General features: G+C 45.6%; 3 pseudogenes; all 3 read right to left on the bottom strand.

Annotated features, from left to right (window-relative positions):
- Window positions 1–6600: 6600 nt before the first annotated feature.
- On the bottom strand, window positions 6601–8625 carry LOC129694781 (interferon-induced protein with tetratricopeptide repeats 1-like; annotated as a pseudogene).
- Window positions 8626–30517: 21892 nt separating this feature from the next.
- LOC129694783 (U2 spliceosomal RNA) lies at window positions 30518–30625 on the bottom strand (annotated as a pseudogene).
- Window positions 30626–38249: 7624 nt separating this feature from the next.
- LOC129694782 (monocarboxylate transporter 12-B-like) lies at window positions 38250–72083 on the bottom strand (annotated as a pseudogene).
- Between the last annotated feature and the right edge of the window lie 6 nt (window positions 72084–72089).

The following is a 72089-nucleotide window of genomic DNA, read 5'->3' as shown; positions in this document are numbered from 1 at the left end:
CCTGGGCTTAACAACGAGAGCTATGAACATGATCGCTGGAGCCCACGAGAGTCAACAAAAAAATAATACCTAGTATATATCAGAAAAGGGCACAGGTATTGTCAACCAGAACAACATTATCCACAGACCTACGAACATTCAACCGGTATTGGAATTTCTGGTAAATTTACACCATGACGAACGACTTACGTACAGCGCCATCAACTGTGCCTGAAGTGCCCTGTCTAGCTACCTCTGGAGAGAAACGGAACGACAGCCTGTGGGGTCACACCCGTTGGTAACCAAGCTCATGAGGGGCATATTCAATGCTAACCCTCCTAAGGCCAGATACTCCCATATATGGGACATTGGCATCGTTCTGAATCTACTAAGGAACTGGACTCCAGCCACTAGCCTGTCATTACAGACTTTGACCTTAAAAACGGTCATGCTGATGGCTTTGGTCACAGCACAAAGCGCGCACTCCCTACACAAATTGAGGCTGGATAACATGACCAGTTCGCAGGGAAATTTACATTTTTACATCCAAGAACTGGTAAAACAGAACAGAGGGGTTGGCAGGCCTAAAAGTGATTTTCAATAACTCCCCTGCAGATGAGCGACTGTGTGTGGTAACACATCTAAAAGAATACATTAACCAAACCAAAACCATCAGAGGCACAAAAAAGGCACTGCTCATTAGCCACAGACAGCCTCATAAACGAATAACAAAACAAACCATTTCCAAATGGATAAAACAAGTACTTACTAAAGCAGGTATAGATACTAATTGTTTTTAAATCTCACTCCACCAGGGCTGCAGCTACGTGGGCAGCATACAAGTTGGATGTTCCATTGGATCAGATCCTCAAGACGGCAGGATGGGCATCAGAAGGCACTTTCCGTAAATTTTATAATAAACCAGTGGAGGAAACTGGAACTTTATCAAGAACTATTTTAAGTTCTGTAATATAATTTGTCCCCATGAATATACGGGGTTTTATGATTTATTTTGTTAATAAATTTGTTTGTTGCATCTACATACGTAAATTTACGGAAAGTGCCTTCTGATGACCATCCTGCCGTCTTGAGGATCTGATCCAATGGAACATCCAACTTGTATGCTGCCGACGTAGCTGCAGCCCTGGATGTCGAATATATTTCTCCCCTATACCAAGGCAGATGTGTGTCATGGACTCGTCAACGGCAAGAATCACAGAGCTTTGAAATCTTCATGGAGTCCCTCACGTGACTCCGAAGTAAAATAGTAAGATTAAACAAGAACTTACCAGTTCGAAGTTTGATCTGTATTTTATGAGGAGTAACTTTGAGGGAATACATGCCCTCCGCTCCCACCCTGGATCATAAACTTGACTGGCATCTTTTTCTCTAATCTTACTATGTTTAAGTCATTACAGGTATCTGTGATTCACACCGCTGCTTTGAAGAATGATGCGCATAGCGTACTAGCGGGCTCTTCATGTATTCCCTCAACGTTACTCCTCATAAAATACAGATCAAACTTTGAACTGGTAAGTTCTCGTTTAATCTACTATTCTAGGGACACTTTACAGAGGCCAAGTATTCTATACACCTGCACTTATTTGGAATGTGGGAGGAAATTGGAGAACCTACACAGTCACAGGGAGAAGGTAGAAACTCCACATGGACAGTCCCAAGGTCAGGATGGAGCCTGTGCCTCTGGCGCTGTGAGGCAGCAGCTCTACTAGCGGCACCACTGTGCCATCCCTTAGGATTTTGTATTCCACAGGGATCTGTGCTGGAAATCTCTGCTGTTTGGTGATATATATATATATATAACTGACGTGGTTGTAAATGTAGATGTGTTGGTTAGTATGTTTGAAGAGAACATTACTGAGTGTTGGGGTCACAGACTGAGACAGGCTGTCAAAGTATACAGCAGAGTATAGATCAGCAACACATACGTGTGCAGAAATGGCAGATGGAGTTTAATCTGAGCAAGTGTGAGTGTTGCAATTTGGGAGGTCATGTGTAATGAGAAAATCTACATTTAACAGCCTGACCCTTAGGAGCATTGGTTTACAGAGAGGATATCAGTCCCCTCTTGGGGTCCAAGTCCATAACTCCTTGAAAGTGGCAACACAAGTAGATAAATTGATGAAGAAGGCATATAGTATACTTGCTTATTACCAAATATGTTGAAGATACAGGACGTCATGATGCAGATTTACAGGTTACATTTGGAGTATTGTGTGTAGGTCTGGTTGCCCCATTACAGGAATGATGTGGAAGCTGTGACAAGAATGTAGAGGATGTTTACCATGATGATGCATGGATTAGTGGGGATTAGCTACAGGGCGCGGTTGTACCGACTTGTATTGTTTTCACTGGAATGCTGGGCGTTGCAGCAAAACCTGTTAGAAGTGGATAAAATGATGTGAATCACAGATAGGATATATTTACGGAACCTCGTTCCTCTTATACTGAATCCTCTTGTTATGAAGGACAACATTACATTAGCTTTCTTCACTGCCTGCTGTACCTGGAAGCCAACTTTCAGTGACCGTTCTACAAGGACGACCAGGTTTCGCTGCACCTCTCCCTTACCTAACCTAACCCCATTGAGATAATAATCTGCCCCCTTGTTTTTGCCGCCAAAGTGCATAACCTCACATTTATCTATATTATACTGCATCTGCCACGCATCTGCCCACTCACTCAACCTGTCCAGGTCACCCTGCAACCACCTAACATCCTCTTCACAGCTCACACTGCCACCCAGCTTTGTGTCATCCGCTAACTTGCTAGTGTTGCTCCTAATTCCCTCATCCATATCATTAATACATATGGTAAACAGTTGCGGCCCCAACACCGAGCCTTGTGACACTCCACTTGCCACTGCCTGCCATTCTGAAAAGGACCCGTTCACTCCTACTCTTTTGCTTCCGGTCTGCCAACCCAATTTTCTATCCCTGTCAACACCCCCTACCTCCAATACCATGTGCTCTAATTTTAGTCACCAGTCTCCTCGGCGATGTGATTTTTCCGTGTTGTATCTCCATCCCCCATTGCGGCCTAACATCATGGAGCAGAGCGGCCTCTCCCGGAGACCGACCCGGAGCTTCAACACAGGCGCTGCGCAGATTTACCATCATGGAGCTGCGATCCCCTTGCTGGGGATCGACTGTGGAGAGCTCCAACCGCGGGCGTCCCTGTGATCTTTAACATCGTGGAGCCTGGTTTAAACATCGTGGTCGCTGGTTAGAGACTGAGTCGGGACTCCAAGCCGTGGTTAGTTTCAACCGTCCCGACGTGTGAGTTCCATCACCCCGACACGAGGGCCTCGGATCGCCGGTTGCGGGAGCTTTGAGGGCCCCGACCGCAGATGGTTCAACAGCCCCGACCGCGGGAGAATAAAGAGGGAGAGATTGGACTTTATTGCCTTCCATCACAGTGAGGAATGTGGAGCCAATGTGGCGGATGTTTATGTTATATTTAATTTGATGTGATTGTATATCTTACTGCTTTTCACTTGGTGTGGTCGTATGGTAACTGGAATTTCACTGTATCTTATGGTACATGTGACGATAAACACATCTTGCATCTTGCATAAGTAACGGGGCGGTAATGTGCTGGGTGAATTAGCAGCATTTAATGGGAGCCGCCTGAGCAGGGTGCAAGCCCAGGTCTGTGTGGTGTGTGTGTGTGTGTGTGTGTGTGTGTGTGTGTGTGTGTGTGTGCGTGTGTGTGTGTGTGTGTGTGTGTGTGTGTGTGTGTGTGTGTGTGTGTGTGTGTAATATATATATATATATAAAATATAAAAATTAAAACCGTGCAGTGTGTGTATAATAAATATATATCTTGCTCATTATATTGTTTACAGTGCACTATTTTGACGTATTCTGTTGTATTGCTGCAAGTAAGAATTTAATTGTTCTATCTGGAGCACATGATAAAAAGAAACTCTTGTCGTTTCTCATATCAACCATCGGGCGGGCAGAAGGAGCATGAGGTCCAACACTACTGGTTTCAGGAACAGCTACTTTCCCAATTCTTGAACCAATCTGCACAATCTGAATCCGACCCCAACTAAGGAACACTATGGACCTCTTGCGCTGCCATGGATTTGTTTTCCAATAGTGTTTTGCACTAATGTCTTTGATTTATTTTCGTCTTTTTCATTTTGCTATCTTGCAGAGTTTATGTATAATTTAAGCTGTTTGGGTGTTGTCTGAGTTTGTGTGCCTGTGATGCTGCTGATTGCAAACTTTTCATCGTACCTGGACCTCACTGTAATTGTGCATTTGACAATAAACTGGAGTTGATTTGATGGGGGACTTACTACAGAAGAGGAGATAAGGCCAGCATAGATCCGTCATGGTCATTTGGAATGATGGAGCAGGTCAGAAGGGCCAGGTTTCCATTCCTGCTCTGAGTTTCATGTATTTTTGTGTTCTACTATTGCACTTCTTTCAATTATTCACAACTAGTTATGCCGTGCGTAAGAAGTGGAGAATGCTGGAAACAATCAGGTCAGGCAGCAGGAATGGAGCAAGAATTAGAAATAAATTGCTTCACTTGTCACTTTACCTCCCCCCTTGACTCCATCCAAGGACCCAAGCAGTCTTTCCAGGTGAGGCAGAGTTTCACCTGCACCTCCTCCAATCTCATCTATTGCACCCGCTGTTCTAGATGTCAACTGCTCTACATTGTTGAGACCAAGTGCAGGCTTGGCGATCGCTTCGCCCAACACCTCCGCTCAGTTCGCATTAACCAACCTGATCTCCCAATGGCTCAACACTTGAACTCCCCCACCCATTCCGAATCCGTCTTTTCAGTCCTGGGCCTCCTCCATGGCCAGAGTGAGTCCCATCGCAAATTGGAGGAGCAGCACCTCATATTTCGCTTGGGTAGTTTACACCGCAGCGGTATGTACATTGAATTCTCCAATTTCAGGTAGTCCTTGCTTTCTCCCTCCTTCCCCTCCCCAGCTCTCCCACAGCCAACTGTCTCCGCCTCTTCCATTCTTCTTCCGACCACCCCCACCCCCACATCAGTCTGAAGAAGGGTCTCGACCCAAAACGTCACCTCTTCCTTTGCTCCATAGATGCTGCTTCACCCGCTGAGTTTCTCCAGCATTTTTGTTTCCCAAAGAAAAAGACAACGTTGAATTTGTTAACTTGACATCATCTATTCTTATTTCACATTTCCAGCACATGCAGCTTTACTGATTTTTGATTCTTTGAGCAATGTTTCTGGGCCTGCATAACTAGAGAAACTTTCAGACTAATTTATTCTGATCCAACTGTGGATTTTATTCCCCATCGGCCCAGCAAAAACTGAGTAAGACTGTGCGTTGAGATGCAAATGAATCTGTGAAACTGCAAATCCCACTCTCAAATATAGAATGAATCAGCCTTTACCTGGATCACAAACCATCATTTGTACTAAATCAATCAATGGCCATTACTTTTTAGTTGAATTTATCATTGTCATGTGTACTGAGGTACAGTAAAACACTTTTGTTTGCTTGCTTTCGAGTCAATGACAAGACTATACATGATTACAATCAAACTGCCAGTGTACAGATGAAGGGTAAAGGGTGCAACATTTTGTGCAAGATAAAGTGAGATTAAAGATAGTTTAAAGGTCTCCAATGAGGTAGATGGGACGTCAGGACTGCACTCTAGTTTATGAAAGGACCATTCAATTACCTGATAACAAGGCCGCAGAAACTGCTCCTGAATCTGGAGGTATGCGTTTTCAAACTACTGTATCTCTTGACTGATGGGAGAGAGGAGAAAACGGAATGAAACTCATCCTTGATTATGCTGGTGGTGTTGCTGAGGCAGCGTGAAGTGTTGATGGAATCAATGGAAGGAAGGTTGGTTTGTGCGATGGTCTGGGCTATGTCCACAATTGTCTGCAATTGCATGCAGTTCTGGTGGCCCCATTACAGGAAAAATGTGGATGCTTTAGCAAGAGTGCAGAGGTTTACCAGAATGCTGCCTGGATTAGAGGGTTTCATCTACAGGGAGAGGTTGGATAGACTTGGATTGTTTTCTCTGGAACATCAGAGGATGAGAGGATAGAATAATATATACTTATGAGAGGCATAGTTAGGGCAGACAGTCAGAAATGTTCAACATAAGAGGGCATAGTTTTTAGGTGATGGGGTAAAGTATAGTGGAGATAAGCGGGGCATGTTTATTTACACAGAGGGTTGAACAATTCAATAATTAAATGATACTTTATTGTCACATGTACTTGGGTGCAGTGAAATTCTTTATTTAGCATACAATACACAAAGTACACAAAGAGTCGCCACGTTTCTGGCCAAAGTTACAGAGTATAAAGTATTATAGTCATTATAGTACAAAGTATTACAGGAATGCCATCTGGCTATATCCACACTGTTGGGGATGGCCACGTGGAAGCGTTCATCTTTCCATTAATCACTTCCAATTTCTGGTTCCATTACCAATCCATTGGTATTTTCAAATTGGATTAGAGTTTTGTAGCTACATTGTCCTTGATTAATTATTATGCCTGATAATGTCAACTTGAATCTTTCCTTTATCAATAATATCATCTCTTGAAATCCCATTAATTATCCTGGTACCCTCCCCTCCCCAACAGACTCCCTCCCCAGCCTTTCCTCCGTCACTCCCTGTAGCAGGATGCACACTTTAAGGATCTGTTCTTTGTGTTCCTTCGTTTTGTTTGTGGCAGAACCAATCTCTGATTTGAAGCTTTAATTAATAGACATGTCAATGTAGGACATCTTATAATGATCCTGAAAATTAAATCATGCCAAAGTTATAATTGTGCATTCAGAAACAACAAAAAATAAAGAGTAAATGATTAAAGTGAAAGACTTAGATGAGGAAACTTGCCAGTAGCATCAACGATATCTGGTTCCACATGCTTCAATTTACCAATTCCCATCTTTCCACACTAAACACAAATTCCACACTTACACAACTAAATTCCATTTGATTGGTTTGCTTGAGGTGTTATTATTTTTTAAAGTAGACTAATTATTTTTAAATGTTTAAGTGAAACACAAGATCATTTTTGAAAACTTCACACTGATAAGTAGAGCCTTCATTCAAAGAAGATGCTATCAGAATATAATCAGTAAAACACACACATCACCAAACCTCTCCTTAGATCAGATGAAATTGGTGCATATTATAAGCATCCTTGTGGTGCTCAATCACTAAGACGTAATTCTGAAAGAGCACTCAGATATTCTTCATTCTCATGATCAATCTTCAAGGCCTTTTCAAAGCATTCAATAGCCTTGGACTTGTTCCCATCCATCTTATACATTAACCCTCTCACACTAAAAGGTTTGCTGTCACGTGGAGCATTGGGAAGTTTGTTATCTGCCCACTTCTCCAATTCTTTCTTACACTTTTTCCGATCTTTTGAATCATATTCATTCTTCACCCCTTTCAGAAATAGGCTGATGGCACTTGATTCCGATCTTTTCTGATACAGTTTAAATGACCCAGCCTCGAAACATATCTGCTGCATGTTTTCTGGACGGATGTCCTCCAATTTCAACAGATTATTGTAGATCTCCTCAGCCTTAGAATACTCTCCATCTATTTTGTAAACCTTGGCTAAGTCCAGCATTGGTCTAATAGCTGACCGTGGACGGCACTCAGAGGCTTTTCCAAAGTGATATTTACATAAACTGATCAACTCAGTTTGCTGCTGAGTTGCGGGGCTGCGAGGATTTATATCACCAAGGTTTTCTAGTTTAATTTTATAACATATTCCAATTTGGTGGTGTATGAAGCACGAGTGTGGAATTAATTCTAACGCTTGCTTGAATAGATTGATTGCTTTCTCCACTGCTCCTTCCTCTCTGTAAAATTTTGCCGAATAGCGAAGCACATATGGATCCGATTGCGCTTCTGCAATGCTTGCTCAACTAATTTATTTGCTTCTTCCTTTTTACTGCGTCCTTTCAATTTTGAGGCCAGCAGCACCATGGCCATTGAATCATCTGGATCTAGCTCCAGTACACGCTGCAGATAATTCACTGACTGATTTGGTTCACGACTCTCTGGGGTTCCAGAAAATGATTCCAGACGGGACAGAACAGTTGCTTTGCCCATGATCCACTCCGTGTTATTGGGATCTTCCTCCAGAGCTTTCTCAAAACATTCCATAGCCTCCTCATAGTGTGGAGCAGCAGAATTCACCAATGACCACCCCTTCTCCCCATACACTTCAGGTATCATTGCTGTATAGCGAGGACCATCAGTGAGCGGTTTACAGATCATCTCCAGCTTGTCGAGGTAGGACTGGGCCTTGGCCAGTTGTCCCATGTGGTAATGCACCCAGGCATAGTTTCCATAGGTGATGATGCTGTTTCTTTCAAATGCATCTTTGTGGTTCTCCCTCAGAATCTTTTCAGCTTCCTGTAAGTTTTGAATAGCTTCCTCACTGTTGCCTTGCAGGCAGTTTACAAAAGCGAGTTGGTTGTAGGATGCGGCTTGATATTTATCTGCTAAGATTATGGCATCTTGTAATCTGTACACCATATCATCCAGGTCAATGGTCTCCTTCTGTGGGCTCCACGTGAAGTGACACTGAAGCTGATCGAGCTTCTCTTTCAACAAATCTCCCATTCTGCTGCTGCAAGAGAAGAAAATTCATCAAATTCCATGTCAGACCACGTGAAGCTGGTCTGTCCCTCAATCTCACAAATATAGTGCATTCAGAAAGTATTCAGACCCCTTCACTTTTTCCACATTTTGTTACGTTACAGCCTTATTATAAAATGGATTCAATTATTCTTTTTTATTATCAATCTTCACACAAAACCCTGTAATAAATAAGCAAAAACAGGTGTTTAGAAATATTTGCAAAGTAATTAAAAATAAATAACTGAAATATCACATTTACATAAGTATTCAGACCCTTTACTTAGTGCTTTGTTGAAGCATCTTCGGCTGCGATTACAGCCTTCATGTCTTATTGGGTATGACACGACAAGCTTGGCACACTTGTATTTGGGGAATTTTTACTATTCTTCTCTGCTGATCCTATCAAGCTCTCTCAGGGGCATCAATGCACAGCTATTTTCAGTTCCCTCCAGAGATGTTAGATCGGGTTCAAGTCTGGGCTCTGAATGGGCCATTCATGAACTTTCACTGACTTGTCATGAAGCCACTCCTGCGTTGTCTTGGCTGTGTGCTTCGAGTTGTTGTCCTGGCGGATGGTGAACCTCCGACCCAGTCTGAGGTCCAGAATGCTCTGGAGCAGGTTTTCATCATGGATCTCTCTGTACTTTGCTCCGTTCATCTTTCCCTCGATCTTGACTAGTCTCTCAGTTCCTGCCGCTGAAAAACATCCCCACAGCATGATGCTGCCACCACCACGCTTCACCATAGGTAAGGTATTGTCCAGGTGATGAGCGGTGCCTGGTTTCCTCACTCTACCATAAAGGCCTGATCGGTGGAGTACTGCAGATATAGTTGTCCTTCTGGTAAGTTCTCCCATCTCCACAGACGAACTCTGGATTTCTGTCAGAGTGACCATTGGGTTCTTGGTCACCTCCCTGACCAAGGCCCTTCTCCCCCGATTGCTCAGTTTGTCCGGGCGGCCAGCTCTATGAAGAGTCTTGGTGGTTCCAAAGTTCTTCCATTTACAATTGACGGAGGCCACTGTGCTCTTCGGGACCTGCACTGCTGCAGCAATTGTTTTATACTCTTCCCCAGATCTGTGTCTGAACACAATCTTGTCTCGGAGGTCTACGGACAATTCATTTGTCTTTATTGCTTGGTTTTTGCTCTGACATGCACTGTTAACTGTGGGACGTTATATAGACAGGTGTGTGCCTTTCCAAATCATGTCCAATCAATTTAATTTACCGCTGGCGGACTCCAATCAATTTGTAGAAACATCTCAAGGATAATCAATGGAAACAGGATGAACATAAACTCAATTATGAGTGTCATAGCAAAGGGTCTGAATACTTATGTAAATGTGATATTTCAGTTATTTATTTTTAATTACTTTGCAAAAATTTCCAAACACCTGTTTTTGCTTTTTTATTAGGGGGTATTGTGTGTAGATTGATGATATGAAGAATAATTTAATCCATATTAAAGTAAGGCTGTAACGTAACAAAATGTGGAAAAAATTAAGGGGTCTGAATACTTTCTGAATGCACTGTAGTCAGCACATTAGACAAGCTGCATTTGATTATTTTCTAATTGAATTGAAGCAGTCTCCAGGCAAGACTCTGGGATGGTGTGTTGCCTCCCTGATGCTATAGTCAATGATGATTGGGAAAGAACATTGGATCTTCTGAGAGGGGAGGGTAAGTCCCCAGAGTAGACTGTCCATGTTGGTGGCAATGCCATATTTCTGAAGGGAGATGAGGTCCTGCAATTTTGGGAGTTGGGTAGTAGGTTAAGTGTAGGACCTCCAGGTTGTCCAGGATCCCCCTCTCACCGTATAGATATGCCGTAGTGTTGGACATTTCCATCCTGGGAAAAAGGTTCTGTCTACACCAGCCATGTTGTAACCTCAAATTTCTACCCATGCCACGTGGTAACGAGGCAAGAAATAGAAAGATAGTACAGTTCAATACATGGCTAAGGAGCTTGTGCAGGAGGGAGTGTGTCAGGTATATTCATCATTGGGCTCCCTTTAAGGGTGGGTGAGACCCATACAAGAAGGATTAGTTTCTCCTGAACTGGTAGGAACCCAATATCTCATAGGAAATTATTCTAGTGCTACTCAATGGAATTTAAACTAGAGTTTTAGTGAGGTGGGAAATGGAGCAGCAGGTCAGCAAGTGGAGAGACTAAGGGGAAGATGGAGGTTATGAACAGTTAGTCCCAAAGAAAGGACAATCAGGGACAGGTTAATGAACATGGTGAGGCTGAGGGGCTGAGCTGAGTTTATTTCAATGCAAGTAGTATTTTGGAAATAGACGTTGAACTTAGAGCCTGAATCAGTCTGGAGCCTGTATAGAACGATGATGTTGTGACCATTACAACATTATAGTCGCTTGGTTGTGAAAGGGACAGGACTGGCAGTTTAATACTTCAAGGTTTTGATGTTTCAGACATGATAGAGAGGGAGGTAAAGGAGGTGGAGGAGATGCACTACTAATAAGGTAGATGTCACAGCTATACACAGGGAGGACCCATTGGAGAATACATCCACTGGGGAAATGTGGTTGAGGTAAACAATAAGGAAGGTGCAGTCATTATGATGGGATAATACTATAGCAGGGCTGGGGAACCTTTTCATGGTGGAAGGCCGCATTAAGTTAGCTGTAATCTAATAAGGCCGCATCCAAGATACTTCAATCAGATATACTTCATAATGTACATTATTTTGTTAATATAGCCCTCATGACTTACTAATGTTTTAATTGTGGCCGTCAGTCGGGGAGGACTATTTTGTTGAATCTTCTTTTACTCGTTGGTATTTTAAATGAGTTCATTTTAAGATTAAAACAAAAATAATAAAAGACAAACAAAACATATTAATAAAAATAAAAGGATTTGTTCTACACAATTTGGATTCATTCAAAAGGCCGCACTTAATGACCTATAAAGGCTGCATGTGGCCATAAGGCTGCAGGTTCCCCACCCCTGTACTATAGGCATCCTGATCACCAGGGGGGTAGAGGAACAGATTTGTAGACATATTATACAAAGGTTTAAAAGCAACGTTGGTGTCATAGTGGGTGGCTTTAACTTCCCCAACATTGCCAGCTGCTAACGGTGCAAGAGTAACTGCAACAGTACATCCTTCCTGTATCGGGGGAACCAGAATTGCATGCAGTACTTCAAAGGGTTCTAAGAGTAAACCTAGCAATTATAGACCTGTTAGTTGGATGTCAGTGGTGGGCAAATTAATGGAAAAGATACTTAGAGATAATATATATATGCATCTGGATAAACAGGGTCTGATTAGGAACAGTCAACATGGATTTGTGCCTGGAAGGTCATGTTTGACTAATCTTCTTGAATTTTTTGAAGAGGTTACTAGGGAAATTGACGAGGGTAAAGCAGTGGATGTTGTCTATATGGACTTTAGTAAGGCCTTTGACAAGGTTCCTCATGGAAGGTTGGTTAAAAAGGTTCAACTGTTTGGTATAAATGCAGGAGTAGCAAGATGGATTCAACAGTGGCTGAATGGGAGACGCCAGAGGGTAATGGTGGATGGCTGTTTGTCGGGTTGGAGGCAGGTGACTAGTGGGGTGCCTCAGGGATCTGTGGGTCCTTTGTTGTTTGTCATGTACATCAATGATCTGGATGAAGGTGTGGTAAATTGGATTAGTAAGTATGCAGATGATACCAAGAAAAGGGGTGTTGTGGATAATGAAGAGGATTTCCAAAGTCTACAGAGTGATTTAGGCCATTTGGAAGAATGGGCTGAAAGATGGCAGATGGAGTTTAATGCTGATAAATGTGAGGTGCTACACCTTGGCAGGACAAATCAAAATAGGACGTACATGGTAAATGGTAGGGAATTGAAGAATACAGTTGAACAGAGGGATCTGGGAATAACCGTGCATAGTTCCTTGAAGGTGGAATCTCATATAGACAGGGTGGTAAAGAAAGCTTTTGTTATGCTAGCCTTTATAAATCAGAGCATTGAGTATAGAAGCTGGGATGTAATGTTAAAATTGTACAAGGCCAAGGCCAATTGTGAGACCAAATCTGGAGTATGGTGTACAATTTTGGTCGCCCAATTATAGGAAGGATGTCAACAAAATAGAGAGAGTACAGAGGAGATTTACTAGAATGTTACCTGGGTTTCAACAACTAAGTGGGACTAAGGGAAAATAATTGTTCAGCACGGACTTGTAGGGCCGAGATGGCCTGTTTCCGTGCTGTAATTGTTATATGGTTATATGGTTAAATGTAGCTTCACCAAAGCCCCATAGAGCTCATCTGGCTTCCCGTTATTCTTTGCTATGTTATGCACCTTTTCTTTTATTTTTTTTTCCATCCCGAATTTCTCCTGTCAGCCACGGTTGCCTCTTACTCCCCTTAGAATTGTTCTTCCTCTTTTGAATTAAATGATCCTGCATCTTCTGGATTATGCCCAGAAATTCCTGCCATTGCTGTTCCACCATCATTCCTGCTAGGATCCTTTTCCAGTCCACCTTGGCCGGCTCCCCTCTCATGCCTTCATAGTCCCCTTTGTTCAATTGCAACACTGACACTTCTGATTTAACCTTCTCCCTCTCAAATTGCAGATTAAAACTTATCATATTATGCTCACCACCTCCTTGCGGTTCCTTTACCTTGAGTTTCCTTATTAAATCTGGTTCATTAGACAACACTAAATCCAGAATTGGCTTCTCTCTGGTAGCCTCCAGTGCAAGCTGCTCTAAGAATCCATCTCAGAGGCACTCTACAAACTCACTTTCTTGAGGTCCTGAACCAACCTGATTTTCCCGGTCTACCTGCATATTGAAATCTCCCATAACCACAGTGGCATTCCCTTTGTTTCATGCCAATATTAACTCCTGCTGCAACTTGCAGCCTATATCTAGGCTACTGTTTGATAACTATATCCAGGCTACTATAGATAACTCCTATTAGTGTCTTCTTACCTTTACAATTCCTCAATTCTATCCAGTGACTCTACATTGTCAGTCTCTATGTCACCCCTCACCAGCAGAGCTACCCCACCTCCTCTGTCCACTAGCCCGTTCTTTCCATCCGAAATTAGTGGATGCCCGGGTGCCATTGACCACCCAAAGTGCCGCCGGGCAACCTAAACGCCGACTCATTTTGCCCGGCTTGGCACGCAGATACTGGTTTATACCGATAGACACAAAAAAACTGGAGTAACTCTGCGGGTCAGGCAACATCTCTGGAGAATAGGAACATGACGTTTTGTGTTGGCGGTGGTGGCTGTATTCCTCTAGTATCTTTGATTGCAGGGCAAAGATACTAGGTGCATGGTGATGAAGGGTCGGATCGAATGACGGGCCCCGAACAGTGGCAACAGCGGCTCCATCTCCTCAGGGCTCTAAATTAGCGGTTGCCCGGGTGCCAATGGCAACCTTCAGTCGTGCTGGGCAACCTGAAAGCCATGCCATTTGCCCGGCTTGGCAAGCACCCGGGACACCTCTCGTTTAATCCTGAGCGGGCCCCCTCTCTATCTCTCGCTCTCTGTCACTCTCTATCTCCGCCCGCCATTCGTGTCCGGCTCTCGGCTCGGCTCTCTGCTTGGCTCTCAGATCTAGGGTCTCCGCTCGGCACGGCCGGCCGCCTTATACATGCGCACTGCCATGGCCTGCACATCCTCCCCCTGCACATGCACACAACCACAGCCAGCACATCATCAGCTGTGGTTGTGCGCATGTGCAGGGTGGCATGGCAACTGGTCGCCGTCGCCCACTTTCTCCCCCCCCTTTGCATTGTGGGAGATCTTGCCGCCATTGCTGTCCGGTCGCTGCCTCACCGCGACCGCTGAAAACCAACGCAGAATTACTCCCTGGAGATGGAGCTAGAGTAACTTTTGCTTCTTGGTTTCTTGGTCCTCCAAAAACTGTCCAAATTGAATTTAAACTGGAGTGGACCCACCATAACCAAACTCCAAACTCTGAAAAATAACAGCCTATTGCATTTTATGTTTATTTATTGTGTATATATATATATAGTCTATGATATTTAGACACACTGAACCTTTATCTACTGTTCTGTATTATGTTTACATATTCTGTTGTGCTGCATCAAACAAGAATTTCATTGTCCAATCTGGGACACATGACAATAAAACTCTCTTGACTCTTGACTCTGGACTTAAGCAAAAAAGGGTTCTTGGGGAAAAAAGAGCGACTTTAAATTTAGTTGCGTCTGGTTGGGTACCGTTGGTAGGGTGAAGATTATTCCATGCTTTAATTGTGCAAGGGAACTCCATGGAGCAGCCAGCATCTCTGGATAGAAGAAATTGGGTGACGTTTCGGGGAGAAACCCTTCTTTATATTTCCTCTGGTTTTAGTGTTTTTAGTTTAATTTAAAGATACAGCATGGAAACAGGCCATTCGGCCCACCGAGTCCACGCCGAACACCAATCACCCGTACACTAGTTCTATCCCACACATTAGCAACGTAAGTCAAGAGTCAAGAGTGTTTTATTCTCTCACGTCCCAGTTAAAACAATGAAATCCTTACTTGCAGCAGCACAACAGAATATGTAAACATAGTACTCTGTAAACAATGTTATAAACGAGAAAACAAAACTCCATACAGAGAGCTCCCATATTCAGGATCAATTCCGGGTCTCTGGCAATTTTAGGCAGCAACTTTATGGCCAATGTACTGCCCCATAGCCTTGAACTGAATTAAAACATACAGTAGCTGTAAAGGGGGACATAGCGTCACTTAGAAATTTAAGACTGAAAATGGATAGTTTCTTTAGTTTTAGTAACCAAAGTTATCAACGTATAATTTTTTGTGTGTTGGAAAATAAAATATAGTGGCACAGCTAGTGGACTTGCTGCCTCACACGCCAGAGATCTGTGTTCGATCCTGTCCTTGGGCACTGTCTGTGTTGAATTTGCACATTCTCCCGGCAAGCATGTGGGTTTCCTCCCACATCCCAAAGATGCATTGGTTTTGTAGGTTAACTTGTCTCTGTACAATTGCCCCTAATGTGCAGGGAGTGGGTGAGGAAAGTGGGATAACTGAACTGGTGTGAATGAGTAGACAAAAATGCTGGAGAAACTCAGCAGGTGAGGCAGCATCTATGGAGCGAAGGAAATAGGCGACGTATCAGGTCGAGACCCTTCTTCTGACTGATGTGAGGTTCCAGGGGGCGAGAAGGATATAAAACTCTCTTGACTCTTGACTCTTGACAAGCAAAAAAGGGTTCTTGGGGAAAAAAGAGCGACTTTAAATTTAGTTGCGTCTGGTTGGGTACCGTTGGTAGGGTGAAGATTATTCCATGCTTTAATTGTGCAGGGGAACTCCATGGAGCAGCCAGCATCTCTGGATAGAAGAAATTGGGTGACGTTTCGGGGAGAAACCCTTCTTTATATTTCCTCTGGTTTTAGTGTTTTTAGTTTAATTTAAAGATACAGCATGGAAGAGGCGGAGACAGTGGGCTGAGGTAGACCTGGGAAGCGGAGGAGAAAGCAAGGACTATCTGAAATTGGAGGTCAATGTTCATACTGCTGGCGTGTAAACTGCCCAAGTGAAATATGAGGTGCTGCACCTCCAATTTACAGTGGGCCTCACTCTGGCCATGGCGGAGGCCCAGGACAGAAAGGTTGGATTCGGAAACGGAGGGGGAGTTGAAGTGCTGAGCCACCGGGAGATCAGGTTGGTTATTGCGAACCGAGCGGAGGTGTTGGCGAAGCGATCGCCAAGCCTATGCTTGGTCTCACCGATGTAGGACAGCTGACACTTAGAGCAGCGGATGCAATAGATGAGGTTGGAGGAGGTGCAGGTGAACCTGAGCCGCACCTGGAACGACTGCTTGGGTCCTTGAATTGAGTCAAGGGGGGAGGTAAAGCGACAAGTGTAGCATTTCTTGCTGTTTCAAGGGAAAGTGCCAGGAGAGGGGGTGAAGAGACAAATTGACCAGGGAGTTATGGAGGGAGATCTGCAGAAAGCCGACAGGGGAGGAGATGGGAAGATGTGGCCAGTGGTGGGATCCCGTTGGTAGACAAAGCTGGAGAAAATCAGCGAGTGAGGCAGCATCTATGGAGTAAAGGAATAAGCGACGTTTTGGGTCGAGACCCTTCTTCAGACTGATGTCGGGAGGGATGGGGGGCGGGAAACGAAAGGAAGAGGTGGAGACAGTAGGCTGTGGGAGATCTGGGAATGGGAGGGGAAGGAGGGAGAAAGCAAGGACTACGTGAATTGGAGAATACCGCTGGGGTGTAAACTACACAAGCAAAATATGAGGTGCTGTTCCTCCAATTTGCGGTGGGCCGCATTCTGGCCATGGGGGTGGTCGGATTCAGAATGGGAGGGGGAGTTGAAGTGCTGAGCCACCGGGAGATCAGGTTGGTTATTGCGAACTGAGTGGAGGTGTTGTGCGAAGCGATCACCAAGCCTGCGCTTGGTCTCACCGAGGTTGATCATACGCTGAATAATCCAACCAGATTTTTGTTTGGAAGTGGAAAGAGATTATAGAAATTGCATTCATTGCAACGTGTAAAAATAGATGAGATACTGTATTGTAATTTTGATGCATGTCATTGTGGGATATATCATGTCTTGATTGGTGAATATGTTTAGTTTGTGACTTTATTTGAAGCAGAAATAATACGTGAATGCTTCATTGACCGCAATTCCGACTGGTAACTACGCACTTCGCTATCGCCCTGATAACGACGGCTGCCTGCAAATCTGTTAACGGCGCTTTCAAAACAACCCCTCTCGCACGTCGAGGCCGGGAAGAGGGAGGGAGGGCGAGAAGGAGAGAAAGAGAGGGAGAGAGAGAGAGAGAGAGAGTGATAGAGAGAGAGAGAGAGGGAGAGAGAGAAAGAGAGAGATGGAAAGAGAGGTCTCATTCCACCATTTGGAGCAAAGACCCTACGCTATAGGATCTTTGGTCTGAAGCAGCTGCACCAAAGGCCCTATAGCTTCTGTCGGCTGGCGGAGAAGGGGAGGTGGTGGCGAGGAGGCGGTGGCACTTTGCCGTTGGACAGGGACTGCCAAGCCAGCGGGGCGATGTTGTCCGAGGAGCGCTGATCTTCCTGGGACCCCTCCGCTCCATCCCGCACTGTTCCCATTCCCTCCTCTATTCAGTCTTCACTGACATCCCCTGTGCTCCCCTCCCGATCTACCCCCCCCCAATCTATTCATCACCCTACCCACCTCGCATTGATTCTCCTGCCACTCCCCCACCCCATCCATCCTACACTGGTCCCTCAATTCATCCTGTACTGATCCCCATTCCCATCCATCCTGCACTTCTCCCCCATTCATACTGCACTGAGCCACCCATTCATCCCGTACTGACCCACCCTCCATTTACCCTGCACCAATGCCCCCATCCATCCTGTAGTGATCTCCCCATTCATCTTTAATGATCCCCTCATTCATTCTGTACTGATCCCCTCATGCATCCCGTACTGATCCCCTCATGCATCCCGTACTGATCTCCCATTCATCCTGTAGTGATCATCCATTCATCCTGCACAGACCCTCCGATCCACACTGTCCTGACCCCCCCCCCCTTTCATCCAGTACTGATTCCCCCCATTTATCCTGTGCTGATCTCCCCCCCTTCCATACTGTACTAATCCTCCCATTCGAGAAGAATGGGGGGAACAGTCTGAAGAAGGGTCTCGACCCGAAACGTTGCCCATTTCCTTAGCTCCATAGATGCTGCCTTACATGCTGAATTTCACCAGAATTTTTGTCTACCCCCTTTCATCCTGTACTGAACCGGCCATTCATCCTGTACTGATCCCACCCCCATCCATCCTGTACTGATCCTCCCATTCATCCTGTACTGATCCCCCATCCCCATCCATCCCGTACTGAACCCCCCATTCATCCTGTAATGATCCCATCCCCATCCATCTCGTACTGATCCCCCCCATACCCCTTTTCATCCTGTACTGATCCCACCCCCATCCATCCTGTACTGAACCCCCCATCCATCCTGTACTGATCCCACCCCCATCCATCCCGTACTGATCCCCCCATTCAACACCACTGATATCCCTGTACTCTCCCCTCACAATTTTACATACTCCCAACCAACACGTACTAATTCACCTGCCTCAATCCATCCAATCCACACCGATTGCCTTCTCAGACTGATGGGTTTCGGCCTGAAACGTTGCCTATTTCCTTCGCTCCATAGATGCTGCTGCACCCGCTGATTTTTTTGTGCACTTTTGTCTACCTTCGATTCTCCAGCATCTGCAGTTCCTTCTTAAACATAACATGTGAATGCTTCATTGAGCACAATTCCGACCGGTAACTACGTACTTTGTCCGAGCACATTATCGCACGCGTCGTGCAAACCGTCTTAAATGACCACCTAAACTGTCATTTGGCAACCTAAAAAGCTGTCAAGGTTGCCCGGCTGGCAACAGGGAAAATAAGTTAAGCGAGAGCCCTGCTTTCTATAGGATGTATAACCCTGAATATTCAGTTCCCAGCCCCAAGAGCGGAACTTGCTATCAAAACATGGAGGGGACTGGGGGACACATATTTTTGGCGGCCCCATGCATATGCGCACACTCACACACAAAGATACTAGAGGAGCAAGATGCGCCACTCAGCGAAAAACTCGTAGTATGACGTGTGTGATGGTCGCCGCCATTTTACTGGACTGCCCCCACACTGTCATGGCGTCCACATCTACAGCTCAGTGTAAATTGTTCTAATCGCCGATGTTGACAACTCAACCTGTCTTAGGTTTCCCAACAACAACGAAAGGTGAGGAAATATTATTGTTTTCTGTCGACATTATTATGTCCTGAAAATGATATTTTTTTTGTTCCCCTATCAACACTCATTGGGAAACCAGGATTGTTGGTACATTAGAAAGTTACTAGATTTTGTTTTTAATAGATCTAAACTTACCACAATAATAAAGTCACCAATTTTTGTTCTTCTGTCATTTTAGTTTTTGTTTCTGTTCTGCAGGAGTCTCCAAAATATGGTCCGTAGGGAGAGAGGGAGACTTTATTATTGTAGTAATTTTAGATCTATTAAAAAATCTATTAACTTTCTAATGTACCAACAACCCAAGTATTCGAATGAGTGTTGATAGGGGAACAAAAAATAACATTTTCAGGACAAAATAATGTCAACAGGAAACAATAATATTTCCTCACCTTTCTTTGTTGTTGGGGAACCTGAAGAAAGACTGGTTGAGTTGTCAACATCGGCGATTAGAACAATTTATACTGAACTGTGGATGAGGACGCCATTACAGTATGCGGGCAGCCCTATAAAATGGCGTCGACAATCACTCACGTCATACTACCCGTTTTTGGAGGAGTGGTCTATCTTACTCCTTGAGTACCTTTGGATTACACAGAGGGAGGATTACATACAGGAAGTCGCGTTTTGCATTAACAAATGGCGGCCGTGACGTTCCGTTACATACTACGCGTCAGGCCATTGGATTTCGGAGGAGTGGCCAAACTTGCTCCTACGCCTGCCTCTTTGTCGGGTACATTGAACAATCCTTGTTCAGTACGTACCAGGGCCCCATCCCCGACCTCTACCTCCGTTACATTGACAACTGCTTTGGAGCCACCTCCTGCACCTATACACAACTGAATGACTTCATCCACTTCACCACCAACTTCCATCCGGCACTCCAATACACCTGGACCATTTCCGACACTTCCCTACCATTCCTTGACCTCACCATCTCCATCGCAGGGGACAGGCTTCTGACCGACATACACTACAAACCAACTGACTCACATGGCTATCTGGACTACATGTCTTCCCACCCTGCCCCCTGTAAAGACTCCATCCCCTACTCCCAATTCCTCCGCCTACGCCGCATCTGTTCCCAGGATGAGACATTCCATACCAGGGCATTGGAAATGTCCCCGTTCTTCAGGGAACGGGGATTCCCTCCGCCACCATAGATGAGGCTCGCACCAGGGTCTCATCCATACCACGCAACACTGCTCTCTCTCCCCATCCCCGCTCTCGCAACAAGGGCAGAGTCCCCCTGGTCCTCACCTTTCACCCCACCAGCCGGCAAATACAACACATAATCCTCCGCCATTTCCGCCACCTCCAACGTGACCCCACCACTCGCCACATCTTCCCATCTCCCCCCATGTCTGCCTTCCGCAAAGACCGCTCCCTCCGCAACTCCCTTGTCAATTCTTCCCTTCCCTCCCGCACCACCTCCTCCCCGGGCACTTTCCGTTGCAACCGCAAGAAATGCAACACCTGTCCCTTCACCTCCCCCCTCAACTCCATTCAAGGACCCAAGCAGTGGTTCCAGGTGCGACAATGGTTTGCCTGTATCCCCTCCAACCTCATCTTCTGCATCCGCTGCTCTAGATGTCAGCTGATCTACATCGGGGAGACTATGCGTAGGTTGGGCGATCGTTTCGCCGAACACCTCCGCTCAGTCCGGAATAACAAACCTGACCTCCCGGTGGCTCAGCACTTCAACTCCCCCTCCCATTCCCAATCCGACCTCTCTGTCCTGGGTCTCCGCCAGAGTGAGAAACATCGGAAATTGGAGGAACAACACCTCATATTCCGCCGGGGCAGTTTGCATCCTGATGGCATTAACGTTGAATTCTCCCAATTTTGCTAGCCCTTGCTGTCTCCTCCCCTTCCTTAACCCTCGAGCTGTCTCCTCCCATCCCCCCGCCCTCGGGCTCCTCCTCCTCCTCCATTTTTCCTTCCTTCTCCCCCCCACCCCCATCAGTCTGAAGAAGGGTTTCGGCCTGAAACGTCACCTATTTCCTTCACTCCATAGATGCTGCTGCACCCGCTGAGTTTCTCCAGCAATTTTGTGTACCTGCTCCTCTATGATGTTTAGTCCAAAGATCTTATAGCGGAGCAAGATGGGCTACTCCTGCGAAATACAATGGGCTGACGTGTAGTAGCTACGTTTTTCTCCGCCCATTTTAGTAACCTGACCCGACCCGACTCGCAGTGTAATCAATGTTGCGGGGCAACAGTTTGTGTGTGTGATTATAGGGTTTGATTCATAATTCTGTCAGTTCATACTGCTTGTCAAGAATAAAATTTGACTCTGGTAATTGTCTTTTTTAATGTTTTTTAAATCATTTCTTTTTAAATGGCTCACAAGCAGTGTTTGAGTTGATTTTGTAGTAACCGGAACCTACCCGACCCGACTCGCAGGGTAATTGACAATGCGGGGGAAGTTTTTGTGTGTGATATAGGGTTAGATTCATAATTCTGTTAGTTCATAATTCTGTTAATTCTTGTTAAAGATCTTTGGTTTAGCCTGTGCCACGTCTCCCTCCTCCAATCACCGCAATCACCTCTATCCTCCAATCACCGCACTCCCTCCTCCAATCACCGCACTCCCTCCTCCAATCACCGCACTCTATCCTCATTTCCACCCCCATCCTTCCTCCTCCAATCACTGCGCCGAATCATGTCCCGCCCCCACACCTTCCTCCTCCAATCACCGCGATGAATCATGACCCGCCCCCTTTCCCTGCTGACCGACAGCTCTCTCGTCCAATCGGCGCCCTCGATCATCAGCCCCACCTCCACTGTCTCGCGGAAAGCGGAGATTTCACCGGGTTTTAAAATCCGGATACAAAACATGGGGGGGACGTGTCCGCCTTTGCCAAGCCCCATCCTCCTGCAGCCATGTCTCTGTAATCCCCACAATGTCATATCCAAAGATCTTATAGCGAAGCAAGATGGGTTACTCTCACGCTAACGTGAGGTACACTCATGGGCGGATTCATGGGTGATTATAGGACACATTTTAGCAACCTGACTCCGCCATCTTGCTCCGCTTTCTTGCTCCCGCCTTCTTGCTTCCGGCCAAAGATTGGATCCGCAGCGGGGAGAAGGAGTGCGGGGCCCGGGGCAGCGGGGAGAGAGAGTGCGGGGTCCGGGGCAGCGGGGAGAGAGAGTGCGGGGTCCGGGGCAGCGGGGAGAAGGAGTGCGGGGCAGCGGGGAGAAGGAGTGCGGGGTCTGGGGCAGCGGGGAGAGAGAGTGCGGGGTCCGGGGCAGCGGGGAGAGAGAGTGCGGGGTCCGGGGCAGCGGGGAGAGAGAGTGCGGGGGTGCGGGGCAGCGGGGGGGGAGTGCGGGGCCCGGGGCAGGGGGGAGAAGGAGGGTGGGGCAGCGGGGAGAGAGAGTGCGGGGCCCGGGGCAGCGGGGAGAAGGAGTGTGGGGCCCGGGGCAGCGGGGAGAGGGAGTGTGGGGGCCCGGGGCAGCGGGGAGAAGGAGTGCGGGGCCCGGGGCAGCGGGGAGAGAGAGTGCGGGGCAGCGGGGGGAGAAGGAGTGTGGGGCCCCGGGGCAGCGGGGGGAGGGAGTGCGGGGCAGCGGGGAGAAGAAAGGAGTGTGGGGCCCGGGGCAGCGGGGAGAGAGAGTGCGGGGCAGCGGGGAGAAGGAGTGTGGGGCCCGGGGCAGCGGGAGAGAGAGTGCGGGGTCTGGGGCCCGGGGCAGCGGGGAGAGAGAGTGCGGGGCCCGGGGCAGCGGGGAGAAGGAGTGCGGGGCCCGGGGCAGCGGGGAGAGGGAGTGTGGGGCCCGGGGCAGCGGGGAGAAGGAGTGCGGGGCCCGGGGCAGCGGGGAGAGAGAGTGCGGGGCAGCGGGGAGAAGGAGTGTGGGGTCCGGGGCAGCGGGGAGAGGGGGTGTGGGGCCCCCGGGGCAGCGGGGAGAGAAAGAGCGGGCGGGGCAGCGGGGAGAGAGAGTGCGGGGCGGGGCAGCGGGGAGAAGGAGTGCGGGGCCCGGGGCAGCGGGGAGGGGGAGTGCGGGGCCCGGGGCAGCGGGGAGAGAGAGTGGGGGTGCGGGGCAGCGGGGAGCAGGAGTGTGGGGCCCGGGGCAGGGAGAAGGAGTGCGGGGTCCGGGGCAGCGGGGAGGGGGGAGTGCGGGGCCCGGGGCAGCGGTGAGAGAGAGAGTGCGGGGCCCGGGGCAGCGGGGAGAGAGAGTGCGGGGCCCGGGGCAGCGGGGAGAGGGAGTGCGGGGCAGCGGGGAGAAGGAGTGCGGGGCAGCGGGGAGAGAGAGCGCGGGGCCCGGGGCAGCGGGGAGAGTGAGTGCCCCAAGACAATGTTTCTTATTTAATGTCCCTTGTCTACTCTGAAATAAAGTTCATTATTGGATTAGAAGAAATATAATTGTGTGTGTTATATACATTTATATAATTTTCATGTATGTGTGTTTATAAACATTTTATTCTTTAACAAGAATCAACAGAATTATGAACAAACAGAATTATGAATCTAACCCTATAACATGCACAAAAAGTCCCCCCCTGTCAATCACCCTGCGAGTCGGGTCGATTCCGGTTACTACAAAATCAACTCAAACACTGTTTGTGAGCCATTTAAAAAGAAATGATTTAAAAAACATTAAAAAAGACAATTACCAGAATCAAATTTTATTCTTGACAAGAAGTTTGAACTGACAGATTTATGAATCTGACCCACACAAACTGTTGCCCCGCAACATTGATTACAGTGCGAGTCGGGTCGGGTCAGGTAGGCTCAGGTTGCTAAAATGGGCGTGGAAAATGCCCATGATCCCCTGCATAGTGTACTACACGTCAGTCCATTGCATTTAGCAGGAGTAGCCTATCTTGCTTCGCTATAAGATCTTTGGTCATATCTACCAATCTCTAACTGAGCCTCAAGTTCATCCACTTTACTTTTAATACTTCACGCATTCATATATAATACTTTTAATCCATTACTGCCTCACCTTTCACACCGATTCCTATTTCACTTGGCCATACTCTCTTTTCCCTTCATGAGCTTTCCGCCCCGTTCATTCTGGGGTCTTTTTTTAACTTTCCCTATACTCTCTTTCCCTTTAACTCCATTCTTGCATTTCAAATTTGTCTCCGCCCCCTCCCACACTATTTAGTTTAAACCCACCCGTGTAGCAGTGGCAAACCTGCCTGCTGGCATAGATTTAGAATGAAAGATAAGAGGCTTAGAGAGAGCTCAAGAAGGAATTAGTTACAGAGGAGGATAGTTTAAATCTAAACCCAGCGCCTGAGTGCGTGTTGAGACAGGAACAATGTTTAAGATGTATCTAGTCGAGCACTGCATCACCAAGCCACAGAAGACTCGTCGGACGGCCGAACCAACCCAGAACCCGTTAGACGTGGAACCGCCGGAGGCTCCGTCACTGGACAGTCCATCAGACGGCAGAAGAGCCGAAACCGGGCGCATTCAGTGGGCGGCTGGACTCGCTTGGAGGCTCCTTGGACGCGGAACCGCCCGATAGCTCATCGGATGTGGAATACTGGGATGGAGTTGCTGGAGACATTGGGCGTGGAGACCAAGGGCCGGTAGGAAGGTGAACCGGGTTAATGCTTCCAGTACCTCGAAGGTAGGCTGCAGGAGGTTGCCCCCGGGACATAAGATGTCCGGCGAGGAGATGAGAGGGACGACGGTTCGCTGGCCGAGCCGGTTGTGGGCGACGGAGGGGATCGGGAGTCGCTCCGGTAGAACGAGCACACGGGAATCCAGACGGTGAACTCAATGAAATGGCATCACACATGATGGCACCGGCATTGTATACAAAATGAATTTCACTATGTACTGATTATTTGCATTTGTGACAATAAATATCCATTGAACTGATATCAAATAGGATTAGTGTAGATGATGGATCAAAACCATATAAACCATATAACAATTGCAGCACGGAAACAGGCCATCTCGACCCTTCTAGTCCGTGCCGAACACGTATTCTCCTCTAGTCCCATACACCTGCGTCCAGACCATAACCCTCCATACCTTTCCCGTCCATATAACTAACCAATTTATTTTTAAATGATAAAAACGAACCTGCCTCCACCACCTTCACTGGAAGCTCATTCCACACAGCCACCACTCTCTGAGTAAAGAAGTTCCCCCTCATGTTACCCCTAAACTTCTGTCCCTTAATTCTCAAGTCATGTCCCCTTGTTTGAATCTTCCCTACTCTCAGCTTATACACGTCAACTCTGTCTATCCCTCTCATCATTTTAAAGACCTCTATCAAGTCCCCCCTTAACCTTTTGCGCTCCAAAGAATAAAGCCGAAACTTGTTCAACCTTTCTCTGTAACTTAGTTGCTGAAACCCAGGCAACATTCTAATAAATCTCCTCTGTACTCTCTCTATTTTGTTGACATCCTTCCTATAATTAGGCACCAAAAGCCCACTTTATTCTATAGACCACACATGTAACCACAATGACAGAGAAACTATGACACATACAAGTAGTCTGAATAACAACAAACATTTTGGCTGTAATTTTGCCAGATAGGATATAAGATGTTGTTCTAATAATGCAAATTCATCAGCTTGAAATAACTTTCTTTCTGGATCTTATAGAAACCAATACAATTATAAAAGGACTGGACAAGCTAGATGCAGGAAAAATGTTCTCAATGTAGGGCGAGTACAGAACAAGGGGCCACAGAAGGGGAAGTCATTTAGGACCGAGGTGAGACAAAACGTTTTCACCAGGATAGTTGTGAATTTGTGGAATTCCCTGTAATAGTGGAGGCCAAATCACTGGATGGATTTAAGAGAGCGTCAGATACAGCTCTAGGGGCTAGTGGAATCAAGGGATATGGGGAGAAGGCAGGCACTGTTGATTGGGGACGATCAGCCATGATCACAATGAATGGCGGTGCTGACTCGAAGGGCCGAATGGCCTCCTCCTGCACCCATTTTCTACGTTTCTACATGTTAACCTACATTTAACGATGTATCTCTGAACATACAGTACCAACTACATGCATCAAATGTAACGTAACGCATAACACATCAACTTAATACAGAAAGAATTACTGTGTTCCCTACCTCATGGTGTTCATTAGATACAAAGCTCTTTAATTTCTGTTCACAGCTTTAGCTGCACTTTTACTGTTGAGTCGATTGAGAAGGTGCTGCAGGAAATGATTTCCTCACTCAGTCTTTTCCTGATGCTGAATTGAAACTCAACTTCGGAAGTGAAGGTAGACAAAAATGCTGGAGAAACTCAGCGGGTGCAGCAGCATATATGGAGCGAAGGAAATGGGCGATGTTTCGGGCCGAAACCCTTCTTCAGACGGAAACTAGCTTTTGCAAGAAAGTGAAACTAGCTTTTGCAAGAAATTAGGGAAATGATATTGCAGTGTGTCTGTGGTGGAACTGCCTGGATCCAATACAAGCCCAGAACAGGATAGCAACAGAATAGTAAGATTAAACGAGAACTTACCAGTTTGAAGTTTGATCTGTATTTTATGAGGAGTTACGATGAGGGATTACGTGAAGAAGCCCGCTTCCACGCATGCGTGTCATACTTCAAAGCAGCGGTGTGAGGTCACAGGAACCTATAATGATCTAACATAGTAAGATTACCAAAGAGATACCAGTTTTTGATATGATCATAAGAGGGTGGGAGCGGAGGGCACGTAATCCCTCATCGTAACTCCTCATAAAATACAGATCAAACTTCAAACTGGTAAGTTCTCGTTTAATCTTACTATTTTACTTCGGAGTCACGTGAGTGACTACGTGAAGATTTCAAAGCTCTGTGACCTCATGCCGTGGAACGAGTCCATGCTTCACAAACTGCCTTGGGTATTGGGAGAGAGCATCATTAGTAATTTTAAACACAATTATACAAAGAGTTGTGTGGTATAACGAAAAAAATATATAACATTTTTTAAAAAATTTGAGAATCATAGCCCTGTAACCTTTCGGGCAAATTATTTTGTTGAACATAAAATGTTTTCTTAATACAATGATGGCTCCAAAAAATAACTGGTTTATTATAAAACCTTTTGATAACCCTTTTTTAATGACCATCCTGCCATTCTGAGGATTTGGTCTGTGGGTACCTGTACAATTTTTGCTGCGGATGTTGCTGCAGCCCTGGTGGAATGAGAGTTAAAACATTAGTGTCTATTTCTGCCATTTTTAGGACCTATTTGAGCCACCTTGATATAGTTTGAGTCATGACCCTTTCATGCGGTTTCTTGTAAGAGATAAACAACTCCATTCTCTGACCTCGAATGTTCTTAGTATATTCTATGTATTGTTAGATGTGTCTTGCTATACAGTCGTTTGCCATATGGGTGTACCATAAATTCAAACACTTGACCCGAGGAACCCGATCTGTTTTCTTTTATTAAATCCTGTATGACAACACCAGTTTCTCGGTGAGATGATCAGGGAGTCCAGGCTCAGTTTGCTTAATGGCTGGACTTGTTGTGCGGTAAATAACACCATGAGCATAACCATCTTCCTGGACTGTTACTGAAGTGACAACGCTGTTATGAGCTACAGGCTCCTCAGCATGTTGAGAAACGACACCCACGTCCCAGATTTCGGAGTACCTGGTTTTCTTACCAGGGGTGCGTTTCCACCGCGTGCCGCTCCGTTCCTTGTGATAGGTAATTGGAGAGTGCACTTGTGGCACTATTGAAGGCACTGTAGCTCCATCGATTATCCTAATGGAGGCTTGTAAAAATTCCAATACGGCCAGAATGTTCTTGGCCTTTTGGTCGAGATTGTTGTCCAAGCAGTATATGCCCCATTTCTTGATGTGTCCAAGGTACTGCTTCCGTGTTGACAGTCTTAGTGCAGATGAGATGAGATTCATCGTCCTGTCTGACAGTGTAGTGGGTCTGTTAGACTCTACAAATCAATAAATCCATAGTGTTATGGCATGGATGACTGCCTCCAGTCACTGGATAAATCAATAATTTTTTGGCAATGTTCATAGGGAACATGGTTCTAACACCATCCCCTGTAAGACTGAAATACCATGATTGAGAAGGTCAGTCGGGTACTCTGAAAATTCCAGATGCCGAGTGTGGTTGAATTATCCCTAGTACCCCAATGATGGGTCCGAACGGGGGAAAACCTCACCCTATGGCTTATTTACATACCAATGCCAAGCTGGTTTACGAATTTTAGTACATAATAATGGGGCTAATGATTGCCAAAGTTCTATATTGCCAAAGTTCCTCTATTGAGTCAATGCCTGCCATATAGAAACCCACAACTGACACCAAGTCTATATCAATAATAAGAGCATCCATCTTAAAATGAATATCTAAAACAAATGTGTTTAGGGTTAAAATCAATGATAATCCTGCAACCCTACTCTATCTTATATTTAATAAATATGTTCAATCCCATCTTTTGTGTACAATTCTTGTAGCACCATGTGGGTTTTAGATTGTTTGGCTTATGTAAGGACAAAATGCCCTTCTGGTGTATGATGTACTTTGGTTAATGGGATGAGAAAAACCCTATCAGATAACCCTGAATACTGCTGAGATTATATGAATCTGTAGTGATTATATACCATACATAACTATAGTGTTGCAACCTCCCCTACCCTCGTAGGTCCCTATTTTAACAGAAGAAAACCCCACCCACCTACCTCCCTGGTTACCGGTGGTTTTGTTATTTCCTTGGTTTTTTGAAAATAAGGTTCTGGTTTAATATTTCTTGTTCGGGGTTGTGTGGGAGGTTGAGGCTTCCGCATCTTCCAGGGTGGCCGCCCTGGCCATACCCTAAAACGGATCCTGCAGGTTATATTGATTTCTGACCCTGCTACTGGTATGAGCCACATTTTTTTTTTTTATTTTTTATTTTTATGGCCTTGCCTGTGGCTGGTATCATGCTCCAAAATAGGCCCTTGCGCTGGCCTTGATGAGCCCCAGTGTCTTGGCTTAGTCCACACACGGTTTTTATTTGCAAATGGTAGCATTTTTGGGGTCCTAGTGCTGGCTGAATGGCCGCCTTCCACGTGTAGTTCAGGTTATATTGCATATTATTAAACAGATCTAGTGCGTCTTGATGGTCTTTGGTTACCTACGTTTAGTCCAGGGTGCTGGTGTGTGCTATGATGCCTTCCGTCAATCCCTTGAAGGTTCTCTGGATCTTGAGGTCCTGGTTCCTGATGTTCGTCCATATGCTGCCAAATGCATTGGTTTACACTGGGCACCTGTAATGCCTCACCGTTGCCAGGTGGCAGATGTCTGGCCAGTGTTTGTAAATTTTTCTTGTTGGCGTTTGTGGCCAGACATATAGTAATACTATTGCCATCCTGGATCCAAGTCTACCCATGTTTGACTTGGCTAAAGTAATCGGCCACCATGTCCAGCAGAGTCCCTGCTGTGTTAGGATCATGGGACGCTGTATTACCAGGCTCTGGCCCATCAGGGTCCTGCCTACTCTTTTTTATAGAGTTAGAGATCTCTAGGGTCCCACACGGGGTACCCATGTGGGGCTAAACTGCTGCCCACTTGTCTTTTGTTCTGCGGACCCCTCTTGCAGGTCAGCCCAGAACTGACCCACAGTGCTCCCCTCTGATGGGGTAAAAGCATTGTGCAGCCCTCAAAGAGGTACTGCTGTGGTTTTATCACGTTGGAGCAAGGCTCCATACACCGCTTCTTCCCGCTCCAGCCCTCTCGGGCACTGGTTGCCGGCGGTTTTATGCAAAGTCGGACCCTTCCGAGTCCACTACCTTGTTTGATTTGTGTCTAGCCTACCGCTCGGTCACATGGATCTGGCCGGTGGGGGGCCGACATCGGGCACAGCTGATCCCACTACGGTTGATCCAAGTGCCGCTGGCTGCTGCTGGCTGCCCGCTGTTCCATGGTCCTCCTTCTCCAGTTTTGTCCTTCCTTCCGTGAAGTGGATATGGCCGGTGTGGAGGATAACTGGCACAGCTGCTTCCATCTATTCCTTTAACCCGGCTTCAACGCTCTCAGCACTCCTGGCTGCTCCTTTATCTAAGACCCCTGGGACCGACCCCCGTACTGACGGTACTGGTCCCTTATGGTCGTTGCAGCCGGTCAACCCCACTCTAATGCCCTCAATTCTGGGCACTCCTACTTATATGGTCCTTAGATAAGGGACATATAAGACATTAAACTGATGATAACAGCTACTATAGTTTTTATATAATATATATAGTCCCTAGATAAGGGGTGTATCAGATATTAAACTGATAAGAACAGATACTACACTTGATCTTAGCCAAAAAGCCGAGAAGCGATTATTGTAACTAAAACCCCGCTGGGACCGATCCTGGTACTCACATACTGGTCCCTTGTAGTAGATTGCAGCCAGTCAACTGCAAAGTCCTTTGCTGCCGAGAAATGAACTTTCTCACCATGCTGGAGCGAAGTTGGGCACAGGTGTTTTTCCCCCTCCGGGAATCGATGTGCCCATGCTGCTCCTGCCGTTGCCAGCTCCTCACGAAGTGCCAGCTGCCACTGCTGCTGTCTGTGCTACTGCAACTGCCGGCTGCCACTGCTGCTGCCGCTGCCGCTGCTGCTGCTACTGCCGCTCCTCCGTGGTTCTCCCGCCGGCCTTCTGCACCTTACATGGACCTGGTCCATGTCTGCACCTAGAAAGGTAAGTTGAAGGAAACGCAGGGTCTCTTACCTGCTGTTCCCGACTTTCCTTCTCCCGCCGGTGACCGTCGTTCACTGTGTCGGGTTCGAGCCGCTTGGACCGACCCCGGTGTTCACGGGCCTGGTCCTTCGCGGCAGTTCCGCAGCCGGTAACCCCGGCTGTTCCTATAGATCCCCTGGACCCTGGTGCTTACCTTGTGAACAAGGTTTTCAGCCCGAACGTCCCGTTCCGACTCCATAAGTGCCGCTGCACTCGCTGAGCGTTTCGAGCCCCGGTACCGCTGGTCCGTGCTGTCTGTCCCGCAGCCTCTGCGCTGGCTGCTAGCGACTGGTCCCAAGCCAGTCTCGTTTGAGACTGGCATAGGGACCTTTTTTACTTTGCTTCCCGCCCGGCCGAGAGGTGAATTTTGCCGGTGCGGGAGCAAAGTCGGGCTCAGGTTGTTCCCCTCCAGGGAAACTCGTGCTGTTGCTGCTGCTGGCTGCTCGCCCTCCACGGGTCTCCCCACCAGCTTTCCGCAGCCTCCTAAAAGTAAGTAGTAAAAAGGAACGCAGAGTCTCTTACCTGCTGTTCCCGACTTTCAAATCTCCCGCTTGGGGAACGCCGTTCCCCCCTGTGTGACTCGTTGCAATGCGTGTAGCGATATGACACGCATGCGTGGAAGCGGGCTTCTTCACGTAGTCACTCACGTGACTCCGAAGTAAAATCACTGCATTTGTCACACCCGGCCTGATTGGGTGATCTTTTCTCTGCCTGTTTATCACATCTGTCAGTTATCACCTGTCACCTTTGGCTCTTTGTGCCCAACGGAAAATAACATGTTTATCTCTTTGCCATCAAATGAGAGATGGGATATCACCCCAGGAGGCCACATGAATGACAAGGGTGCCAGGCAAAACATTTCTGAACGTTATGAAGCGATGCAAACAAATGTATGTACAGCCTCCAATAATGTCGGTAGTATTTTTCCCAGTTCTTGTTTTGTATATTCTGAATAAAGTTGATTTTGATTTTTAAAAAAAACGTTTTTCTTTTTGCAAGGCTGCATTCAAAGGTAAGTATGAAACATTGGTAGCAGTGATTTCTCACTGTTACAAGGGGATCCTGGTTTCTTGTGTTGATCCTATTAACTTTATAAGGTGTCACCTGATATGTCGAACAAAAGACTAAGCCTAGGTTTAGTACAACTTCATCTTAATTAACACTCAAGTCAACTATGGGTCCCTTGAAGGCAGACACGGGTGAAATTATTATGGACAACAAGGAAACGGCAGAAGAGATAAACAGGTACTTCGGATCTGTCTTCACTAAGGAAGACACAATCAATCTCCTAGATGTACTGGAGGACAGAGGATATAAGAGGGTAGAGGAACTGAAAGAAATTTTCATTAGGCGAGAAATAGTATTAGGTAGGCTAATGGGACTGAAGGATGATAAATCCCCTGGGCCTGATGGTCTGCATCCCAGGGTCCTCAGGGAGGTGGCTCTGGAAATAGTGGACGCATTGGTGATCATTTTCCAATGCTCAATAGATTCAGGATCAATTTCTGTGGATTGGAGGATAGGTAATGTTATACCACTTTTCAAGAAAGGAGCGAGAGAGAAAACGGGGAATTACAGACCAGTTAGCCTGACTTCGGTGGTGGAAAGATGCTGGAGTCAATTATTAAAGAGGTAATAATGGAGCATTTGGATAGCAGTAAAAGGATTAGTCCAAGTCAACATGTATTTATGAAAGGGAAATCATGTTTGAATAATCTTCTGGAATTTTTTGAGGATGTGACAAGTAAAATGGATGAAGGGATTCCAGTGGATGTAGTGTATCTAGACTTTCAGAAAGCCTTTGATAAGGTCCCGCCCGGGAGACTGGTGACTAAAATTAGAGCACATGGTATTGGGGATAGGGTGTTGGCATGGATAGAAAATTGGTTGGCAGACCGGAAGCAAAGAGTAGGAGTGAACGGGTCCTTTTCAGAATGGCAGGCAGTGGCGAGTGGAGTGCCGCAAGGCTCGGTGTTGAGGCCACAACTGTTTACCATATATATTAATGATTTGGAAGAGGGAATTAGGAGCAACACTAGCAAGTTTGCTGATGACACAAAGCTGGGTGGCAGTGTGAACTGTGAAGAGGAGGTTAGGAGGGTGACCTGGACAGGTTGAGTGAGTGGGTAGATGCATGGCAGATGCAGTGAAATATAGATAAATGTGAGGTTTTCCACTTTGTTGGCTAAAACAAGGGGGCAGATTATTATCTCAATGGGGTTAGGTTAGGTAAGGGGGAGGTACAGCGAGACCTGGGTGTCCTTGTACACCGGTCACTGAAAGTTGGCGTGAAGGTACAGCAGGCAATGAAGAAAGCTAATGGAATGTTGGCCTTCATAACAAGAGGATTTCAGTATAGGATTAAAGAGGTTCTTCTGCAGTTTTATAAGGCTCTGGTGAGACCACATCTGGTGTATTGTGTACAGTTTTGGTCTCCTAATTTGAGGAAGGACATCCTTGTGATTGAAGCAGTGCAGCGTAGGTTCACGAGATTGATCCCTGGGATGGCGGGACTGTCACATGAGGAATGATTGAAAAGACTAGGCTTGTATTCACTGGAGTTCAGAAGGATGAGGGAATAGCTTATAGAAACATATAAAATTACTAGACCAAGTGCAGACCCGTTGGGTCTGTTCCCCCAACATGCGATTGTGTGTGGGGGGGGGGGGGGGGGGGGGGGGGAGGTAGCATGCAGCGTCAAACACACTAACTACCCCCGGCACTCACACTAAATACCCGCCTTGATATTATATTAATATTATTAATTTGCTCCTTTTACCCCATGACCACCCTATCTACTGACACATAACCCCCAACTTGCGGTCACATCTAGAGGGGGGGGGGGGAGTTAGAGAGAGATGGGAAGAGAGAGAGAAGTGGCAGAGACAGAAAGAGAGACAGAGAGAGGGGCACGAGGGATAGGGGGGGGGGGGGGAGGGAGGAGGAGAAGATGGGGTGGGAACTGGGGGAGGGGGGGGGAGAGGAGAGGGGGGGGGAGAGGAGAGTGGGGTGGGGGAGATGAGAGAGGGGGGGTAGGAGAGGGGGAGGGGGGGAGAGGAGGAGGGGGGAGGGGAGGGAGAGGGGAGGGGGAGGGGGGGGGGGGGGGGGGGAGGGGGGGAGGGGGGGGTGGGGGGGGCAAAGAAAAAGGGGAAATGGACAGGAGAAAGAGGGGGGAGGGAGGGGGGAAGGCGGAGGGGGAGGGGGGAGGGAGAGAGGGAGGGGGGGAGGGAGGGGGGAGAGGAGGGGGGGGGAGGAGGAGGGGGGGTGAGGGAGGGGGGAGAGGGAGGGGAGAGAGAGGGGGAGGAGGGAGGAGGGGGAGAGGAGGGAGGGGGGGAGAGGGAGGAGGGGGAGAGAGGGAGAGGGTGGGTAGGGAGATGAGGGTGGGAGAGGGGAGGGGGGAGAATTTTTCCCCCCAGAGGGAGAGAGGGGGGGAGAGGGGGGAGAGGAAAGGGGGGGGGGAGGGGGGGAGGAGGAGGAGGAGGGAGGAGGAGGAGGGGGGAGGGGGAGAGGAGAGGAGAAGGGGGGAGGAGAGGGGGGGGAGAGGAGAGGAGGGGGGGGGGAGGAGAGGGGGGAGAAAGAGAGGGAGGGAGAGAGGAGAGGGGGGGGGAGAGGAGGAGGGGGGGGGGAGGAGAGGGGGGAGAGAGGAGAGGAGGGGAGGGTGGGGGGGAGAGGAGGGGGGGGGGAGAGGGAGGGAGGGGGGGGAGGGAGGGGGGGGAGGAGGGGGGGGAGAGGAGGGGGGGGAGAGGAGGGGGGGAGATGAGAGGGAGAGGAGAGGGGGGTGATGGGGAGAGGGGGGATGGGGAGAGAGAGAGAAAGGGAGAGAGATGGGGGGAGAGAGAGGAGGGGAGAGAGAGAGAGAAAAGGGAGAGAGACAGGAGGTGAGAGAGAGAAAGAGCGAGGGATGGGGAGAGAGAGGAGGGGAGAGTGGGAGAGGGTGCCTTTTTACTTCAACCCAAACCCCCCTAAACAAACATTTGCAGGCAGTGCTTTTATCATCAATCTAACCATATTTTCATTTGCAAACCACATTATGGGTACTCACAGCTGTGGAGGAGTTGGTTCAGTGTCATTCAGAGCTCTGATTGAGGCACACCATTTGCAGAGACTGATTGAGGCACACCACTTCCTGGTTTTATAGTCCCTCCCCCTCCCTCCAGCAGGGGCAGCAGAGAGAATGGGGAATTTTGTAAAAACATTAATATCTGTCATTTTTTCATCGACAGGAAAAATCCTCAGCACACATACGGCGGAGGGGGGGGGCTCTGAGCGAGGTGGCCAAAAATGACGGCCGTAGGTGGCGGCGTTCTCTCGGAAATCGCAGCACAGATGGCCAAAACCGGTCAAGAACAGACTTTTAGTAATGTCGATAAAACGACTGGACAAGCTAGATGAAGGGAAAATGTTCACAATGTTGGGTGAGTCCAGAACCAGGTGCCACAATCTTAGAATAAAGGGGAGGTCATTTAAGACTGAGGTGAGAAAAAAACTTTTTCACCCAGAGAGTTGTGAATTTATGGAATTCCCTGCCACAGTGGGCAGTGGAGGCCAAGTTACTGGATGGATTTAAGAGAGAGTTAGATAGAGCTCTAGCGGCTAATGGAGTCAAGGGATATGGGGAGAAGGCAGGCACGGGTTACTGATAGGGGATGATCAGCCATGATAACAATGAATGGAGGTGCTGGTTCGAAGGGCCGAATGGCCTCCTCCTGCATCTATTTTCTATGTTTCTATGTTTCTAAGGTACATTAAGCATGCATGCAAACCATTGACGTCTAATAACTTCACATTTACTTTACTATTCCCACATCACTTCATAAACTAAATCACAAAATACATGACTTGGACTAGATTAGTTCAGTTTAGTCGGCTGGGCTTTGTGTGCAGTCCAGCATCCAGGCCAACCCATCTCTCAACCAGCCATGGCCGAATTGGTCAACGAATTGCCGTCAGAATTTGTCCTGTATTTTGACCTTTTGTTCCTTATTTGGGAGTGAGAAAGTTGGCAACTCTAGGCGTTGGTCAAAAACAAGAAGATGGCATGGGACACGTATAGGCAGCTGGGATCAAGTGTATCCCTGGATGAGTTTCAGGAACTAAGGAGTAAACTGAAAAGGGAGATCTGCAGGGCAAAAAGGGGCCAGGAGATAGCTCTGGCAGGTAGCATTAAGGTCAATCCCAAAAAGATTTTATAAATACGTAAGGGGGAAAAGGTAGGCCATGGCAGCACTCCCCACCAGCCCCCGACAGGCCCCCTCCCCTGGCTGCAGAACGCAACAAGAGATGTAACACATACACACCTCCTGTCCCACTTAGTCTAGTGTCCTTCTAAATTTATCCTATTCATGTACCTGTCCAAATATTTTTTTAATGTTATGATAGTACCTGCCTCACCTACATCCTCTGGCAGTTTGTTCCATATACCCACCGTCCTTTGTGTAAAAATGTTGCCCTTCAAGTTCCTATTAAATTTTTCCCCCCTCACGTTCAACCGTGGTTCTAGATTCCTCTGCACTGGGTGAAAGACTGCATTTACACATCTTTAAGATCACCTCATCCTTCTGTGATCCTATCCTGCTCAACGTTACCCTATAACTCAGCCCCTTGAGTCCTGGCAACATCCTTGCTAATCTTTCCTGCACCATTGCCAGCTTAACAACATATTTCCTAGAACAGGGTGGCCAAAAGTGAACATAATCATCCAAATGTGGCCTCACCAATCTCTTGTACAACTGAAAGATAACTTCCTAACTTCTATACTTGATATTCTGACTGATGAAGGCCGATGTGTCAAAAGCCTTCTTGACCACCCTAACTACCTGTGATGCCACTTTCATGGACCATGTACCTGCACGGGTAGATCTCTCTGCTCTGTAACACTCCCCAGAGCCCTGCCATTCACTATAGATCATTGCCCTGGTTAAATTTCCCAAAACGCAACACCTCACATTCATTTGTAGTAAATGCCATTAACCATTTGTCACCCACCTGCCCAACTGATCAAGATCTTGCTACAATTTTTGATCTTTACTATGTACAATATCATCCGCTTTTGTGTCATCTGCAAACTTACAAATCATGCCTAGTATGTAATCATCCAAATCAGTGATATTCATGAATATGGGCCCAGCAACAAACCCTGAGCCACACCACTGGTCACAGACCTCCAATCCAAAAAACAACCTTCCACCATCACCCTCTGCTTTCTGTGGCAGAGAAACATCGGATTTATCTATAATGTTGAAGTGAGTAATTTCAGCTTTTTCAAATCAGAAAAGCATGGGGAAGTGTAGATAGTCATAGTCCTCGAGATATTCACCTTTTAAATCTTATTCTGCTCTCCCTCTGGAATACGCACCAGAAAGTTGCCTCGAGTCATAGAGTGATACAGTGTGGAAACAGGCCCTTTGGTCCAACTCACTCCCACTGGCCAACATGTCCCAGCTACACTAGTCCCACCTGCCTGTGCTTGGTCCATATCCCTCCAAACCTGTCCTGTCCATGTACCCGTCTAACTGTTTCACAAATGTTGGGATAGTCCCAACCTCAACTACCTCCTCTGGCAGCTTGTTCCATACACCCACCATACATCCATATTTTCATGTGTGAAAAGATTACCCCTTAGATTCCTATCTTTACCCCTTCACCTTCAAAACTATGTCCTCTGGTCCTCGATTCACTTATTCTGGGCAAGAGACTGTGCATCTACCCAATCTATCCTTAATCAGCCGTTGTCTGCCTAAATGCCTGTATATCTTACCCCTCAGAATAATTTCTGGTAACTTTCCAACTACACATGTTAAGCTCACTGGCCTATAGTTCCCAGCATTTTCCCTGCAGCCTTTCTTGAATAGAGGCACCACATTTGCCACCCTCCAGTCTTCCGGCACCTCTCCTGCATTTGAAGACTACTCGTAAATTTCAACCAGGGCTCTCGCAATCTCATCTCTGGTTTCCCACAATGTCCTTGGATATATCTGATCAGGCCCTGGAGATTTGTCTACCCTCATATGTGATTATATCTTCAGCACCTCTTCGAACTGACTGCTCGTAAGACACTTCCATTGACTGCCCCAAATTCCTCCATCCTCCAGTTATTGAGTATTGATCTGACTGGTGTGCAGCATGCAATGTATGTTTTCATTGAGGGAGCAACACTGTAAAGTTTAGTAGTGCATATGTTTCCCAGCAGTGAGCTAATGAACAGCTTCACACAGGGGAAAGGGCATCCCTTCAGGCACTTGGCCAAAGTAGGTGAGTCTGAGGCCTGAATTTGGAGTGTGGAGGGAGGGGTGTTTGGGAAAGGGCAGAGCAGGTCAGCCTCACTGGGCTGAGGTCCCAGTCACCAATGCTAATGGGAAGTCATGCTAAATCTTCTGTCCAATTAGATTTCTCAGTCTGGAAAATAATTTTAAGTGTGAAGGTTAGACAAGTAAACAAATCTGAAAGAATTTATTTCTTCATAAAACTGCAGATATATAGATAAAAAAGGAGAAAACAAGGCTTCAAATCAAATCACTAGAACAAAATGGTCGCCGATAATTTTAAACCATACGTTGGTATACTTTAATAATATTTAGCTTTAAATTTTCTCATAAATATCAAAATTAATCTATAGTGTGGACCCATTGTGCAAGTAGTTCATGTCAGTGTTAGAAACTGATTAAACCATATTTATGCATAATCAAGACAGACTTTTGGCACTGGTTTTGGATAAATCCTCATAGCAGCATGTATATATACAGTACTGTGGTATGAATTATGTCAATGATGCCAATTATATCCCATCTCCCATGAATGATGAAGTGTTTGATATGATCGACGTCAAGTGTGATGTGAAAGTTGATTGCACAGTGTGACAGTCTGAAGAAGGGTCTTGACCTGAAACGTCACCCCTTCTCTCCAGAGATGCTGCCTGTCCCGCTGAGTTCCTCCAGCTTTTCGTGTCTGCCTTCGGTGTAAACCAGCATCTGCAGTTCCTCCTTCCTGTACATTTTGACTGAAGACACATTGTGAATAAAGTCTCTTGTGCTGCGGATGATGTACACTTCAATGTGAATGTTGACAAGTGAATAAAGAGGTGTGGAAATTTGTCAGATGAATGTCGTGTGATGTGAATGCTCGCCGTGTTTTTCCTTCTCTAAATCACTCGCATTCTAGAAGCACCACCCAGACCCACTCTTTACCCCACATGATGTACCATAGCTTTGTAAACTCTGAGGAGCTGCTAATCAGTCACCATTCTAACTCATCTGTGATTGTTTCCAAAGAAGAAAATGTTAAAGGGACCTGGAATCCTTCTGTGCCAACCTCTGGTCTATTTTCTGATTGGCCTTGCCCCAGACTGCTAATGCCAGTCAAAATACCACTTAGAATTCTTCATCTGTTCCCAGAGAAGACTGGAGTTCAAATCTCCAAAGGGCTTACATGTTTGACTTAAATCTGCAGAAAAATGCATTAAATTGTGAACCGTGACGCAGTGTTTCATTCTGCTTCCTATGTACAAAAACCCAAAACATCGCCCATTCCTTCTCTCCAGAGATGCTGAGTTACTCCAGCATTTTGTGTCTACAACTGTAACATAGATCACTACTCATATTAATGGAATCGGCAGTACTAAGGCTGGGTGGTATGATGCTGTTGACTCAGTCCTGGGACTTTGTTTTGATCCTGACCTCCAGTGCTGTCTGTGGGGAGTTTGCACTGTGACCACATGGGTTTCTTCCGGGTGGCCTGGTTTCCTCCCACATTGCAGAGATGTGTTGGTCAGTTAACTGGCTGCTCTAAATTACATCTAGCATATGTAAATTACATTTAGGAATCACAAAATGGAACGACAAGGGGAACATTGTGTGCATGTATACAAGAGAACAAATAGCAGGGGGACAGAGAATAACGGATTGCATTCTGGCAGCCGCCAAAGACTTGATGTACTGAATGGATAATTTTGTAATTACCGATGAATGCAGGAATGAAGTAGCTATTTCATTAGTCAATACTGCATTATTCAACTATCAATCAACCTTCCGTCAAACCAGAAAATGTAGCAGAAATCAGGACTGTCTCAGTAAGTTACACAGACAGATGCAAGAGAAAGAACATCTTAACTCTGTTATCCCACACCTAAACATTAATGAGCAGCATCAAGAAACAAAAACACAGACACAATATGTGCAGGAGGAGGCCAGTTGGCCCTTCGTGCCAGCACCGCCATTCATTGTGATCATGGCTGATCATCCACAATCAGTAACCCGTGCCTGCCTTCCCCCCACATCCCTTGATTCCGCTAGCTCCCAGAGCTCTATCTAACTTTCTTTTAAATTCAACCAGTGAGTTGGCCTCTACTGCCTTCTGTGGCAGAGAATTCCATAAATTCCCAACTCTCTGGCTGAAAAAGTTTTTTCTCATCTCAGTTTTAAATGGTCTCCCCCAACATTGGAAATGTTTTTCCTTTGTCTAGCTTGTCCAGTCCTTTTATAATGTTATATGTTTCTATAAGACCCCCTTATCATCCTTCTAAATTCCAGTGAATACAAGCCCACCCTTTCCAATCTTTCCTCATGAGTCCCGCTATCCCGGCGATTAACATTGTGAAACATCCCAACATTTTAAAATTCCTGCTGACATTTGAACCTCTTTCTAACTGTTGTCTGTTTAGGCAGTAAACTAATTCTTATCAGCCAGCACTCCCTACCTCCCCAACTAGGAAAACCAATGAAAACTGTTACACATTAAAGTTCATCTCAAAGCAGGAAACTTGCAGGTTTTATTAATATTCCTGCTCCAAATTGTTTACTTCACAAATACACAAGATGTGAACATTTCACACTCGGATATGCTGTAAACACATTCAGCACGGACTGAGGAATGTTAGCATGTCTGTCGTGAGATTTTAGTTGAAGTCACTGTCATTTTGGTGCACAAACCAGAAATTCCAATCTGTAGATGCGTCAGCTTTGCTGGGGTGTCAGGGAGTGAAGTCATACAAGCTTCAAATCGGAAATGCCTCTGCAGAAATGCCGCATTCAATTATGGGTGCAACTCGCAAATACCTATGGATCCGTGGTACTCTGAATACTAATGAAGATAAGGTGGATGAGGTTGCTCCCCTTAAAGTACGTGTTGAGGGGAGATTTGAGGGACCTAACCAAAATCATGCTAGTGTCTGATAAAATAAGTCGTTGTTTCCATGAGCAAAAAGATCCACAAGAACAGGAGGCAGATTTAAGTTGACTAGGTAGTGGAAGGAAACATATTCCTATTCAGTAAATTATAATCTGGATCATAAAATCTGCAAGAATGGTTGATGGAAATTCAAAAGAGAAATTGATAGTAAAAATAAAACGACTTCAGCATTACAGGGCACAAGAGGAGGGTTAAAATAATTGTGCACTTCTACCAAAGTGCTGGCAGATGCATGACAGGTCAGAGGGTTTCCTTCTGTGTGGAGCTATTCCCGATAATCGGATGCACGTGCCTTACGTTACTTGTCAATACAAAAGACCAGACTGTTTGGAAAGGTAGCATTAAGATATATAGTGAAAATGGAATGGCAACCTTGAAGCTCCTTAAAACACACACCTTTTCATATGTTTCTATAATTCCTATCTCGTCCTCAAGAAACTCCAGGCATTATAGTTTTTGTACAAATCTGACACATTGCTGTACCAGTCTAATGAACAATTTGAGTAAACACAGGTGAGTCAATAACAATTCAATCCAAGCTAATTTCTACATGGCAACAATGCAAGCTGATTGAGACTCCGTCTGTTTTTGCAGCAGATCGCAGCTAATCTGCATCTCATCTCTACACCCTGCTTATCAGAATCTTTTATCTGGCAAAAACCTTTTATTATCATTCTTACAATTGTCCATTGACACAACATTAACAAAGAGAACTACCATACACTGATGTATACATCTGATCCATTATAGGAGTCACACAGTCATAAATGCACCCTGGTTTGTTTTATAAAAGGACAACAAGAAACCTGTGAAAAGGCAACTTGGCATGTCAAGAGGCATGTGTGGAATGTATGAGGGAAATTAGATAATTTAGAGAAAAAACTATTCTGAATATAAAAATACTTTGGCATTGAAAGATTTAACAAAATATTTACTGATATTGACTCAAGTATAGATTGCCAACACAAAATGGTTTCCATGTTTTGAGGACCTTCTGGAAGCCACTAACTTGTTACTCCTGTTTCTTAGCTTACATAAACTCTTGATTTTATATCTGATTGTCTGATGCAGTCTGAAAAGCTATAATGCTGGGATCCGACTCTTCGACGGTGGTTTGAATGTTCGCTGAATTCCTGCATTTCTTTATCCAGTCAATAGAAATGACCAACGTGGAACTGAATATCATGGACAATCCACTGACAAGAAACGCTGCGGTGTAACTTCCTGTTGTATCCACCAACCAACCTAAGAAGAGAAAATCAGTGGATCTAAATACATAAAAAAACTGCATGACACCCACATCACCACCCACAAACACAAGTAGACATGGCTTATCCCTACAAATCTGGTTGCAAACATAGAAAAATAGGTGCAGTAGGCCATTTGACCCTTCGAGCCAGCACCACCATTCAATATGATGATGGCTGATCATCTAAAATTATGTAACTCGTTCCTGCTTTTTTGCCATAGCCCTTGATTCCTATAGCCTTCAAAGCCAAATCTAACTCTTTCTTGTCAATATCATATCTCTGTCACCAATATCATTTCTTATTCTCATGCAAATTGGGGAAGACGTTATAATGATCTGCACACGTAATTACCTGAGAGGTAATTATGGCGACAATAATCCATAAACAGATAACACAATACGCCCAGCAGTGAAACTAGGAGGTAGACACGATTGAGGTTCAGCCAGCAACTATATCAATTCCCCTGCAACCAAGGTTTGAGAAGCTGTGGGAATCACACTAGTTGTCCTAAGTCCCTTCAGAACAGTAACTGCTCCCACAACAACAGCTTCGTCCGCTGGACTGGAGGGTGGCAGCTTCTTCCGCCCCCGGGCCGCGGTTTGAACCGGCCCGTTCGCGGAGCTCGGATTCGGCCGTGGGAATTACCATGAGCCCAACATCGACAGCCTGGATCGCCTCAACGCAGAGGGAGAATAAGGAAGGAAGAGACAAGGACTTTAAGACTTTTGCCTTCCATCACAGTGAGGAGTGCCTGGTAGACTCACTGTGGTGGATGTTAAACTGTGTTCATTGTGTGTTCTGTTATTTTATTCTCTGTCATGACTGCAAGGTATGTAATTTCGTTCAAAGTAAAAGTTTAAATGATAATAAAGGATACTTTACTTTATACTTTATAACAAGACCTTTGTCAATGTTTGTGTGTTCCTTCAAAATTATAAAAAGGATACATTTGGCTGGGACTCATTGAGTTAATTTATTAATTATAGGGTTCTGAAATACAGGGTTGCAATTCAGTCACACAATTTAACCAGAGCATAGACCAGGTATAAGCTAACCGTAAAATGATTCCAATTTTCCAGTGGAAAGAACTCACTCAGTCTTCTGCACTTAGCTAAAAGATCGGCAATGCTTACATAGTCGTTCTGCTGAGGAATAAGCATTCATTACAATAGACAATAAACAATAGGTGCAGGATTAGGCCATTCGGCCCTTCGAGCCAGCACTGCCCTTCACTGTGATCATGGCTGATCATCCACAATCAGTACCCCGTTTTGGCCTTCTCCCCTTATCCCTTGACTCCGCTATCTTTAAGAGCCCTATCTAACTCTCTCTTGAAAGTATCCAGAGAATTGGCCTCCACTGCCTTCTGAAGCAGATTCACAACTGGGTGAAAACGTTTTTTCTCATCTTCGTTCTAAATGGTCTACCCCTTATTCTTAAACTGTGGCCCCTGGTTCTGGACTCCCCCAACATCGGGAACAGTTTCCTGCTTCAAACGTGTACAAGCCCATTATAATCTTATATGTTTTAAAAAGATTGCCTCTCATCCTTCTAAATTCCAATATATAAAAGCCCAGTCGCTCAATTCTTTCAACATATGACATTCAATGGAATCCTGAGAATTAACTGTGAACCTACTCCCTCAATAGCAAGAATGTCCTTCCTCAAATTTGGAGACCAAATCTGCACACGATACTCCAGGTGTGGTCTCACTAGGGCCCTGTACAACTGCAGAAGGGCCTCTTTGCTCCTTTACTCAACTTCTCTTGTTATGAAAGCCAACATGCCATTCGCTTTCTTCACTGCCTGCTATACCTACATGCTTACTTTCAGTGGCTGATGAACAAGGACACCCAGATCCCGTTGTACTTCCTATTTTCCTAACGACACCATTCAGATAATAATCTGCCTTCCTGTTCTTGCCACCAAAGTGGATAACCTTACATTTATCCACATTAAACTGTATCTGCCATGCATCTGCCCGCTCACTCAACCTGTCCAATTCACCCTGCATTCTCATAGCATCCTCCTCACAGTTCATACTGCCACCCAGCTTTGTGTCATCTGAAAATTAGCTAATGTTACTTTTAATCCCTTCATCTAAATCATTAATGTATATTGTAAATAGCTGCAGTTTCGCTGGCCCGGGGCAGCCGGCAGCCTGAAGCCGCGGTCTGCACAGCTCCAGCTGGCGCGGCGTCTACAGCCCGGGATCCCTCGTGGGGGACCCGGGGGAAGAAGAAGCCATCACTGCCGGCCCGCGGCCAACTTCTACCGCGGGTCCGGCATGGACTTACCATCACCCCTGGAGGGGAGCTTCAACCACCGGCCCTGCGGTCTGCGGTGCTTCTGGCTGCGGCGCGGCGCGGCAGGAACCTTAAATCTTCGGCCACCGGCCTGCGGCCTACGCCAGCCTGAAGCCGCGGTCTCCGGTGGGGAAGAGCCGATCCTGGACTTACCTTGCCTTTGACTTGTCCCTTACCATCTGGACGCCCGCAGCAATGGCTGCGGAGGGTGGAGGTCCCGACCACGGGGGAAAATGGAGGAGGTCTGGCCAAGTTCTGTGCCTTCCACCACAGTGATGAATGCTGTGGTGGATGTTTGTGTTAAATTTTTATTGTGGTTGTGTGTATTTTATTATTGTACCGCTGCTGACAACCCAAAATTCCACCGACTCTGGTTGTGTGGCAATAAATTCTATCAAATCAAATCCCTGCACCGAGCCTTGCGGTACCCCACTAGTCACTGCCTGCCATTCTGAAAGGGACCCATTATTCCCTACTCTTTGTTTCCTGTCTGACAAGCAATTTTCTATCTATGTCAGTGCCCCACCCCCAATACCATGTGCTCTGATTTTGCTCACAAATCTCCTATGTGGGACCTTATCAAATGCTTTCTGAAAGTCCAGGTACACTACATCCATTGGCTCGCCCGTGTCCATTTTGCTAGTTACATCCTCAAAAAATTCCAGAAGATTAGTCAAGCATGATTTCTCCTTTGTAAATCCATGCTGACTCGGACTGATCCTGTTACTGCTATCCAAATGTGCCGCTATTTCAACTTTTATAATTGACTCCAGCATTTTCCCCACCACCGATGTCAGCCTAACTGGTCTATAATTCCCTTTTTTTCTCTCTCCCTCCTTTCTTAAAAAGTGGGATAACATTAACAACCCTCCAATCCACAGTAATGGATCCTGTATCTATAGAACATTGGAAAATGTTCACCAATTCGTCCACGATTTTGGGAGCCACCTCCTTAAGTACCCTAGGATGCAGACCATCAGACCCTGGGGACTTATCACCCTTCAATCCCATCTGTCTACCCAACAAAACCATGGGGGTAGCTGAGAAGGGTTGAAGCATATTGAATAACAGTAACAAATCATTCCCATTCACAAATGTTTACAATGTTTTCATATCAAAACTTGAATGAGGCATGAGACATATTACTGACCTGCTATTGGTGGGCCAATGAGGTAGGGTATCCCATGGATAAAGTACACTATTCCCAGAGCAGAGGAGAGGAAAGCATTTCCTACTATGTCCGATGTTACTACTGGGATGAGGGCAACATATGCCCCATCAAAATATCCATAAAGTACAGCATAGGGAACCAGGAGTGGGAAAGATCTCAGAATAGGAATGAAGAGAGAGGAGGCACCATCCAGCCCAATGGTTAAAATGTAACAGTATTTGCGATATTTCTTCAACCACCTGTGGATTTAAGGTGAGATGGTTGTCAGAATAATTTTTTAAATCATCGTTTCTGTACATTGGTAAACAAATAAAATCATTACTGTCTGATTTTATTGCAGTCAATATTAAAATACTATTTTAAAATGATGTAGACTTTTAATATAGAATTTTGGTATCAAAAGGTTACAGGGAGAAAGCAGGAGAATGGTGTTGAGAGAGGAATATAGATCAGTCACCATCGAATGGCAGAGCAGGCTCAAGGAGCTGAATGGCCCCAATCTGCTCCTATATCTTATCACTCCCTGTTGAAGTCCATATAGATGACATTTATTGCCTTACCCTCAACCCTTTTGATTACTTTAATAAAAACTTAAATAAATTCGTAAGACCCAACCTTCCACCTGCAAAATCTTGCTGACTATTCTTAATCAGTACCTGTCTATCCAAAGCACATATCTTATCCTTCACAATCCACTCCATTATCTTACCTGCCACACATTTAGGCTGTGTAGAAAGGAACTGCAGATGCTGATTTACACCCAATATAGACACAACAAGCTGGAGTAACTCAGCAGATCTGACAACATCTCTGGAGAGACGGAGTTGGTGGCGTTTCGGGACAGAACCCTTCTGCAGGCTGAAAGAAGAGGTGGTGGGGCGGGGGGGGTGAGGGGAATAATCGAGGAAAAGCCAGCCCATTGTTGGCTGGGAAACCCTACTCCCAATTCCTCTGTCTATGCCGTGCTTGCTCCCAGGATGAGCTGTTCCATATTAGGACATCAGAGGTGTCCTCATTATTTAGGGAAAGTGTCCTCCCTTCTAGCATAGATGATGCCCTCACACGGGTTTTTCCGTCCCCCGCAGCTGCTTTTGCTTCCCTTCACCCAGTTGCAACAGGGACAGAGTCGCATAGTCCTCACCTTTCACCCCATCAGCCGTCATATACAAGACATAATCTTCCGACATTTTTGCCACATGAAACGGGATCCGACCACTAGCCACATATTCCCATCTCCTCCCCTTTCCACTTTCCATAAAGACCGTTCACTCCGCAACTTCCTGTTTAAGTCATCCCTTCCCACCTCCTCCCCAGGTACCTTCCCCTACAACCACAGGAGATGCAACACCTGTCCTTATGCCTCCTCCCTCGACTCTGTCCAGGGACCGCGACAGACCTTTCAGGTGAGGCAGATGTTCACTTGCACCTCCTCCAACCTCATCTACTGTATCTGCTGTTCCAGGTGTGGACTCCTGTATATCGGCGAGACCAAGCGCAGGCTCGGCGATCGTTTTGCTGAACATCTCCACTCAGTCCGCCTTGGCCTACATGATCTCCTGGTTGCAAATCATTTTAACTCCCCTTCCCATTCCCACGTTGGCCTTTATGTCATGGACCCTCTCCACTGTCAGAGTGAGGCCAAACACAAATTGAAGGAACAGCACCTCATCGTTTCGCTTGGGCAGCTTACAACAAAGTGGTATGAACATTGATTTCTCTAATTTCAAGTAACTCTGCATTCCTTCACTCTCCCCCCCCCCTCCTCCTCCAGTTTATATCCAACACCCCACCTCTACTTTCAGTCCGAAGAAGGGTTCTGACCGTAAACATCACCATTCCTTTACTCCAGAGATGCTGTCTGACCAGCTGTATTACTCCAGCACTTTGTGTCTATCATAGATGTTAGGTTCACTAGTTACTGTTTCCAGCATTTCTTTTCTTTTATTATTTTATTTATTAGAAGTGAGTACAATGCATTGGTACAAGAACGATGTTAACATATTACATTCTCTGTACAACTTCCCTTTTTTTTTAAAGAGAGAAGTGAGAAAGGAGAGAAGAAAAAGAGGTTGTGAAAGTGATGAATAGATTAGTGAGGGTGGGTGAAAAACCAATAAAGAAGAAGTGAAAGAGATGAGTGAGATGATTTTTTAAAATATTCTAAATCATCTTTCACCCATACATGAAACTGTTGGTTTTCATGACACTGTGTCGTGCTGTGTCCAGCATATTACTGATCCACATATTAAATGTTGGTATATTAGCATTTTTCCAAAATTTAAGTATAAGTTTTTTTGCTGTTATTAACCCATAATTGAAAAATGAGTTTTGGTGTGTATTTAATTTGTTCCCATCTCCACTTACTGCAAATATAATCATTTCAGTGTTAGGTTCCATTTCTGTCACATAATGCATTTCGTTGTCTCTGTACTGTACACTGACAATGACAATTAAAATTGAATCTGAATCTGAATCTGTCTCAAATAGCTTTGAGAATATATCAAATATATCACACCAAAATTTATAAAGTTTTGTACAAGAGACAAATGAGTGCGTAATATTGGCATTTTGAGAAAGACATTTATCACAAATGGGAGAAATATTTGGATAAAATTTATTCAACCTAGTTTTGGAATAATATAATCTATGTCATATTTTAAATTGAATTAAGTTATGTCTAGCATTGATCGAACATTTATGTATATGTATCAAATATTTTTCCCATGTTTCTTTTGAGATTGTTATCATTAATTCTATTTCCCGGTCTTCTCTAATTGCCTCTGTTGATGCTAATTCTATATTTAAAATACTGTTATACAAGTATGATATTAATTTTGTTGACTCCGCATTGATATTCATTACTTCTTCCAGTGGGTTTAAAATTATACTTTGGAATCTTGATATATATTTCTTCATAAAGTCACATACCTGTAGGGATTTAAAATATTGATTATTATTCAATTTAAATTTTGATTTTAGTTGTTGAAATGAAAATAATATTCCCAAATTCATACAAATCACCTACCTTTTTAATTCCCACTTTTTCCCATTGTTTATATGTTTTATCCATACCAGATGGTTTAAATACTGGGTTATTCACTATTGGTGTTAACACTGATAAATTTCTTAATTTTAAAGTTAATTTTATTTGTTTCCAGATTCGTATTGTATTTTGTATAATTGGATTCTTCTTATATAACATATTATTCAGCTTTATTGGGGAAAAAATGATCGCTCCTAGATCGTAGGGGGCGCAATCCTCTTTCTCCATTCTTATCCATTCCAACTGTTGAGCAGAACTGTCCAACCAATAAATTATATTTTTAATATGAACTGCCCAATAATAGTATAGAAAGTTAGGTAGTGCAAACCCCCCCCCCCCCCCCACCTCTTTGGGTTTGCACAAGTGATTTCTTTTAATTCTATGTGCTTTATAATCCCAAATAAAATTAAAAATATTTGAGTCTAATTTTTTTTTTAAGTGTTTTGGTATATATATCGGTATAGATTGGAATAAATATATTATTTGTGGTAGTGCTATCATTTTTATAGCGTTTATTCTGCCGATTAGTGACAGTGGGGGAGCGTTCTCCAAAATGTAATCAGTGAATCAAATGTATTTAATAATGGTATAAAATTAGCATTAAATAATGCTTTATATCTTCTAGTAACTTGAATACCCAAATACTTACATTTTTCCATTGCGATTTTAAATGGAAATATTAATAGGTGATTCACTTTCTGGGGTTTTAATGACATAATTTCACTTTTATTCCAATTTATTCTATAACCGGAGAAAGAGCCAAATTCCTCTATTAGATTTAATAGATTCGGGATGCTCGTTTGGGAGTTTGTAATATATTTTTGGAGTACTTTGTATAAATACTGCCATTCTACCTGATCAAATGCTTTCTCTGCATTCAGAGATATAACTGACAAGTCTTCCTTTTCCGTTTTGTATGAATACATTATATTAAAAAAGGCGTCTCAAATTGCTAGTCCACGATTGTCTTTTAGGTATAAACTGTCTACCCCGTTTGGGGGTCCGTCTGATTTATAAGTCAATTTATTAAATATATTTACTCAATCTTCTTGCTAAGTTCTTGCTAAAATTTTCTGATCTGGATTTAGAGTGATATGGCTCTATAAGAGCCCGGTTCTTCTAAGTCCTTATCTTTTTTAGTTATTAACGTAATGTGTGGATTTCGCTTAATGTTTCTGGTAATTTATTTTTCGGTAAAGGCATATTTATATAACTTACGTAACCGTGGTACCATTAACCTCCTGGAAAACTTTATAGAAGTCATTATTAAAACCATCTTTCCTGGCGTTGTCCCATTTTTTCAATCGGCTCTTTGATATTGTTTCACTTATTTGAGTCTTCCCCTTTGTGATCTGTGCTCCTAATTCACTCTTGTTCCAAAATATCCAATTTTTGGGCAGATTACAATTATCTAAAAAATGTCTACAATTTTACTTCGGAGTCACGTGACTGATTCCGTGAAGAATCCGTTCAGCACGCATGCGCGGCATTATGTCCAGCGGCAGGCAGGAGTTGGGGCTCTCCCGCTATTGGAGGCTGAAAGAAACGGACCGTCGGGTAAGCTGACGCCGGTTTTGCTTCAGAGGGGGCCTTTTGCTGTCCGTCAGAGAAGAAGGGCTCTGCAACAACCCTGTCCCCCGCTCAACTCCATGGAGTAGTGACCATCTGGTGGGGGGGGGCAGCAATGGAACAGACCTGTTCCCCGCTCGATTCAATGGAGGAGCGTTTCCATCGCGGGGGCCAGCAACAACAGGCGGTAGGACAGCTTACCTGGCGCTCCGTTATCCCGACACCACCACGCCGAGCCAAAACCGCGCTAGCGCCTAAGCAAGCGGGCTGGAAGTGACGCCATGGAGGCTTCCGGCCAGTGGCTCTGACCTTATCGGACGAGACGTCTTTTCCACCCTCTCCGCCCGGGAGGAAAGACAGCCGCCTGCACATGACCTGCCCAACCGCTCCCGCGACTCCACGGAGTAGCGTTTCATCTCGCGGGGGCAGCAACAAGGCGGTAGACCGCTTACCATGGCGCTCTCCGCGTCCGCTACCCCGACACTGGTGACGAACTCCACGGAGTAGCGTTTTGAGCCCCAAGGCGTTAAACGCTGGCCCGCTAGCGCCTGAGCCAGCGGGCTGGATGTAAAATCCAAGGAAGAGGCTTCCGGCCGGTGGCTCCGACTTATCGGATGGGGACGTCTCTCCACCCAGGCAGGGGGAGAGACAGCCGCCTGATCCGCATGGAGCGGCTCTTGGAGCAGGAGCTCCAGCGAGGTGCACCCCAGGAGGGGCGCCCTCGCAGAGGGGGTCATGCACCTCCCTCCACAGTGCTTTGTGTGCACTGTCCATTGCTTTCCCCCTTTCCAGAGGATAGCTTTGGTGACCAGGACAGGGCTGGTCAAGAACAGGGGCAATGGCTGAAGATCTCGGGAGTATGCAAGGGGTGCAGGAACAGGAAGAGCAGCTAGGTGTGGTGTGTGGTGGAGAGCTACATGAAAACCCCATGTGCAGGAGGCAGTTAAAATCCTGACGACAGCCATCACATCGTTTTTTTTTTTTTCCTCATTCCATGGACAAATACGGAGATGACCACAACCTTCGTAAACAAGTCATAAGACCCCACCAAGCCACTGAGCCAGACCCACTGCTCTGTGGCAAAAACCTCACAAAGCATATGAAGGACATGCAAGAGGTTTACAAAACTTTCGGCTCATGAGGGCAGGGCCGGACGAGTAACCAAAAACAGTAATTCCTACGCATCAGCACCCCATCGCATGCATCAGTCAACGTCTATCATATCGTACTGATGAAAGCTCGGGGGTCCGCATCTATCACCGAAAGTCTTATTTAGACCAGGGCCCATAGCCGGACTCCATGGAAAATGTGCCACCCCCCAACTTCACCGCCATGTCAGACGACGTGCAACACTCGTTGGACTGGCAGGAAACAGAAGAATACCCATAACCATGGAGGTAGGTGGGTCTGGTTCCTACCAGTATATAGAGAATACCAACACATGGGAGTCTATCACGAGTGATCAGTATACTACTCAATGGCATTAGTGAATACAATTCTTACTAGAAAAATTGCCACCAGGTCAACATTCACCCCAGAGGTGTTTTTTCCTCTCTCCGTTAAAGAAACAAGAGGGACAAGCTGAACTGGTGAGACTAATTACAAAGGGTGTCATGGGGGAAACCTGAACCCTTGCAATTTGTATCAAATATATTCACTAAACCTTAAAAAGATGGCGGATGTCTCATCATCATTGGTTTAACTTCACTAAATACGTTTGTTAAGTATATACATTTCAAAATGGAACCGGATGTTACTGCCAAACAACTAAATTCCAAGGCAAGCATTCATCTTAAAGATGTTTACCATTTAGTACCATTCACAAGGATCATCGCAGATACCTGAAATTTAACTGGATGGGGCAGCTATAGCAGTTTAATGCGTTACCCAATGGGCTCACATAGCCCAAGAGTGTCACCCAGACACTAAAACCAGCTCTGGCAATATTCAGAAGACAAAAACATATTGTCATGGCATATCTTGATGATATCCTAAATGGTAGGGGCAAGACCATGAATTTGACTATTTAGCTGTTCAGTTACCAAACAGTTATTCGAAACCCTGGGGTTGTCTTACATCCTAGATAAATCTAAGTTTAAGCATCCGCAATCAGGACTTCATGGGCTTTCACAATTAATTCAGTCTACGTGACTGTAACATTGCCAAGAGCCACATAGTTGAATTGGCACAATCGTACAACAATTTTAATGGTCAACAAACTACCAACTACTACGACAAGTAACAGAGTAATTGGGATAGTGGTAGCAGCATTTCCAGCTACATAATTCGGACGTCTTTGTACCAAAATTTGCATACAGTCATTATGGTCGTTTCATGAGTTACCCACTGAAGTAATATGCAGAACTGACAGTGGATGGGCAAAAAACGTTTGACGTAGGTTCAGCCCTATTATCATCACTCCCAACCCTTACAAAAGGTTCAATTATCCAAACATTATCCTCAGTGCTCAAGACTGGGGATCACCTAACTCGCTATATCCAGGCATAAGTAGGTAGATGGACTAACCCCAGAATCATCGTTACCACTTACACTGGGCATTAATTATCTAGAGATGTTGGGGTGATTTTTTATGTTTTTAAAAGCATATACATAAACTATGCATCACTTGCATGTACGGTTATAAATAGATAATACTACGGTGGTGGCCTACATTAACCATAGGGGCGGCATAAAATCGGTATCATCGCGACAAGTTGGTCAATACAATTTTGGCAATGGTGTGTTCCAAAGACATATTTTGCTATCAGTAATCTTACCTACCCAGGTAAGCTAAATACAGTGGCATTACACCAGATCACGTAAATTTAATGACAACAATCGACTGGTGGTTTAAACCCCAAAAATATTTTTTTTCACAAAAATTATCTAGCAATATGGCACGCTAGATATCGATTTATTTGCATCTAGACTAAATCACCAGGTACCTATGTATGTCGCGTGAGAACCAGACCCTGAGGTAGCAGCGGTAGATGCATTCGCACTGGATTGGGGAAATTTTTCTTCTATTCATTTCCTCCCTTCTGCCTCATCAGTCGTGGACTACGCACAGTACAAATGGACTCTGCTTCAGGTATTTGATAGTACCCGACTGCGCCTACAGGCCCTGGGGATTTGATCAGGCCCTGGGGATTTATTTACCTTCATATGCACTGGCACCATCAATCCAGTATCTGTTTGACCACTGTACGGACCATCCGTAAGACATCCCCATTGATTGTCCCAAGTTAGAGTCATGGAGATATTATACAGCATGAAAACAGACCCCTTTGCTCAACATGTCCCATCCCCCTGCACTAGTCCCCACTTGTCTGTGTTTGGCCCCATATCCTTCTAAACCTTGTCCTATCGCATGTACCTGTCCTAATTGCTTCTTAAACCGTTGTGATAGTCCCTGCAAAAAGGACCTACACCCGGCAGCTTGTTCCCATTGACCCCTCAACCTTTGCAAGAAAGTTTTTCGGCAAGTTACCCAACAGATTTTGATGACATCTTTCCCCTTCACCCTTCAACCTGTCGATTCACCTACTCTGGTCAAGAGACTCTGTGCATCTACCCGATATGTTCCTCTCATGATTTTATACACCTCAACAATACCATCACCCTTCATCCTTCTGCGCTCCAAGGAATAGAGTCCCAACCCTGAGTTCTAGCCGTGGCAACATCCTTGTAAATCTTCTCTGCACCTTTTCCATTTAACAACGTCTTTCCTATAACATGGTGCCCGGACTGAACACACTATGTAGGCCCTCACCAATGTCTTCTATAACTGCAACATGACCTCCGTCAACTCTATACAACCTTCACGGTTTAATTATCCTACAGGATCTTCCCACACCCCTGCAGCTCCACACATTAGGTGACAGTTTTGCTTTTCCGATGAGCATCATTCCCTCTCTCTGGTTACCCTCTTTCCCCACCACCACCAGCACGATCTATTTGGTACATACCCACTCTTTTGATTCTCTTTAAGTTATCTCCTACCCCCACCCGCTCTTTTTTATTTATACAGCATGGTAAATAGGCCTTCGCCCTCTGGGTTCATGCCGACCTGGAAATGCAATGATCTTTTCTTCATTAGTTTTTCTATAGTTATATCTCTCACTCTTCGTGTCTACATTATTTGCAATTTACAGGAGGCCAATGATCCTACAAACTCGCCCACGTGTTTGAGATGTGAGATAAACCTGAGCACCTGGAGGAAACCCACAAGGTCACAGCTAGAAACTGGAAAATCTCCACACAAACAGCACTTGAGGTCAGGGTCGAACCCAGGTCTCTAGAGAGGCAGCAGCTCTATTAACTGCGCCAGTTCGGAGTCCCGGCCCCCCGTGCCGCCCTCTGCTGATTGATTCTATAAGTGTGCTTCTCAGTTCCCTAAACTCCTGCATGAGAATGTACTTGATCCCAGCTGCCTGTACCTTTCCATCGCCTCCTTTTTCCTGAACTGATCATCAACTCATCTCTTGGCATCTTGACTTTCACTTCCAGTAGCTGCTTGCCTTGTGCCCTCTGAGCACTCTAACAGGAACACGCATGCCTTCAACGCTCTCAAACCGTCACTCTTAAAAAACACCTCCACTTTCCAGATGTGGCCTTTGGGTCTGCAAACATCCTACTTCAAACACAGCTTTAAGCAGTTCCTGTCTGATATACCCCTCAAAGTCAGCCCAATATTTCAACAAAATATTCTAATGAGGGATGGACTTCTTCATGGCCCAGTTCTCACAAACAGATAGACTGATTTATAAAGTCAAACAAGACAAATAAAGCCCCTTTGGCCAACTCATCCAGGATAGCAGCCATGCAGGATGCCCCCATCTAAGGCTAGTACCATTTGCCTACATTTGGCCCATATCCCTCTAAACTGTTCCCTTTCTCACGCCTAATGGCACATGTACGTGTCTAAATTCCTTTTAAATGATGTTACCAATACATGCCTCAACTACCGCTTCTAGCAGCTTGCCGCCTCATCATCGCCATTCCCAATTCCTGAGAGTAGGCAAGCTTTGCCCTCTCCCTTGGATAGGCCGTCTTGGATACCCTCTACATATATGCCTGAGAAAGACTTTCTATACACACACTAGACATAATTCCACCCCTGTCCAAAACCTTAGTACTATGGCATTCCTGTTATATTGTGAAAACTAAAATCCCTACTACTGCCAACCCTATTAGATTTGGCAGCTGTCTGCAATCTCATGGGTACTATTTACTAATTCCATTGGCTATTTGGGAGCTGGCAGCAAGGTGATCATCCCCTGTTTTTATTTCCCATCTTCCACCCATGTATCCTCACTGGATGAACCTCATCAGTAATGTCATCTTGGGCTTATTGCCGTGGACATCTCTCTCTTCATCATTAAGCACCCCAGCTCAGGCTCTGTCTTGTGTGAAGCACTGTGACTGTACCTGCTGGAACATTAACGCACCAGTCTTGGGGCTCATCTGCGTAAACCAGTTTTGTAATGGGTCTGTAACATCCCAGTCGCACGTACCTGCCTATCTATGGGCCCTGAAACACCCCTCTCCTTACCCATTGGGACCTCTCGCATTTGAAATAAACCAATACTCTCGAAAATAGGGCACCCAATGCTGGAGTATCTCAGTGGCTCAAGCTGCATAGAAACGTATTAGTCATTGAGTTTCAAACTGAGTCTGAAGAAGGATCTGTGACCTCATCTATATTTCCTTTTCCCCGCAGAGATGTTGCCACTGACTCGCTAGTCGCTGAGTTACTCCAGGCATTTTGTAGTTATTCATTCAGTTTAAAACTAACATCTACAGTTCCTTCCTAAACGCCAATAGACCGGCCTTGCTCGCTGCTATGCTGCTGCCTATCCTGCTTACTGAGGAGCTTGTTGCCATTCACAATTCTGCATATCTGACATAGTCTCCTCATCGGGCACTCTCCTTGTCCTGCATTTTAACCACCCCACGCCTGTCACTCCTATATTATAAACCCTCCCCTTCATGTGGCACTCGTCAACGTCTATCCACCTGCCAGTTTACGTTTAGTTTATAGTTTGGAAACATGCCGCCCTCATGCTAGCCCACTGAGTGCCACATCCGCCATCATTTCTTACTAGAAGGCCAATTAACCAACAACGCCCTGCAGTTGCATGCTTCTGGATATCTGGGTGGGTTCGCTGAGCTAAACTCCCGGTGGAAACCCTGACATGGTCACGGCGAGAACGTACAAACTCTGTGACAGACAGCTCCCTCCTCTAGTGGGGATAGAACCTGGGTCTTGTGTGCTGTGAGACAGTCAACTCTAAACCGCTGAGTCCCCTCCATGCTACGCCGATCCAAGGATATTGTACTACCAGGGGGAATTGGGGGATATTGGGTCTCACTCCTACTTCTTGGGCAGCAATACCCGTCCCCGTCTTTTTATAAGTCACTTCAATCTGCCTGCGCATACAGAGAATGCCCAATATTATACCAAATTCTCTGCATCCCTGCTACCACCTGCACTTAACTGTCATCAGCGGCACAAATCCTCAAGAACCCTATGGTCCCTATTCTTCACTAGTTCTTAGCTCTCATTAGCTCCGTGACTCTCCGCAACAACTGCAGACATTAGCGACACTGCTCAAGGCCCTGTTTTTTGAACCGCTTGCGCTCAGCTCCTTCCATGTATAATATTCTGCAGAACCGTATACCTATATCCCTTTTCCCTCCAAGATCCTTTTGTGCCAATGTACAACCATCAATGGCCTTCTGGCTGCTCACAAGCCTCTGCCCCCTTGATATTGTCTGCAAACTGTGTCTGAGAGGTCTTCAATCGCTGCATCAGGGGAGGCTGCAACATGTCCTCCATGGAGTCTCTGTTGCTGCCGGTAGGTTCACAATCTCTCTTGGTCAGGTCCGCTTCTGAACTAACGTAGTCTCCTGATTGTTTATGGCCGTGCGCTGTCTTTATTCTGTCTCTAGCACGCCTTCGCTGCAGTGCCAGAGTCAGCGCCGGGCATTGCCATTCAACCTGACTACTGCTGCTGCTTATCTCCCGGGTTTCTCCTAATCTGCCATCCGTCTCCCTCTCCAACGTACCCCGTTAGTGTTTACCTTCGTCGCCTTCTAGAGCAATGGAGTCATCACAGCATGGAACTAGGCCCGGGGGGCAAATACATATCCCATGAGCCAATTCGGACCATGACCTGTCCCTTCATGGGACTCTACACTTAAGCTATTCATGTATATCTGTTCAAAATGTTTCTGAAACGTGATCATAACTGCCTGCCTACCGTACTACTACTTCCGACAGCTTGTTCGCCACTACACCACACTCATCATTGTGTGTTGGTTAGTTTCCTGGTAGGAATCTTTCCTCGGGTCAGCTCACCTTGAACCAATGTCCTCTGGTTCTTGACTCTCCTACTGCTGGGCAAATGTCTTGTGCATTTACCAATCTATTCCTCTTTGGGCTTGATTGTGTATCACCTCTATTAGATCCTCCCCTCGACCTCAGACTCGCTGTCACTTCCGAGGTATAAAAGTCCTAGCCTGCTCAATAGCTCAAACCTCTCCATGCAGCTCAGGTCCTCCGCGAGTCCTTCTGCACATATCCTCAATGTTTCTCTGGCATCCCTCCCAGCTTGATAATTCGGCTGATAAGCATGGAGACTAAAAGTGAACACACCCATACTCTACACATCTTGTCCAGGGAGGAGAGCCAGCCTCACCAATGCTTCTATATTTTCTGTAACATGAACTCCCACCTCTCTATACTGGCATAAATACTGGCTGATGAAGGCCCATTGTGCCTGAATTAGCCTTTCTGCTGCAACTAGGACACCTTTCTAACCTGTGAGGGCCATTTTCAAGGAACTCTGCATCATGTAGCCTGTATCTCCTAGACCCCTCTGCTCTACCAAAAACACCAAAAAAAACAGGATCCCAGAGCCCTAAACCATTCACGGCGTGTGTAGCTTGTTTCTAAGGTGAATGGGCCATATGGGATTGGCAGCACTCTCTGCCATAGCCCCTTTTCTCAGTCGGGTCATCGGGAAATCTACCATCTACTTTTCCGTCTATACTCTGGGCATGACGCTATAGTAGCTCTTATTTATGACGCTTCACAGTTTTACAGGTGATCGCGGATGTTGTGCCAGCTGCGTGCTGCTGTCCAGTTCCATGTATTGTGGGTATACGTGAGAAGCTGCAAGTGGTCGATTAGCACCTCATCATGGATGTGGTCCTCAGGGGGCACTGGGAGAATCTCTGATGGTCGCCTATCATTCCTCAGATCAGATTTCAGTTATCTGAATGCTTTATTGTCATTGTCATGTGTCACATACAACGAGATTACTGTGTCTCTTCCATATTAAAAGCAAAATCACTTCAAACATTCACATACTTCATACTTTTTACACGTAAGCCTGTCCTCCCCCACAACCCACTCCCATAGGATTCACATTTAGCATAAATTAACCACGGTCTGCACGCCCGCCCTCCCCCGCACTCCGCCCCGTATCCCCATAACCCGTCTAGCCCGAGAGCAGAATTCATTTGCCTTAAGATTGCTGATGGTAAAAAGCTGTTCTTGAGGTCTGGCAGTGCGTGGCTTTTAGCGACCTGTACCTTTTTCCTGGAAGCAGCATAGTGTGAAAAGGTGGTGGCATCAAATTAGATGTGTAATGTCTTTGTCGAGACGATATTACAGGGTCCTGCTAGTGCCGGTCCTCGGCATCTGGAGTGGGTAATATCCTCCAGAGGGGCAGGGGGGGGGGGGTGTCCAACGTCCATATCGCAGCTGAGGGCAGTTTTATCATCCCCTCTGGAGTGGCTGTCTCTGTCAGCTGCTGAATAGTTCCCAAACCAGGGGAGCAGTTATGCAGTAAGTCATTATGCTTTCCTAACGCAAACAGCGGTAGAAAGACGTCCCAGCAGTTTATGCCGACCAGTATGGGGCCTTCCTCAGATGTTCTGAGGAAGTAAAGGTTTCTGTTGCGGCTTATTTTACAACTACATGAGAGTTCACAGGACCATTTAGAGATCCTGCATTGATGTTAATACGGCCAGAAATTTAAGCCTAGGCAACCCTCTCCGGCTTCCTCGCCCCCCTCCTCGCACCTATCTCGTCAGTGCCTGAGCTCCGCTCTATGTCGGCCTTGAAATCAGTTGATGATCTCCTTTTTCATTTTAGTGTTCAGTAGAGACATCGGTGGCAAATTTATCACCGTCCTATGTCTTCAATTAGTATATAGTCATATGGTGAAATCAGATCATACGCGCTCGCTAAAGAAAAGTACTGTATCAAAAAGCCGTCCTGGTATGCACCGGGGAAGATGCTGCTTGATTTCTGGTGGCTGGTGTTTGTTCGATGGTTTTCAAACTGCTCGTACGCTTCTGGGCCGTATGGGAGGGGCAGTAGAACGTGGAGTGCAGCCATGGTGGCAACTTCCTGATTTATGTATGGTTGCGTTTTCGCTAGGGCAGGCACGTGTATAAATAGGATTCAATGGTGGGAAGTCTGATACCTGTGTGATGGAGCTGGGGTTATATCGATCAATCTGTCATGTGCTTTGGCAAACATTGGGCATAGAGCTATTCTCTGAGGCCTGCAGCTGTACTAATCAATCCAACAGTACGCTTTACATGGGGCCATGGCATCCCTGCATAATTCTCTAACTACGCCGGGTAGCTCGCTCAGTCATCAAGATGGGAGGAAAATTACAATCAAAGTCCCTCACACTGAGCACATGAATAGATCCCACGCAGGGTTGCATCGGCTCAGATAGGCCGGGGCCCTACTGATACTCCGCTATACTCTCCACGACTGTGTGACCGCGGTTCAACTGCCAACTCGATAATCAAGTTCTGCTGATTAACAGCACTGCACTGTGGTGGTGGGCCTGATCTCGCGGATGACCGATGCGAAGGCTACCGGGAGGAGGTGAGCTGATACCTTGGCCACTATCGTCTGGTGTCAGGACAACAGTCCTCAATCTTGTAATGTCAAATAACTATGGAGTCTGATTGTGTACCTTTATTAGGGTCACAGACATCCGAGAGACGAGACTACACCTACTGAAGATAAAGGGGGATTATCTGTTGATAGGGTGAGTCTGCTTTTTTTACTACCTGAGGAGTGCCACAGTCTCAGAGGATCATTATCATTGTACATCAGCAGCACGTTCATGCAGTGCTGTGTGAGTAAAGCTAAGGCCGCAGGAGGGCCATTTATCGCACCACTCTCAGCAGATTGCGGAATCTCGGGTCTGCTGTAGGATCGCGTATCGGTGGCTTCTACTTATTGGCTGTGTTAAAGCACTTTGTCCGTAAGCTAGCAGCATCTTGTTGTGGGAATTGGCTTGGCGGAGGGGGCCCGGACAAAGTAAGGCTGCTGCAGAGAGTTAGTAGCGTTCGGCTGAACGGCAGCTCTGGGAATCTACACATTCACCTGACCCTAGCATGGGTAACTCTAGCATCATACGGAGCAGGATCCCGAGGCCACCAAGGTCATGGGGGTACACTCGCTTCGCACCCCAGTAGCGAGTACGATTCTAGTTTGCTACTGGTCTAGGCAAATGCCTCCAACAGATGCTGCGTTTGCTCATGCTGTGAAAACAGTAGAGGATGAAGAATGCGTTTCTTCCTTCCCAGATAGGGCGCATTATGATTGTAAACTCCTCTCTGCAGGCCAGGCCTCTAAGCTTGACTGCAGCAACCAGATACTGTTGTGTTGTGTCTTTTTTAAATTGCTGTTTTGCTTTCTTTTGTATTCTCGCACAAATATGTAATTATCGCGATTATATTCTCGCACGTGACGTTGAAGATTCCGCCAGGCCCGCACCAACCAAAATAGGCATGTGGCCATCCGATCGATTGCAGGACGCGGAGGTAATTAGGAGGCATGATTCGTAACTGTTGTCCGCCCGGTAAGCCAGGAACATGATTTCCTATGAGGCAGGAACGTGGCACGCTAGCTACTGAAAAACAAGGGTAGGCCGGCGTCCGTAGATAACTGGCACAGCTTGTGCAGTCTGCTGCGGTAGAGGGCGGATAAAAATATCTATGGCGGCGGCGCTGGCCAATCAAGAGCTCAAGAGCTATGTAGGTCCGCAGGAGGAGTCCTGCATGCTGTGAAAAATGGCAATAGCCGTGGCAGGTGCGACCAGGTGTAGGGCTATACGCCATGGGACGTCCAACCAGTTGGAGGCTTGCTTTGTAAATCTAGCATCTGACATCAGCTATCTTTCTAAGGACATGGAGTCAGGCGTACCGTGTATACACTGCACTTCTGTAGAGAGAGGATTGCAATGCTCTCTGCTCCGTGCACTCAAGGCATTTAAAACCAGCCGCAAGCAGGAGGACTCAAAGTGGCGGGCTTCAGCTCAAAGGTCCTTGGGCAGTCTAGTTTGCTAGTATTTCTTTCTCGGGGCACTATCTGTTGAGGAGGTAGTATCGGCGAAAGGTGTCTCGTGATTATGTCGCAAACACCTAGCTCGACCGGATGCATCATGGGGGGCCAGTATGGCCTGGGGGCAGCAGCAAACCTGTTTCACACAAGGTTGCAAAAACTCTATTTTTTTTTTCCTTTCGCACCCTAGTTTTACTACCGTTCAGAGGCTGCCAGAAGGGGGGCAATGCCTGCGGAGTCACTAGCTAGCGCGTAACCTGTCTGGGTAAAGTACAATAAATTAACTGAATCTGGCGTGATGCCATAGCTGGGACAGAGGATTCTGTCCGCACAGATCTAGGGGCAGGATGTGATTGGCTCGTTTTGTCTCACTTGGAACATCTGTGAATAACAGATGGTTGCGAACAAAATATGCCGGCAGTGTACTGGAGGGCATGCAGCTAGGGCCGTTGCCAACGGCCATGTATGCTCTCCCCTGTGGCAACACCCTGGTCAGAGGTTCGGGCAATATTGCCTCTCGACAGCTCGGATGAGGGAGTGTCGGAGATCCGTGATGGATCTGACGCTTGGAATAATGTTGATTAGTGCGCTGAACCGTTCATGCTTTTTAATGGCATGATATGCGAGCGACTAAAGTTGCATAAGGAAACGGCTGCCTGCTCTTGTCCCATAAATTGCGTTGGCCTGCTCGGGACGGGCAGCGGGCTAGCTCCAAGAGGAGTTGGCGCCAGGTCGGCAGTCAGCTATCCTTACATCATGCACTATTCTGAAAGGCATAGATGTTAGGGCTGAAATTGTCTAGCACTGATATCCCAGTCTGGGATACATTCAAAACTTTGGATGTCCCTCATAGTCAATGCAGACCATTTTGGAAAACATCGGGAGCAGAACGAGGCTCCAGAGAATGAAATTAGCAGTCATATCCTGAGGCTATTTTCAGCAGGTATTACGGCCGTTGCTATGCCTTCATCGTGGATGGGTTCAGCTGTTGCGAAGGTCAGCATCAGGTATGCGGATGGGCATCTGTTGTGGCAATATCGTATTTCCCGGTGAGATAACTGCTCGCCGACAGAGAGATGGCATTAAAGGTCAGAGATATTAAACCCAATTTGCCTAAAATAAAAAAAAAAGTTTTGTAGTGATGGCTCGAGCGGTGACGCTGTCTCATTGAGTCTCTGCTTGCAGGCTTCATAGAACAGGCTGTGCCAGAGGAGCAGGGGCCTATTCTAACGGTGCGATAAAGTGGATAAGTTCAGATAGCATGGCCCTGCACAATAAATGCTCACATCCAGGCTCTGTAGGTATTAAGAAGTAGTACTGTCCCATATCGCTTCATGTAATGCTGGCAGGCCGGTGGGGGCCTTGCACAGGCAATATCGCATTTGAGGCTCTGGAACTGAGTGTTATGTAGCAAGGGCCAGGGGCTAGCAGATGCTTGGCCTTAGACCTCGGGTGGCTGCAAATGGATATTTCCTGCTGAAGCTCTCTCACCCGCAGGTCGACCGCGTATATCCAGACGTCTGGCATGGCAATGGGCTCTTTATTAACCCTCCCGTAGAAACTATGAAATGGAGGCAGGTCTGTTGGCCCCAGTTTTGGATTTAAGCTGGGCAGCATGGGGCTGTATAGTATATTTTAAAGACTGTACTCTGGGAGTAGACATGGTTGATGTGCAGAAAACATTGGCAGGCGTGCCTTTTGCATAGTAAACCTATGTAAACTTCCAGATAGGTAAAGGCTATGGTCCCGGCTGGTTGCAATACTGGCTGGCCAATTGGTTGCATATTGACCAGGGAAGCACTGGGCCATCAACATCTTGTGATTGCAGGTTATCAGGCCTGGCTGCTTGCTAGAGTGGCAGTAGTTGAATCTTTTCTCGGCTGCCAGCATGCATATATTACAATTTCCTGGCTGGTCAGTTGGTTGAGTTGTCAGTATCGTTGAATAAACATCTTTGCCAAAAAAAATCCTCTTCTGGGATCTGTAACTACTACGACCAGGAGAGGGGCAGTCTGGTCAAATATAGTAATTTTATCTGTACGCCTGCTATGTTTCATGCTGTGGAATCCAAATGTATATATACCCTTGATTAGCTGTAGGCGTCTTTAGCTACCAGTATTCCATGGTTGAGTTGCTAGGTCCATAGAGATTGTGTCTGCGTCCTATTGCGCAACTAAGCACAGGTGGTTTCAGTGCCGAGGACTTGGCAAAGCCATTCCTGTTTCAAGGCTCGCATTCGGCCTAAATTTCCACCCTGTACTGAGGAAGGAACGCTGAGGATTGCGTGGTGACTCTTAATAGTCAAGAGTTGACAATATGGAAGGCCTCAGTTTCTCCCCATCATCAGGTGGATACGGTAGTTCGTATGCTACGAGCTCGAGATGCAATAAAGTTATCGGATTAATATGCTATCAGGCGTTCGAATTGAATGAATAAACTAGATAATTCCATCCTCCTGGTGTCCAGATAAGCAAAAAATTGCCGGGGGACGATATGGTCAATAGGAGGCATCGGTGGTTCTCATAGCTGGAAGCTATGACATGCTCTGCCGATGATGAGTAGTCTGCTACTAGAAAAAAGAATAAAAAAAGGGAACATATAGGGTTATATTTCTGATATTTCTCAAGATTGTAGGCACATGAGCATGCCTGTAATCACGTTTAGGGAGTTTGGCTAATCTTATTCAATAGTGTGTGGTGTACAGGCAGCAGAGAGTGTGTGAACTCTTCTTGGAAGCTCTCTGCCACAGAGGATAGTTGAGGCCAGTTCATTGGCTATATTTAAGAGGGAGTTAGATGTGGCCCTTGTGGCTAAGGGTATCAGGGGGTATGGAGAGGAAGGTCGAGGTCGCTGGATACTGCGTTGGATGAATCAGCCAATGATCATACATTAATGGCGGCTGCGCAAGCTTCGAACAGGCGACATGGGGCGACCTGCTGCGACCGAATTTCTGATGTTTCATTAGGTTTCTATGTTTACTCATTTTGAGATGGAATGATTGGCTTTCAAGCAATTTGAGTATGATTCAGTAGTAATGCGATCTTGAAGCTGCACGCTTTGCACTACTATACACAAGAGGGTGCAGGCAGATACTATTGTGCTGTTTTCCTTTCGGGCATCAATCGCTAGCTCGGGCACTAATGTCTGGGAAGATTGTCAGGCAAATATGTGAGTTCATTTAACAGGCGAGCAAAGCAATTTGTGTTCCTCTTTCAGTTTGGGCTTAGAGAAGGCGATATTATGTGGATGGTACAATTGAGCACTGTCTTATAGCTTTTCTTGCATTCCTGTATAATTCGCATACGTGTGAGCAATAAATAATTGGGCTATTCACTGATCTGGCCGCTGATTCTCTAACGTTTTGTAAGGTGTTTTTTATATGACTGCTCTGAAATGTCGCTACACCTGCATTATTCTCGCGATGTATATCCCTATAAATTATTTATGCATATATTCATCTACTGTAATGGGGGGATAACTAATGGAGCAGTATCCCTTAGTTGATTATGGCTTTTAGCAAACTGTTTTCCGCTAGGGTCTAAGAACACCAGTCTTATTAAATCTGCTGGGCCTTCGTGTCGTCCTTCTGGGTGCTTAACCTGACATTAGGGTAGCAGTTATTATGGGCATTGATCTCATAAGGCAAACGGGACATATATTGCAAGCCTTTGAGTTGACAGGGGCATATCGCAGCTCAGAGACGGAGATTGGGGGTGGTATTAATGTGATACCTGTACACGGATCTTGCAAGTGACTCCGTCGGATATGAATCATAAATATCGATTCTTCTTGCATTGGTTGTCTAATATTCTCGCTGCAATAGCCTTGCTTATTGGCTTCTTGTCTAATTGTGCAGCCTTATAGTAATACACCATATTAGCTATTTGCATATCATACCGCAAGAGGCGCTTACCATATTGCACTTGTATAGAAGTTAGGAGACAATTTGGTTGAATCTGTCTGGATATCATTTACAGTGATAGAATTCTGACGCATAGTTGGCCTGGAATTATTGTCTAACGTGCAAGGTCAATTGGGACTATGGTCGTGCGTTAAGCTCAATGCTCTTCTGTATACAAGTTAGGCATCATGTTTAAGAACGAAATTAACGCTCATATTTTCTACGCATTTATGGTTCATTCTTGTTTAAGTGTTTCACAACACAGATTGAGGTTACTTGTCTATGAAACAAGCAACAGAGGCTTTGATAGTCTTCATTTTAAGTCAGCCACAGAGGCCGTGCGTTTTCGAATATAGTAATATAAATCGATTAAATACGAGAAGGGCTTACGCAGCTTGAGAGTGTGATCTTGTATTTTTTTATGAGAATTTGAAGTGAGGGAAATACGTGTTGCCATCCAGCTGGCATCGCTAACGGCTCTGATTCTGCTATAAAAGTATCAATCCGTTAACTCTTCTAGTCTGCGTTAGTTTTTCTATAGTATGGCAGCTGGTCCGTGTCGGATTTCATCCAGTTGACAGCTTAGAAAATTTACACGGCGCATGCGGCTGGTGGGCCTCGTTCGGCCCATATTTTCCCTCACTTTCCACCTTCAACATCATCAATAAATAAAGATAAAAACTTCCAAACGGTTAAGTTCTTGTTTAATTTTTCTCTGTCTGTTCCGTTCTGAGTTGTAGTTTTTTTTTGTCCAATCTGCAAGGCATTGTCCACCTTTCATTTGCATTTCACTGGCACATCTCCGTATGTCGTATGTGATGAATAAGCCTTGACGTTGACCTATTGAACTATTGATTCCGTATGTAGACGATATGTGAGAGTCATTAGAGGACTTTAGAGTACATGTTCTCCTCCAGTCTCGCTCAGGAATAGCTAAGTGTTGGTTCGCCTTCTTGGCTTGCAGTTCAATGTAGTTGGTTCCAAGACATATTCATTGGAATATTTCACAAGACGCCAATGACACCTTGACGCTCGTAATGCATTTCCACGGCCATTGATGCTGATTGTAGACATATATCCCAGCAGGCTTTTCCGTAGTGCAATACTACCCTCCGTTTGTCTTGGCCTACATTGAGGGAGAGCTTATTTTCTTGACAGACTGCATGATGTAACTCTTGCACTCGTTAGGACACATAATATCCCAGCAAGATTTTGTTCTGTTACTAATTAGCTGCACGAATTATAGAGCCGAAGGCATTGCAGTTGAAACATTTTAGAATTCTAAAGACACAGAGTAGTGGGCCAAATACTAAAACCTGTTAACATCAATTTCTTCACTTCCTAATCGCCCGAGATGCTGTGCTAACTGTTTGAGATTTCAGTTAAAGTATCAGCCCTATTTCCCATGATTCAAGAAATGCACATAAGCATTTGTTATATTTCACACTTGAAACTTAAGTTTAAAATATTTAAACACTCACCCAGTAATAGTTAACCATTTTCTGGCCATAAAATTCATGAATAAGATTAAATATTGGATGTGGTGGTCCCACATATTGGCAGTATTGTCTGCAGTGTAAGTCTCGCACGCATTGCTAGTCAAGGCGGATAACCAATGTTGATGGCACTTCCAACTGCCCCTCGCATATTGTTGCTATTCTTTACTCCATTTTACCATTGTATACATGTCTGCCAAAAAATACTAGAAAAGATCAGTCCTTGCTTCAAAATGGCCATTTATTATGAACTTTTTCCGCTTCTTTGCAGATGGCATTTTCTGATAATTATTTAATCTTAGTTAGGCTATATCTTTGGGCTTGGGCACTAAAAATCCGATTTTAGCACTTCACAGATTAATGATAAATTTCAACATGAAGAAAATATTCGGCTCTAATTATTATCATGAACAGATTTGCAATATCATTTTGAGAAATCCGTAAGGGTAAAGAGTTGTTACTTTGTAATAGGGATGAGAATCAATTCAGAAGCTTCTATGCAATCATAAGGATTTATGAATATTTTGTTGACTTTTCATATTTTTCGTCTGTGCTGCTGAATGGTATTGCTCTTTTAAAAATCAAAATCTGTAACAAACAGTGGAACTGATTAAGATAAAAGAGCAATAATAACTTGATGGGCATAATTAGAAAATGTATTTATTCAACATATCCTAATAGTAGCATGATGAGACAAATGACGCTATGTGAATTGACATGGGCAGAAGGGATTACCAGGCACCGCTTGCATTAAGGTGCCGACGTAGAGATGGTTGAAAACTTCGTTCCTAGTATTCAATATCCTCCATGACACTTCTCCTCTACGTCGCACGCGGCACATTGAAGCACCAAGAACACACAGCAAAACATCTACTTCCCTTAGATAGGAGTGGTTTGTCATAATCGGCAATATCAACATCTCCTCAACTGGGCTACAGTATGCACTAAACACGAGAAAGCACTTTTATCGGTATGCATCATCAGCTTTGGTTTGTGAATCAGCTCCATCCAAAGACCTACAAGTAAATTGCAGGCACGATTGGGTTGAGCACAGTCCCATACGCCTCACAGCAAATCCAAATCTCTCCTTCATTTACTCCTTTGTAACCTCATACATCTCGATCGGACGCCAGGTCTTCAACTGCCAGCAAGACATATATCAGAGGATCGAGTTCACAACCCTGGCCACTCATCACTCCTCTCGCCCACGGCCTGCCCATCAAGGGAAAAGGTATAGAAGTGTGAAAATGTCATCCACGCTCAGACTTTTCTTCCCATGGAACGGTTTATCAGAGCAAGCTGAACGCACTGCCGTACCACAACTATAAGCAGTCATGAACTACTCATGTATAAGACCTTGGAGACCCCTGCAGACTATCACCCGCCTTTGCTGGCATTTACCTTACTTCAACGGTATTTCCTCGTATCATGTATCTGTACACTGTGAAGATGGCTCGATTGTAATCGTGTATTGTCTCGTCTGTGAGCGTTGACTGGTTAGCACGTACAACAAAAGCTGTTCACATTGCGAAAACGGCCTTCAGTACACGTGACACAATAAACTATACTGAACTGACCGATGTGATTGAAGTAACATGCATCGAATGTTATGCATCATCTCGCCAATTCCAGGGTCAATCATTTATATACCAATTATCTGTGCTTAGCAAACTGAGCAAAAGTGGGCGTGATGAAGTTTGTAGTCTTTTTTTATTTCTATTTTTCCATTGTAATTATCAGATTGCTGGTGTCTCAAGAAAACTCCAGTTTCGCTTTTTCCTATTGTGTCATTGTGTTCTTGATGTTTACTTTTATTAACTATGGTGATGCCAGAGCGCATAAACAGTCATTTGTAGACAGTATGTCATGTATTCCACTAAGTAAATGTCTTTTTTTTGGTGCAGCCCTGAGATGGAATTGTTAAGAGATAAAAATACGCTCATAGTCCTTAACTAAACAATGTATACCTTAGACCTTGCTGTATATATACTTTCTCATTGAAAATGAAAAGAGTATTCTGATATTGATATTGAAGATAGAAAATTAGTAAAGTGGCAAATCTCACAAATGGTTTCTCAGTTAAAGACAAGAAATATTCATAAGCGATTTAAAAAAAGATATGGATAAAGAGTGAGGACTGTAAAATAAGGTGTTTTTATATGATCAATGTCAGTGTGATTGTGAATGTTTATTACCACTGTGTGACAGTCCTGAATGAAGGTTCTCGATCTGAAGACATCACCCATAATCATATCCCTCTCCCAGAGATGCTGCCTGTCCCCGTTTGAAGTTACTCGCAGCATTTTGTGTCTATCTTTCAATGTACACGTCAGTTCCCTTCCTAGATGCACTGCATTTTTAAATTATCTTGAATGTAGCAAGAACTTGTCCAAGGGATCCATAGAAGCAGCGATCAAAAATCACCGACACTTATTGATAGAAAGTCCCAGAACAGGAGAATTTGGACAACAACAGTTTAGTTTTAAGGACCTGCTTAAAAGGAAAAAAGTTGCTATATCAATGCAATTTGAGCAGAAAAATTCCAGTTTTTTTATGGGTCTCATGGAGAGAATCCGCACTTCCTGTATCACTGGACCATGACATTGACTTGGCCTCTAACTGCTGCACAAATCATCTCTCGACAGCCTTGCAAGTCTACCTCCAATCTCCACACAGACTATCAAAGAAATATTTGCGTTTTTTATCCTTACCTTCTATCTGTCGGCCAGCCAAATGAGATGTTTCCACAATTCCTACATGCCAAAAAAGGATTGACATTAAGAAGGCAGCTTGTTGGCTGGCTGACCCGATCGCTGCAGCACACATCACTGCGTATAGTATACGAGATGCACAAACGGAGTACTGCAGCAGCGTATAGGCCATGGAACAGCAGAGATAGGGCAAATACAATTGAAGTCTGGTGTCAGGAGGAAGCTATATTCTTTATGGATGGTCAATCAGTTGCACGAGTTGCTTTTTATCCTTCTTTTTTTATCGCGATGGATGTTGGATCCCACAGAATGCAAGTACAGTTGAGTATCTTCATGTCGACACCTTCGGTAAGAAAAAAAAAACATTCCTATCAGGCTGCATTTCCAACGGTAGACCCTAGAATAGATCTTCAGCAAGTACAAGGGGATCGTAGTAAAGCACCACAGACAACAACCAATATTGGCGACAAGGGGCTCCGAGATGAGGCAATGCCCCGACGCCAAGTGTATTCTTCAATTACAGCTGGGCTGAGCTGTAACCACCTGGGGCTAAACTGAACAGTCGCGCAATTCACACTCCCTGACATGGCCAATCGCGTATGCCCTATGGCTTTCTTGTTGCTGAAGTATTTTTCCCACAATAGGCAATAGCAGAGAGAATAAGCTAAAGCATATCCACAACCTGCACCAAGAATACAAATTTTCTAAAATCTGTTTAGGTTGCACACAGCGTCTCTATGTTCCCAAAGTAGGTGAATCCGAGGACTCAGGGGACTAATGGGTCTAAGATGAAGGGGAAATAATTTAATGAGGAATCTGAGAGGTCACTATTTTCCGTGCAAAGTGTGGTGGGTGTATGGAACAAGCTGCCATGGATAACCACTACAAAATGCTGGAATAACTGCTGGAATGAGTTTCCCTGCTAATTCCTAATCAGCGCCCATGTCCATCTAATTACCTGGAGATCCTATCCCCTTAGGATCTAGGATACAACTAGTTAATTCCCTGAAAAAATGAGACAGCAGGTATACCGGAGGGTATTTCAGCAAGCATGTGCCTGCCATTGAGTAGAGAAGTTGGGATGTCAGTTAGCAACAGGAAGAATTCTTGTACGAGTACCACACTTGAGTCCTCGGAACATCTATGATTCATCCATCCTATAGAAAATATATATATTCACTTAGAAAGGATGCAGGAAAGATCACAAAGATGTATACTAGAGAAATCAAGCAAATTGAGTTATCAAGCTGGATGTCGTTGGGCTGGAGGCCTAGGATTTGGGCATCCAGGTATCTGAGGGGTTATCATCGTACAGGTAGCGTAATATCATAGAGGTCAATAGATAACGTACATGGTTCACAGTCTTTTTCCCCGCATTATAGGTGGAGAGACCACACACTAGGGGAACTACAGATTGCTGGATGTATATGCAGCGAGCGGCAGGCATCTGTGTGAGGATGGGGGTGGTGGTGGTGGGAGGGGGGGGGTAGTGGTGGTTGGCTTTGACGATTGCCGGAGGTTGGTGGGGAATGGCATTTATGATAGTGTCCTTTAAAAGGCTTTGGTATTAGTGCACTGGAGTGGCAGGGAAAAGAGGGAGTAGTGTCATGTGGCAGGCAGATGCGATGCAGTTCTTTTTTTTTAAATTATTACATTTAGTCAATATTGAAAAAATATTTACACCACAGTATGACAAGAACCCATAACCCCACGGCGTCTCGGGTCAAAATCCACTATACAAGCAGTGTCTATCCATAATAAAATACTGTGGCAACTGTGTAAACAATCGCTATATTGGGAGGATCCATTCACACACCGCGGGCGAGCGCCAGCGGTCCCGGAACTGGGGGCGGCGCGGCAGGTGCCCGTGGATAGACACAGTCGCGATCGAACCCGCACCCATCCGTCGGTGAAGTCACGCCTGGAAAAGGGGCAGGGCATACGCGCTCGGGCAGACGCGCCCTCGTTGCCCTGGAGCCTTGACTCGCGAAATGGCCCAGGCTTGTCGCAGGGCCTCGGAAGCAACCCAACCAGGACAATCATCATGCGGCC

Source organism: Leucoraja erinacea, unplaced genomic scaffold (assembly GCF_028641065.1).
Source record: "Leucoraja erinacea ecotype New England unplaced genomic scaffold, Leri_hhj_1 Leri_798S, whole genome shotgun sequence".
NCBI classification, from domain to species: domain Eukaryota; kingdom Metazoa; phylum Chordata; class Chondrichthyes; order Rajiformes; family Rajidae; genus Leucoraja; species Leucoraja erinaceus.
The sequence above is the reverse complement of the archived record's forward strand: the minus strand, read 5'-3'. Positions and strand labels throughout refer to the sequence as shown.